Source organism: Lathyrus oleraceus, chromosome 3 (assembly GCF_024323335.1).
Source record: "Lathyrus oleraceus cultivar Zhongwan6 chromosome 3, CAAS_Psat_ZW6_1.0, whole genome shotgun sequence".
NCBI classification, from domain to species: domain Eukaryota; kingdom Viridiplantae; phylum Streptophyta; class Magnoliopsida; order Fabales; family Fabaceae; genus Lathyrus; species Lathyrus oleraceus.
In genome coordinates this window covers 58,614,119-58,686,207 of record NC_066581.1, presented here as the reverse complement: position 1 = coordinate 58,686,207, position 72,089 = coordinate 58,614,119, and the positions used below count along the sequence as shown (strand labels likewise).

The window sequence follows — 72,089 nt, the reverse complement described above, 5'->3', positions numbered from 1 at the left end:
TACCAACAGGTAGAGCATACTGAAGATGTCACATCTTTATTTCTTGAGCCTTGCAAAATGAAACCCTAGTAGACTTTGTCCATAATTTTGGGGCTTTGATAAGACATGACTGCTTTGGTATAATGTACGGATCAAATGCTCTTCAGCATTTCAGAAGCTGAGTTGTAATCAGAGATTGGGCCGAGACCAGATTCTAAAGCCTTTAGATGCTGATGAACAATAACATATTATGATCAACTAGAATCTGAATCACTTCTCTGTGGAACTGAGTCTTTTGATAGGTTTGAAATCTTGATATAGTTTAACTTCAGAACATGCACACTTGAACAACCATTAGCAAACCGTATTGTTCTTTAAATACATTATTGTCATCAAAGCCTTTTAAGGGAATGAATCAATCTTGTTCCAACAATCTCCCCCTTTTGATGAGGACAAACAAATGCATTTAAGAATGATGGTTGATGATTTAATTAACATAGCCCAACATCAGAGTCTGAGGTTTTTTTAAGCTCCCCCTGAGTTAGACAATCCATTAAGGTGAGGTTTGTAAGCTCCCTCTAAGTCTGATAGTCCATTAAGACGAGGTTTGTAAGCTCCCCTTAACTCCTTGTCTATGTTAATTGAATCCTATAATTTTAATCAACAAATTCTAACATCAGGGTCTGAGGTTTGTAAGCTCCCCTTGAGTTTGATAGACCTTGGGTTGAGGTTTGTAAGTGTTTCCTTTAGTCTGACAGTTCATTAATGTAAGATTTATAAGCTTTCCTTAAGTATTGTCTTTGTTAATCAAATTAGTCATTTAAGCTCAATAAGATAAATTACTCAAAAATATAAATAACATAAAACTTACAACTCATAAGCTATTTTGGTAGAATCTGCTTTGTTCAAGTTCTGATGCTTTAATCTCTTCTTAAATACTCTATGAATTTTCTACCCCTTTGTCATTATAAAAAATATTTGAAAATAAATAGAAGAACAATAAAACTGAGAAAAAAAATTTAAAACAGTTTAAATGCACAAAATTTGGAAAGAGTTGAAAACATTGAAATATTTGAAAATATTTAAAGGATTAAAATATTTTTAGAAGAAAACAATTTAAGACAAATTAAAGCTTTTCAAGAATTTGAAAGAAATTCATTACTTCTTATGGAACATCACTACCTTTTCACTTTCAAATGAGTAATTATGATCCAGCATGACATGCTTAATTAGTGATTGGCTTTGAGAATTTCAAAGATCAAAAATTTAAACACACAAAGTGTTTGATTTTCCTAAATTTTTGTTAAAAAAGCACATGTTCAAGCTAAAACACAAATCCTCATTCACTCAACATACATATGTTTCAAGATGAATACACTTCTGAACAATTGTCGCAACGCGAAAAACAACCGGCGGAAAAAATACAGTTTACAGAATGGAATTCGCACTTGGCATTCTCATCATAATTGGCAGGCCTCTGGTATGGTCTTACCGGAGCCAACGTCCTCAGCTGAACCAACCCGAGATCCTTCAATTTCTTTAACAGAAAGGCATATGTCACGGGTGGCCTATCAAACTGGCGGTCAGTCATCCTTCCTCTCACTTGATACCCGGCCCGTTGTGTTCTCTGCTGAAATGGCTGCCGTTGCTGTTGCTGTTGCTGTTGTTGTACGGGTTGATTATCAGTAGGAATTGTTACTGCAGCAATATGCTGGTAGTAACGATCCCTACCATGTCCTCTCTGGGCATACACATCACTCGTGTCACCCTCCTTCTTACGCTGACCGTTCCCAAATGGCTTCTTCGATCCAGAAGACGAAACATTTCCCTGTATCTTTCCCATTTTTAGCCAGCTTTCAATTCTCTCACCTGCCACCACTATATCTGCAAAACCAGTGACGGGACAACCCACCATCCTTTCAGCAAAAGTCCCCTAAAGGGTACCCATGAACAAGTCAGACATCTCCCGATCTACTAACGGAGGTTGAACTCTGGCAGCCAACTCTCTCCACCTTTGTGCATACTCTTTAAACCCTTCATTCGGCTTCTGAGACATACCCTGCAACTGGGTATGGCTAGGAGCCATGTCAGCATTGAATTGGTACTGTTTAAAGAAAGCATCTCCCAAATCCTGCCAGCTCTTAATATCTGATGATCTCAACTTGGTATACCACTCCAGAGACCCACCAGATAAGCTATCCTGGAAGAAGTACATCCAGAGCTTCTGATCCACGGTGTAGGCAAATATCTTTCGGACAAAAGCCTGAAGATGAGTTTCCGGGCAAGAACTCCCATTATATCTATCAAACGTGGGCACTTTAAACTTTTGTGGGATCACAATCCCCTCAACCAGCCCCATGTTTGTCATATTGATAGCCCCAGGAGAGGTATGACTTTCCAGAGCCCTGATCTTTTCTGCCAGTACCTGAATCTCTTTATTCGGCGGTTGAACACCATACTGACCAAATTGCTCGTTCAGCACAGAGAACTGATCTTCTTCTTTATCCTCCATAGCCCCAAAGAAAGGAGGAAACTGATTATCCTTCAGAGTATTGCCCACAGGACCTAGTTCACCGCCTGCAGCGAAATCAAAACCACCACCATTGTTGATAACTACACCAGCAGTAGTTGCCTTCCTTCTGGGATCGCCACCATCCCTAGAACCACCAAGACCATTGTTGGAGATACCCTCTTGATTATTGCCACTATTGGCAGCCGAAGCCCGCTCAAGCTTTTCCACCTTCTCAACAAGTGCTTTCTGTCCCAAGGCGAACCCTTGCATGACGTTGATCAACTCACTCATCTTCTCTTTCAGCTCGAGAATATCAGCGTTGGGTGGATCCATCAGTTTGGGTTTATTGCGTCTGGTAGGGTATCTGTGCGGACGAGCTACGTGCAAAGGAATGATCCTGCGTGCGCGAGCAATGATTCCTAAAACATTCAAACACGTTAGAAACCGACACCTGCAAAATAGAAGACAAGTTATTATGATTCATGCATGAATGCAATGTCTATCCATATGAGGAACATTCTGTCTTTTGATCCTGGTTTCATCGAGACGGATAATAATTCGACGACAACATTCTGACATTAATCATCTGGTTTTACCGTTCGGAACAAAAGTTGTGAAGATGTCTCTCAACAAGGATCTCAATCGAGAATGTACCCCTGATATGGATAGACATGAGTCTGACGCGGATGAATGCAAAATGGGAATGATGCAGATGCATGTATGAAATGCATGGTGCCATCCTCCAAGTCATCTGAACATCGACTGTACTGGATTCCGGTCTCTCAACTGATCACAACCATCTGAGGGACTGAGTAACCACAAATCCAACTCGGGAGTTCCGAAATAAACGGAATCGGAGGATATATCACCATCATCATAGGTAAATCACTGATCGGATAACAACAAGATCCTCTGAACAAATAACTTCAAATCCAACCCGGGGATCCGAAATAAACGGAACCCGCTATAAATACCACAGACAGAACTCCGGCGTGTCGGGAATAAATATCCATAAATCCAACTCAAAAATAGGACCCAGATCAAGAACTGAACCAATAGTCACCATCAAATAGTCACCAACAGAATTTGCATCTGTAGGAATCAAACCCTCCCCTCACAGGTGAATTCTATAAGGTCATCCTAAGGCGGATAATGGTCTCGACAATCGGACAAGATACTCAACGGGTTTGCCCTTTCGGGTGTGCCGTGCAGCTCTCATAAGATCATCTAAACCAAGAATCCGGGAAAGAAAGGTCACCGAAGTCAACAGCTCAAAAGAGGTATCCCAACCATAGTGGATACTCCACAAGGAAAAGCTCTCTCAAAAGAACCTCGTCCGGCTGTGGTATGTCACGTCGCCAAAAACATGTTGACCTAACATGAGAGGCAACATGAGACCACGCTAATCCTAGGTGTATACTCGGGCCTAGGTTTTAGCCCCACTCAGAACACCCACCCCAAATCATAGGAACCAAACCTGTCCAGAATCCAGCACAGTGATAATATGATGCATGCAAACATATATGCAAATATATGCAGTCACAGTATAATAATCATAAACGCAATAAATAAGCAGTAAAAGCAACCCAAACTACTCTAAAAACTATGCTAGAGAGCGCTAGGATTGACTCGCTTAGGGAAGATGGACCAACAAGAGGTCAACTTCAGTCCCCAACAGAGTCGCCAGCTGTCGCAACGCGAAAAACAACCGGCGGAAAAAATACAGTTTATAGAGCCGCCACCAACGCTATTCATCCTATGACGGAAAGGGAGCGCAGGACTAACCTAAGAAAGGGAAAGGAATGGTCTTACGACCAGAGATTGCAAGGTACGGGAGTCGGTTACGCAAGGGGAAGGTATTAGCACCCCTTACGTCCGTCGTACTCGACGGGATCCACGCTCAAAAGATAGCTCAAAGAATAGGATAAGGTTGCTAATAAAACTGCTCAAAGAAATCTGCACAAACCGGAATAATAAACAGGTGAAGGAAGATGGAGGAAGTGGACTCGGAAGGATGTCGCATCCTGGGCCTACGTAGTTTGTCAGAAACAAACATCAGAGTCAACGTAGTTCGGGGAAAGGGAGGCATGCTCGCTAGGATATCACATCCTATGCCTACGTATCTTCTCTATCCAGAGAAGAATCAGAGCACTCGTAGCTCGGCTAACGCACGCCGAAATAAAACACCAAAAAGAGACACTGAGACGTCAAAAGAAACACTCAAAAGGAAACAGAATGCCAATACATGGACTTAAATCCGACTCCTAACAACAGCAAACAAAAGGAAACAGAATGCCAATACATGGACTTACATCCGACTCCAAACAAATACAAAACAAGGAAACAGAATGCCAATACATGGACTTACATCCGACTCCAAACAACAACAAACAAAAGGAAACAGAATGCCAATACATGGACTTATATCCGACTCCAAACAACAACAAACAAAAGGAAACAGAATGCCAATACATGGACTTACATCCGCCTCCAAACAAAAATAAACAAAAGGAAACAGAATGCCAATACATGGACTTATATCCGACTCCAAACAAAAACAAACGCTAACCAGCAAACACCAAAGATGAACCCCAAGTGAATAATCATCACAAATGAACCCCGAGTGAGTGACAACCGTCACAAGTGAACCCCAAGTGAGTGACAACCGTCACAAATGAACCCCGCAGATGAACCCCAAATGAGTGACAACCGTCACAAATGAACCCCAAGATGATAACCATCATCACAAATGAACCCCAAGTGAGTGACAACCGTCACAAATGAACCCCAAAGATGATAACCATCATCACAAATGAACCCCAATATGAATAATAGAAGAAATCCTCAAGGTATAAACATGCCACACACACACACTGGACAAACAAGTACTCACACCAAAGAAGAAAAACAAAGGGTGAACACACACAAAACAACAGAAGAAAAAGAAAAGGTTGAACCAACACGGACTCAAAAAAGGAAAGGGTGACCACACACACAAAAAACAAAAGGGTGCCCGGAGAGATTTCGCTCAATCTCCTGCCTACGTATCTCATCTGGTATGAGAATCAGGGCGACGTAGTTCCCCTTAACAGGGGTACAACACTCTCCTAACCAGAGACCAGGGAAGCAACAAACTAAATAGGGAGACTAAGACTCGAGCCTAATAGTTGTCATGCAATCCATAATCCCTAAGTTGAGATCTCTAATTAGAAACTAACTCACACAGGAAGCAAGTCAACTCAAACAGCAAATAAACATCAACACAAGTGAACAAACATCACACACTATATTCATACAAAAGGCCTAAACAAGGGGTAGGCTTTAGTCAAGAGGGGTCATATCAACCTCGACAAACAAGCCAAACTGTAAGGGTAATCAACCGAGCTCTTAACCACTGACATTGAACGTCAGGGTGAGCAGATCAAAATGGTAATGAGGATGAGACCTCATAGCTCTTAACCCTGGCCTGGGTGAGCTCATATCAAAGAAAGCGTGGGGATCCATAAAGAGGGACCCTATTCCACTTGACATACATTGGACAAAGATCTTGGGTTCATGTTCAGAAGCATCAGCACGTAGTGCGAGCATAATGAACGACTCACTGAATAACGGGGGATTGATTGCTAATCCCTTTTATCCGTCAATTGCCTCTTCACTTAGGAGTACTTATCAAGTAACATGCCTCACTTGGAGGTCTTTGGCACAAATGTAAACAAACACAAACAGAGCCTCTTAAGGAGGACTTCCAACAAAATGCCTGCCAAAAAGGTGACAGGACTTCCAGACTACATGGAGTAAGAGGCTAACTACCTAAGTGGTGTATCAACCACAATCCAAAGCTCAAGCAAGAGCTAAAAGCAAGCAACTAATGTACATGTACAAAGGCTAAACAGTTAGTATCTCAGACAAATAATCAGAAAGCAAACAGTGAAACCATCCAACTGTTACACAATTCAATGAGCAATGTTCAAGCAATCAAATGAAGCAATGAGCTCAACACATCAACTTAAATCCCTACAAAACACAAATAAGTCAGAACACAATCCAATTTGCATCTCAAAAGGTGAGCAACTCAACCATTAATGCTAAGTGTCCAAACTTGAAACACAAGTCAAGGTTAGTTCATGTACAAAACACTAGTACAAAGACTAGGTTCAAAACCAAACCAAATGATCAAAACAGAAGTCAATCTTTCACATATTGCACATTCAAACAATCAACAAAATGTCCTCAAAAGGACCAACATCAATTCATAAGGCAAGTATCTCAAATGATCAATGTAAAGCAAAGGCAAGCGAAGGTGCACAAAATGGACATCCAAATTATAAAATCCAAATCAAAACAGAAATGCATCCAATGGCTATGAAATTTTTATGCAAGCTACTCATGTTATGAACAAACATCATGCAAAAAATTAGATCCAGAAAAGCTCAAATGATAGGTGAACAAAAATGCAAGGCAAAAAATGTGACATAAATTGTCACACTATATCTCCATGTGTCAAAAACAGTTATAGCATATGATAAAAATTCCAAATCAATTACCAAAATTCATATCGCATGTGAAGATCAATCATACAAAAATTTAGATCAATTGGATCAACACATAGCATTTCACAAAGCATTGATCATAACATGTCAAATTGGCATAAGGTTCAATAAAAAATTCCAAAATAAAAATCCAGAAACAAACAAATCATTAAATAAATCCTATAAAAAACTAGACATTAAAACAAAATTATGAAAAAAAATTGGAGTCAATTTGGAGCATTTTACTATTTTTTATGATTTTTAGAAGATGAGCAAATAAAATGCAATATGCAAAATAAATGGAGGGAAATAAAATTTGAATTAAAATCCAGAATTAATCAAGGCCACACGATTAGGCGCGAGAAACACATCAAACAGACCAGATTTGAATGATCAAAACGCAGAGTTTCATTTATTACATCAGCATGCCACACCAGCAGTCAACAAACACGCAAGCGAGTCAAAGCAGCATGGACCAATGAAACACACACGGAGCATACAGTCAGCAACACGCAAGCAAATAAATGAAACGCAATGTTTCAATAATGTGTCATCGGCATACTCAGCGAGTCAAAGCTCGCGTGGATCGGTCAAGTGAATCACAACCAATGGAAAAGCCATGCAAGCGCTCACGTGGAAGCACACGTGGTTAAAACCCTAACCAGTTGCAGACGGCGGAAACAACCGCCTTCTCCGGCCGTCTCCGGCGGAGCTTCAACAATATTTTTCCAGAAATCAAAAACTCCTATACCATTCAAAAGCTCTCTCAATGCTGATTCTAAATATACATTCAATTTCTCCTAATTCCACACGCATTGCACGGATCGAGCAAAAACATATTCATGAGCCAAACTTACATTTCATCATATAGGCTCAACATCTAACCATTTTTAATTCTAAGCATAGCAGCATGCTCCAGGCAACGAGATCTATACATTCATGTCACGAAAATAGAAAAAAGAGAGGATCGAATTTGGATCACCTGAAATTGGAAGTGGTTGAAATCGTGTCCTTAAGCTTTCAGAATCTCCAGATCTCTTCCTATGCTTATGTCTTGAAGCTTTATGCAAGAATTAACAGTTGAAATCACCTAGATCCAGCTCAATTTCAAGCTTCCATTAACATGTGATGCACTTGAATCTGCACGAAATCTTGCTCAATTGTCCAATCCAGATGATGAATCTTGCTCAGAATTACACAAGGATCATGAATATGCAAAGAAATTGAAGGTTTGTGTGAAGAAATATGAAAATTGAAGTGAGAGAAAAATTGGAGGGAAATGGAAAATTCTAGATCTCAAAATCTGTTCTGAGCAAAATCTGTTAGGGTTTGGCTTTTATATGGTTCACTAATGATACTGAAAATCCAATTAGGCTTTGGTTAATTAAGATTAGAGAAATATGGAGTAAATTGCAAAATTGCAAAAGTGAGCTAGCATGTGGCCATGTGCACGTGAACAATACCATGCAAGGGTATGATTTCACTTAAATCAACCAATAAACAAGATTTGAATGGTATTTTGCTTGTTGCCTAAGCCAAATTTGAAATATGGAATTTCCCTCCAAAATGTACATGTGAGAAATGATGATCATACACACTTTTTCCATGCATGGCAAGGCTTGTTTTGAGAAGTATTGGTCATGAGGAGTACTTTGCAAAAGAATGGACCAATTTGGAGTTTTGTATCAAAAGTTATGTCACTTTGAACTTCCATGTATACTTTGTGATCATTTGGCCATAACTTCTCAACCAATCATCATATGAACATGAAATAGGACTTTTTGGAAAGGGGAGACAAAGACCTACAACTTTCATGTTCACCAAAAATCCATTTGAAGCTTCTTTGATGTTGATAAGTCAAGTTGAATATGGACCAGAAACTTGCCATTTTTGGAAACTTGAAATTACATGTCATTTTCCATTTTGGGAAACTTTTGCCATGACTTCAAAATCTTCAAGATAGATGTTTAGAATGACAAATGGACCTCTTTTGAACATGACTGAGGTGTCTCAACTCATTTCTCCACCTCCTAGCCCTCAGTTGACTGCACAATTGACTTTTTGGTCCTCAGATGACCTTGAAATTGTTGAAATATTAAACTTGATTTGGGCCTAATTTTATTATTTGATTTTGGACTTAGTTATTTGGGCTTAGTTTATATTGGATAATGTTTCTAGAAAAGTCTTGTAGTATTTAGAGTATCTAGATATTTCTTAAGATTGTAATATTTTCTAGAATACTCTTTGAATATCTAGAGTTGAGAACTCTCTAGAATTAGTGTGTCTAGAGTTCTCCTTAGAGTACTATCAATAGAGATGTAACCCAACACTTTTGAATCAAGCAAAAATACAAAGTTCTCTCTTCCATAAATAATTCTCCTACCTACCAAACTTTTATTCAAGCCTCTAATATTCCCACACTCTTTTCCTAAATAAAAAAGGGTCTATTTCCAACAAAGTGGCATCAGAGCTTCAAGGTCCAAAAAAAATGGCGAATGGAGGTTTCCCTTTTCAAATGCCGATGCTCACAAAGAACAACTATGACAATTGGAGTATCAAGATGAAGGCGCTACTAGGAGCTCAAGATGTGTGGGATATCGTTGAGAAAGGCTTCAATGAGCAAGATGAAGCCTCACTAAGTCAAGGTGTAAAGGAGACATTGAGGGAGTCAAGAAAGAGAGACAAGAAAGCTCTCTTCCTCATTTATCAATCGGGATGAAGATACATTTGAGAAGATCTCCAACGCAACGACGGCCAAAGAAGCATGGGACAAACTTCAAACTTGCAACAAAGGAGTGGAACAGGTGAAAAAGATTCGTCTTCAAACTCTTAGAGGTGATTTTGAACGTTTATTTATGGAAGAGTCCGAGTCAATTTCTGATTATTTTTCTCGAGTATTGTCCGTAGTCAATCAACTTAAAAGAAATGGTGAAGATATTGATGAGGTAAAAGTCATGGAGAAAATACTTCGCACTTTAAATCCAAGTTTTGACTTTATTGTTACCAACATTGAAGAAAACAAGGATTTAAAGACCATGACTATTGAGCAACTCATGGGTTCCTTACAAGCATACGAAGAAAAACAAAAGAGAAAAATTAAATAAAAGGAGGCTATGGAGCAACTACTACAACTCAACATAAAGGAAGCAAATTATGCGAATTACAAGAGCCACAGAGGACGAGGTCGTGGCCAAGATCGTGGGCGTGGACGAGGACATGGAGGAGAAGGAAGAGGCAGTTACAACAACTACTCTAACAATGGAGAAAGAAGTTGGAATCCACAAGCAACAAGAGGTCGTGGAAGAGGAAATTCATGGTCGAGGTGTGACAAATCACAAATCAAGTGCTTCAACTGCAACAAGATCGGTCACTATGCATCTGAGTGTAGATTCTCGAAGAAAGTTGTGGAGAAAGCTAACTTTGTAGAAGAAAAAGGCAGAGAAGAAGAAACTTTGTTGCTCGCGTGCCAAAACCAAGTTGAAGAGAAAAGAAACAAATGGTACCTCGACACCGGCACAAGCAATCACATGTGTGGCGATCGAAGCATGTTCGTAGATATCAATGAAGCGACAACTGGAAATGTCTCATTTGGAGATGACTCAAAGATACCGGTCAAAGGCAAAGGTAAAATTCTTATACGCTTAAAGAATGGGAGTCATCAATTCATATCCAATGTCTATTATGTTCCTAACATGAAGAATAATATTTTGAGCTTGGGACAATTATTAGAGAAAGGCTATGACATCCACTTGAAAGAACATAGTCTTTTCTTAAGAGATTGTAGACATAACTTGATTGCTAAGGTGCCTATGTCAAATAATATAATGTTCCTCTTGAACATTCAAAATGATGTTGCAAAGTGTCTCAAGACTTGCTATACCGACTCTTCGTGGCTATGACATCTACGATTCAGACATCTCAACTTTGATAGTCTAAAATGTTTGTCAAAGAAGGAAATGGTGAGAGGCTTGCCTAGTATAAACCACCCAGACCAACTATGTGAAGGATGTCTAGTTGGGAAGCAATTCCGGAAAAACTTTCCAAAGGAATCAACGTCAAGAGCGACAAAACCGCTAGAGCTCATACACACTGATGTCTGTGGACCAATCAATCCAAACTCTTTTGGTAAGAGTAAATACTTTCTCCTCTTTATTGATGATTATTCTAGAAAAACATGGGTTTATTTCTTGAAGGAGAAGTCAGAAGTGTTTGAAAACTTCAAGAAGTTCAAACCCTTGTGGAGAAAGAAAGTGGTCTTTCCATTAAGGCCATGAGATCTGACCGAGGAGGAGAGTTCATTTCAAATGAGTTCCAAAAATATTGTGAAGACCATGGAATCCGCCACCCACTAACAGTGCCAAGATCACCACAACAAAATGGAGTAGTAGAGAGAAAGAATCGGACCATACTTAACATGGTGCGAAGCATGCTTAAGAGCAAGAAGATGCCGAGAGAGTTTTGGGCCGAAGCAGTGGCATGTGCGGTTTATCTGACAAATCGTTCCCCAACAAGAAGCGTGCATGAGAAGACACCACAAGAAGCATGGAGTGGAAGGAAGCCTGGGATCTCTCACCTCAAAGTGTTTGGAAGCATTGCTTATACTCACGTTCCTGATGAAAGGAGAACAAAGCTCGATGATAAAAGTGAGAAGTATGTATTCATCGGTTACGACTCAAGCTCCAAAGGGTACAAGCTCTATAATCCAAATAGTGGAAAGATCGTCATAAGTCATGACGTGGAGTTCGAAGAAGAAGATTGTTGGGATTGGAGTCTTCAAGAAGACAGGTACGATTTTCTTCCTTACTTTGAAGAAGAAGACGAAATGGAACAACCAATGATAGAAGAAAATATTACACCACCGGTCTCACCGACACCAAGGTTGGATGAAACAAGCTCAAGTGAGAGGACACCACGACTAAGGAGTATTGAAGAGCTTTATGAGGTAGCCGAAAACATAAATGACATTAACCTTTTTTGCCTTTTGGGTAATTGCGAGCCTCTAAGCTATCAAGAAGCAGTTGAAAACGTAAAGTGGAGAGACGCCATGGAAGAAGAAATCAAGTCAATCATGAAGAATGATACATGGGAACTTACTACACTTCCACAAGGACACAAAGCAATCGGAGTAAGATGGGTGTACAAGGCGAAGAAGAATGCAAAAGGAGACGTGGAGAGATACAAAGCAAGATTGGTGGCGAAAGGATATAGTCAAAGACAAGGAATTGACTATGATGAGGTATTTGCCCCTGTTGCTCGTCTTGAAACTATTAGACTGATCATTTCTTTGGCAGCCCTAAATGAATGGAAGATCTATCAAATGGATGTGAAATCGGCCTTCTTGAATGGTTTTCTCGAAGAAGAAGTTTATATCGAGCAACCACAAGGCTATGAAGTAAAAGGGCAAGAAGAAAAAGTCTTGAAGTTGAAGAAGGCATTGTACGGACTCAAGCAAGCGCCGAGAGCTTGGAATGTTCGAATCGACAAGTACTTTCAAGACAAGAACTTCATCAAGTGTCCATATGAGCATGCACTCTATATTAAAGCGCAAAGTGGAGATATTTTGATTGTGTACTTATATGTTGATGACTTGATCTTCACAGGGAACAATTTAAGCATGTTCGAAGAGTTCAAGAAAGACATGTCAAATGAATTTGAGATGACAGATATGGGGCTCATGGCATATTATCTCGGCATCGAAGTAAAGCAAGAAGACAAAGGAATTTTTATCACCCAAGAAGGTTATGCCAAAGAAGTTCAAGATGGATGATGCCAATCCAGTTGGCACCCCGATGGAATGTGGAAACAAGTTAAGTAAGCATGAAAATGGAGAGTTTGTTGATCCAACTCTTTACAAAAGTTTGGTTGGAAGTCTGCGTTACTTGACAAGTACAAGGCCAGATATTCTCTATGCTGTAGGAGTCGTAAGTCGCTACATGGAAGCTCCAACAACAACTCACTTCAAGGCGGCAAAAAGAATCCTTCGATACATTAAAGGTACAACAAACTTTGGCTTGCACTATTACTCTTCTAATAATTATGAGATTATTGGCTATAGTGATAGTGATTGGAGTGGAGAATTGGATGATAGAAAAAGCACTACCGTTTTTGTGTTCTTCATGGGTGATACTGCTTTCACTTGGATGTCAAAGAAGCAACCTATCGTCACACTATCAACTTGTGAAGCTGAGTATGTTGCTGCCACATCATGTGTTTGTCATGCAGTTTGGCTAAGGAATTTGTTGAAAGAATTAAAAATGCCACAAGAAGATCCTGTCGAAATATGTGTTGACAATAAATCAGCACTTGCTTTGGCAAAGAATCCTGTATTTCATGAAAGAAGTAAGCACATCGACACTCGTTACCACTTCATAAGAGAATGCATCGAGAAGAAGAAGGTGAAGTTGAAGTATGTGATGTCTAAAGATCAAGCTGCCGACATTTTCACCAAGCCACTCAAATTGGAAACTTTCGTGAAGCTAAGGAATATGCTTGGAGTCACAAATCAAGTTTAAGGGGGGATGTTGAAATATTAAACTTGATTTGGGCCTAATTTTATTATTTGATTTTGGACTTAGTTATTTGGCCTTAGTTTATATTGGATAATGTTTCTAGAAAAGTCTTGTAGTATTTAGAGTATCTAGATATTTCTTAAGATTGTAATATTTTCTAGAATACTCTTTGAATATCTAGAGTTGAGAACTCTCTAGAATTAGTGTGTCTAGAGTTCTCCTTAGAGTACTATAAATAGAGATGTAATCCAACACTTTTGAATCAAGCAAAAATACAAAGTTCTCTCTTCCATAAATAATTCTCCTACCTACCAAACTTTTATTCAAGCCTCTAATATTCCCACACACTTTTCCTAAATAAAAAAGGGTCTATTTCCAACAGAAATGCCCTGATCAGCTTGAGCCTCCACTACTTGGGGAAATTGCTCAAAAATGAAACCCTAGCTCATGTAAGCTCCTCATAACAGTCATGTGATCCTCATCATCAGCAAATACCTCATCTCTTTGAGAAGCCCTGATTGGAAGAATGACATTGATTAGGGTTGACCAGAGGTCACAACCCTAATCCAGAGGAACTTGAGAATGAACAATGAAACCCTAGATGATGATAGAACCATGATGATGGTAATATATCCTTGTAAACAAGATGATACTCAAGACCTCTGAAGAATCAAGAAACCCTAATGGAAGTGCAAACCCTCAGATGGTTGACAATCAATTCATAGAGACCCTCAGGCTTGAATCATGTAACTTCTCCATCTTTTGAAAAGACTTTGGAGGATGACCTTCTTATTTCACATGATATGAAAAATGCAATGCCTAATGCCCTAAAATATGAAATGCAATGTGTCAAACTAGTCTCAAGAAGAGGAGGGAAAATTTTGAGGTGTTACAACAATCTACCACTCACATTGTTTCAGAGGCTCCTGTAGTCTCTGAGGCAACTTCTGATAAGACGATCATACCTTCTGAAGGAATTCCTTCAACCTCTCCTCCTCAGGCACTGAAGCCACAGAAGAAGATTGGTAGGAATAAGAAGAATTCCAAGAGAAGAAGAAGATTAAGAGAGGTGATTCATTTCGATTCAGATGAAGAAGAGGAATTGGATTTATATTGGGGAAACTTTTTCTATGCTTGGAGACTTAGGGATGATTAGGATTAATGTTGTAAACATCTTTTTGTAATCATTCCTTTAGTTCAATGAAGTTCTTTTTCCCTTTTTAATTTGCATACCATCTTTTAGTCATAATTATTTCCTTTATTGCAAACTGATTAAGAAGTTCAGAATTCAGAAAGAAAAACAAAACACTCTTAAGTTGATATTTCTTTTTCATTAGATTCATTTGATACATCTAATTAACCATAGAAATTGCTTTGGTTATACAATCAGAGACTAAGAAATAATACATAAAATTAAACTAAAAGTCTAAACATACAACTCTTAAGCAAAATAAAATTACAAAGGAATACTCAAAACAAGAAATACAAAAATGATCCAGTCTTGAAATAAAAGTACTATTTTTGATCTAATAGCTTACACGAAACATTGGATCTCAAGAGATACAAATTATTACATGATCTGGAAAGACTTAGACACAAGGGAAAGAAAGAAAAAAGAAAAACTAAGGCATGTTATGAAGACTTCCAAAGCTTGAGTGGAGGAAGAGGGAGTCGGGTTGTCCATACAAAACAACATAATCTTTATCAACAACTCTTCATTCTAAGGTTAAATGAAACCTCATCCAGATTTACAACCGTTCTTTACAGAGAGAAGAGTTCACCCAGAACTCGTTCAGAAGGAATGAATAGCAGTTTTCTCTCAAGGAGAAGCAATGTTATCTTCAGAAGGTTGAGAATCACTTGATAAAATTTCACTCTTATGTCTGAGTTAAGGAGAAGTAGAAGATCATAGTCAAATACTCCCAATTCTTCAAGGAGAACTAGCATTTCATTGATGCTCTCTAGTTGTTTTTTTACGCCAAGGTTTGGGCTAGAGGTCATCTCAGGTTAGGACAAGAGCGAGAGATAGGTTTTGAAAACTAGGGCAAGGTTGCACAACTGTGTCAACCAGGTTTGAGAGACAGGTTGTAAAACCATAATGAAAAGGCAACAAATAAGCAACAAATAAGCATATCATTAACGAAAGAAACTACTAGACATATCAAAGGCAGCAAATAAGCACAACTAACGACATGTATATTTGCAACAACAAAATACAATGATTAAGACACGGTACTATGGAAGGATATCAATAATGCCTGAACATATAAAATATGATGCAAACATGCACATACATATAAATACACTTAAGAAGATTTTAAATGCAAAAACACAGAGTCATATAGCAGCTACAAGATAAGGAAATAAGCAACATCTTATATATCATCACACAAACATAGTAAGATGAGATAATGGGTCAAACAACTAAGAGACAAAGTTTAGAGAAATCATACCAATAGGCTTGATATTTAAGATAACTTGCTACATAAGAAAATGTTAGTACCGAAAAAAAATATCAAAGGAAATAAGAATATAATCAGAGCTTATTTAAAGCAAGATGGATTAAGGAGACCCAATTTCCAATGGGTTTTTTGAAAAAAGCTTTGCGCTTAATGATTTTGTAAGAATATCAACAAGCTAATTTTTAGTCCATATATTCAAAAATTACATCACCTTTTTTAACATGTTCCCTAAGAGTGTGTTTGGATAAGGTAATTGAGAATTTTTAGAGAATTTAAAATTCTAAGCAATTCAAATGATTCAATTGAAATTAATTCATTTTTAAATTCTTTTGTTTGGATGGAGTATTAAAATGATTCATTATAAAAAAATTTGTGGTCATTTTCATAAATTTTAAAACTTTTGGGTCAAATTTAAAATATGAAAAACAAAGACCAATTTACAATTTTTGAAAATTTGAAGGGACCAATTTGTAAAATTTGAAAATGATTAGAGACTTATTTGTAATTTTTTGAAAATTTTGGGGGTGAATTTGAATTTTTTATAAAATATGAGGACCATCTTAAAAAATTTAAAAAATTAATAATAAATAATTTAACATTCACATTATATAGCGTGAAGAAGCAATTTGAAATTCTTTACTTTTTGGTGTCATTTTAAATTCCTTAAATTTAACATAAATAAAATACTCCATATATTTACGTTATTTTAACAATTATGCATATTTTTATCCAAATAATGGATTTGGTCAAGTCATTTCAAATTCCCTCAAAAAATTACTTTTCCTCATTAAAATGTTTCGTCCAAACACACTATAAAGAAATTGTGCCTAATCTCAATATGCTTAGTGCGTGAATTTAGATCTGAATTCTTAGTTAGACTTATAGTGCAAGTGTTATCACACTTAATTGGAACACATGTGAGTTTTAAATTATAATCTAGTAGATGTTATTTTAATCATAAAACGTGTACACAACGGTTACCAACAACTACATATTAGCTTAATGGTAAAAAAAACATTAAGTTATTTCTTATTGTGCCAAGAAATCAATAAACAATTTCCAAGTATTTACGTTTCCTATATGATTTGTACCCCACAAAATGATAATTATAGAAATCTACTAAGTTATATTTTCTACCTTTGGGAAACCAAAAATCGTGATGGAAGGTTCTATTAAGATACTTCAAAATACTTTTAACATTCTTAAAGTGGAGTTCCCTAGACGACACTTGAAATCTAGCGCATATACACAAACTAAACATAATACGATATCTATCTACTGTTAAATAAAGAAGATATTATATTATATCTCTATATTTTGTGATATATATCTCCAGTCCTGGTTCATCTTTACTAATTAGCAAGTTATAAGTCATTGGTGTATATATTATTTTGGAATTCTCCATTTTATATTTTTAAGTAACATCAAGCAACATTTCGTTTGACTAATGAAAGTGCCACTTTCCATTTGCTTTGTTTGTAATCCCAAGAAACAGTTGAGATTTTCCATTAAGGACATCTCAAACTTTCTCTCTGTGGCACTAGAAAATTTTCTACACAAAACTTCATTAGTAGCACCAAACATAGTGTATGATCCACATGTATCTAAACTAGAATAATATGTGATTCCTTACGTTTTTATAAATAGAGTAATATCTATATTACCCTGATTGAATCCTTTCTTAAGTAAAAAGTCACTAAGGTGTTCATATCATGTTCTTATATCTTCTCTCTCTCTCTCTCTCTCTCTCTCTCTCTCTCTATATATATATATTATATATATAATATATATATAATATATATATATATATATATATATATCTTTTGAGTTTAAAAATATATTCAGAATTATCATGGTCCTCAAAATCGGTTGATTGAGAGACGTACACCTATTTGTTTATAAAGTCTTTAAAGAAGACGTACTTAATGTCCATATGATACAACATAAATTTCAGGAAGCATGCAAATGTCAAAAGAAGTCGAATGACTTTGAGATGAACCATGTGAAAATATGTCTCCTTATAGTCAATCTTGTTGGGTTAAATAGTATATTCATCCAAGTCCACGTCGGGTAGTAGGAATAAAATAGAATTTGAGTATTAATATAAATAAAGATAGTTAGTTTTAGTTTTCTATACAACAAAATATAGTATTTTGGGTTTATTGGAGATTTGGGTAGTTATGTGTTTGTAGTGAGGATTTTCTATTATTTCGTTCAAAAATAGTTTGTTGAGAAGATTTTCTATTTTTTCGTTCAAAAGTAATTTGTTGACAGAATTTGCAATTTTTCAGTCCAAAAATTGTAATTAAGAGAGGGTTTGCAATTTTTCCATTCAAAAATTATAATTGAGAGAGGATTTATGGTAATTTTTCCGCTAAAAAATTGTAGTTTGGAGGATTTACAATTTTCTCCTTAAAAATTGTAATTAGATGACAGAGTTTGTAGTTTTATTTTGTAAAGATTAGAAATTAAATAATAAATTTATGAATTTTTTTTCTTTGATATGTTTTTTCCTATGCATTTTTTTTTAATTTTTCAACAAATTCCTTGTCCTTGATTGTATCCTTTTGTCATTGTCATTAATTTATTTCTTATGATTACTCTACTTTTATCAGTTTGTTCTGAAAAACCTGACTCATATATATGATAATTTTATTTTGAGGACAGGGAACACGATCTCATACTGCGGTTAACCTGACTTGGATTACGAGCAATCGTTGAATACACAGTGATGTTAGAGATGAAGACGATAGTCGTGCTCTTAAGTGACGTCATAGTGAAGGTACACTTATACATCATCTAATAGATGCTTTGGTTGAACTGAGTCTCAAGATTGAACTCATTTTATTGGGCCTTTAAACAGACTGGAATATTCCTACATAATATTATTATTATTATTATTATTATTATTATTATTATTATTATTATTATTATTATTATGTTAAAATTAATGTGTTGTAACCACCACTATCTTTAGTATGTATTATGAGAGATTTGTAACCATCACATTATAATAATTGTCTTTATTTAGATTTATGGTAGAGTTGTATCATTAAGATTGAGAGAACCAAAGAGTGCTCATCTTGATTACCAACTTATTGTCTCCTATGTCAGTTTCCTTTAAGCCTATATAAAAGTGAGTGTGTGGTGGATTCAATAATATAAGAGTATTAAAATATATATATATATATATATATATATATATATATATATTTTCTTACTCTAAATTCTGCAACAATATAATTTATCATATACCATATCTAGAATACCACCAACAGTCTGGTATCAGAGTTGCAAATCCTTGCAGCTGCAGAAAAAAAAATGGCTTCCACAAGCAACTCTTCTAAAGTTTATAGCAATGTTAAAATTCCTTTGTTTGAAGGAGAAAATTATGATTTTTGGGCTGTTAAAATGGAGACTCTATTCACCTCTTTGGATGTCTTGGAGTTCGTCCAAAACGGGTATTAAGAACCAACACCAACAAAGACTGAAGAATCAAACCAACGACTTGAAGAATTGAAGAAGAAAAAGAAGATCACAGATGCTGGAGTTCTCGGGATGATTCAAAGAGCAGTCTCTATATCCATTTTCCGAAGGATTATGAGAGCAAAAACATCAAAGGAAGCATGGAATATTCTACAACAAGAGTTTGAAGGAGACTCAAAGGTGAGAACTGTGAAACTTCAATCTCTTAAGAGAGACTATGAAAATGAAAGAATGAAAGATAATGAGAGTTTGAATGAATACTTTAATAGACTATCTGAATTGGTGAATCAAATGAAGTCACATGGAGATACAATAGATGATCGCATAATTATTGATAAAATTCTGATTAGTTTGATAGAAAAATTTGATCCTATGATGGCTATTATAGAAGAAACTAAGGACCTATCAACTATGTCTGTTCAAGGGTTGATGAGGTCTTTGAGGTCATAGGAACAAAGGTTATTACGACACTCTGAAAAATCAGTTGAGAGTGCCTTTCAATCTAAACTCAACATTCAGCCCAACAATGGTGAAAATAATCCCCCAATACAAAATAGAGGTGAGTCTTCTAGAGGTGGCAGATTTGAAAGAGGCTTGGGTAGAGGAAGAAACTCACGAGGAAGAGGCGCGAATGGCGGAAGATGGCATGAAGGAGAATCAAATAAATGGTGCAAAATCTATAAGAGTAACACTCACAACGAGAATGATTGCTGGAACAAGGGCAAACCACAATCTCACAATTACAAGAGATTCAGGCATATTCAAAAGGATTGTCATTTTGTCAATCAACAACATGCTTCATTTGTAGAAGGAGAAAATGATGAAGGTAATTTGTTCTTTGCTTGTCAAAAAGCATTTCAAGAAGATAAAAATGTGTGGTATTTGGATAGCGGTTGTAGCAACCATATGACCGGAAAGAAAGAAGATTTTATAAACATTGATTCTTCATTTGGCTCAAAAGTTGAATTGGGAAATGGAGAACATGTTGAAGTAAAAGGAAAAGGCAGCATCGGAGTTACAACAAAGCAAGGAAGCAAAGTCATTAATGACACTCTTTATGTGCCAGAGTTGGATGAGAACTTGCTAAGCATTGGACAACTTTTGGAGCATGGCTATTCTCTAAATTTTGAGAATCGTGAGTGCATAATTTTTGATTCAAAGAGAAGAAATGTTGTTGTTGTAAAAATGACCAGTAATAGAAGCTTTCCACTTTCTCTTAATTATGAAAAAAATTCAGCATGATGGCTAGAGAAGAAAATGACTCTTGTTTATGGCACAAGAGACTTGGGCATTGAACTACAATAGTCTCAAGTTGCTTTATCAAAAGAAGATGGTGTACGGGCTTCCAATAATTGAAGAAAAATCTGGTGTGTGTGAAGGATGTATGCTTGGCAAACACCACCGCCAACCATTTCCAAAGGAAGGAGTATGGAGAGCCAAACAAGGGTTGGAACTTGTACACACAGATGTGTGTGGTCCTATGAAAACTTTGTCTCATGGAAAAAATAGGTATTTTATATTGTTTATTGATGATTTTACCCACATGACATGGGTATATTTTATGAGACAAAAATCTGATGTTTTTGTAATTTTTAAGAAGTTTAAAGCTTTTGTTGAGAAACAAAGTGGTAGGTTTATAAAAATGTTGAGAAGTGACAGGGGAAGGAGTACACCTCGAGTGAATTTCACAAATTTTGTGAAGATGAAGGTGTTGAAAGACAACTCACTATTGGCTATACACCTCAGAAAAACGGTGTATCTAAAAGAAAGAACCAAACCGTGATGGATATGGCGAAGTCTATGCTACTTGAGAAAGGTTTGCCTAATTCCTTTTGGCATGAGGTTGTTAATACTGCTATGTATTTGCTGAATAGATGTCCAACAAAGGCTGTATGGAATAAGACTCCATTTGAAGCTTGGAGTGGAAGAATACCTTCAGTTAACCACCTTAAAGTTTTTGTGTGTGTTTGCTATGCTCAAATTCCTAAACAAAAGAGGACAAAGCTGGAAGAAACAAGTGAAATATGTGTCTTTATTGGCTATAGTTCCATGTCAAAGGGCTATAGACTTTACAATTTGAAGACAAACAAGGTGATCATTAGCCAAAATGTTGTATTTGATGAGAAGGCTTCTTGGAATTGGGAAGAAGACAAAATGAAGGAGAAAACAGTCCCTATAATTTCATTACAACAAAATCCAGCAACTGAAAATGAGCAATCAACCCCATGTACACCAAGTTCTTCATCCTCTCCAAATGAAAGTAGTGCGAGTGCGAGAAATAAATGAAAGTAGTGCGAGTGCGAGAAATAAATGAAAGTAGTGCGAGTGCGAGAAATAAATGAAAGTAGTGCGAGTGCGAGAAATAAATGAAAGTAGTGCGAGTGTGAGAAATAAATGAAAGTAGTGCGAGTGCGAGAAATAAATCAAAGTAGTGCGAGTGCGAGAAATAAATGAAAGTAAAGACAGTGCGGGAAATAAATAAAGTAAAGACAGTGCGGGAAAGTAAAGTAGATAAAGGTAAAGCAATAAAAACCTGCTCCAATCGGAGGGTTGAATAAAGTGCGAAATGGAAATGAAAATGGCGGCAGGATTAACTTCCTTCCAAAGTGCTCCAAACTCGATTACAGACTCGATCACAAACTTAATTACACAATTGTGGTAACACCCCAATGCGAAGCGATTACCACTTTTAAAATATTGAATATATGCCTAAGTGAAACTAAGTTTGCTCTAAGTTTGGATGATTAAACAAATGAAAACGAGTCTGTATTTATAGGGAAGGAAAATAATGGAAATGACAAGGATGCCCTTCCGTTTGAAATTGGGAGGGAAAAGTTTTCTTCTTGTGGCGCCCGCCACAACACCATGGCGTCCGCCATAAGAGCAAAGTGTGACGCCCAAATGGAGATAGTGGGAGACGTGGTAGTTGAGGGAAGTTGAGCTGTGACACGTCATGGCTGGACCCATGGCGCCAACCACAGTGGGAGCCACAAGTGCAAAATGCTGAATTTTAGTCTTTTTAGCTCATTTTCACTCCTTTTCTCGATCGGGGCTCTGATTAGACTGAAAACCTGAAAACAAAGAGAAATATAGTAATAACATAACAAAATAATAATAAAACAACTAAAATGCATGCGAAATCGGAGTCGAAAATACGGTGAATTTCAGTGTCATCAAATTCTCCCACACTTAAACCCTTGCTTGTCCTCAAGCAAAACACTAAGAAGTTCATAGAAGAAAAACTGATGTCAACGAGTGATTCGGGCTAAAAAAGTTTCTAAGTTCAAGTCGGGATACAATGATAGGTACTAACTGAGTGAACTAAGGGTATCATGATGACACTTATCCGCTAACACGGACATAAACTCCATTCCTATATTAACCAACCCATATTATCCCACAATACCTAGGCCTGCCTCTTCATCTCTTTTTGTGTCCTTTTCATTCAGGCGCAATCACATTAAGCCCGTTATCCGTACATGCTTCATAGCAGAGTGACCTGTTAGTGATTATGATCCAAACATGGGGTTCCTGGCACATAAGTTTGTGTAAACCCTTTTTATTTGACCCAACTGCAGTTGTGGGGGATCGGATCGTAATCCGCCCTACCGAGTTCAGCGCCAGATACCTCTGAACCAACTAACAACGGGTGAGTTTTTCTTTTTCTTTTTCTTTTGTAGCAAATTTTTACAACTTTTTGGTTTAAATGACTTTGTGAGGGTCACCTATACCGGAGTTGCCTTTTCTTTTCTTTTATTTATTTCACTGGATCATTCACTTATGTTCATCGGTCCCCTATGTAGAGGATGCGTAGGCCGGAGCTGACTGCTGGAATAAACTACTGAGGACTATACTGAAATGATGATTAAGGCCATGGTATCTGGGGTTTCGGGAGTGATTCTTATATTCATGAAGTCTATGGTGCTAAAAAAATACTGATGTTTCAAAAAGTTCTCCCTAGTCACCACATCCTTACTCAAACCCGTCTTAAAACCCAAAAACTTTTAGAATAACACCGTTTTCTTTTGCAAAATTTTTTTGGTAGGGCTAAAGGAATGGGGAGATTAGACTGTACTAAAGATACACTATACTGGTGACTCATCAGACTCATGCATTATCTAAAACACTCAAACTAAAAGCAAAATGAAGCAAAGTGAACGACTAAAAAGCAATAAAAATAAACAGTTTAACTAAAAACAGCAAAGAAAAATAAAAAGCGATAAAATCTCCTCCCACACTTAAATCGAACATTGTCCCCAATGTTTCGAAATAAGATAAGGGGAGAGTAACCTGACATCCTACTGCTGACCACTGGTACCTTCGCCATCCTGAGGTGGACGACGGGTTCGGCTACGACGACGGTCTCTCTGATCCATCCTGGCCTGTAAGGCATCCTGAGAAGTCCTCACCTCTCCAAGGTTGCTTAAAATGGAACCCTGAGTGGCCTCTATCAGTGCAGAATGTTGACGGTGGTAGTGCTGCTGACGGGATTGCTCATTTGTGATCGTAAGCAGGGACTGTACAACAGTCTCATAGGATCGATCCGTCCTCCGCTGTGATTCTTGCATGAAGCTCATGTTGTCCGCCAATTGTTGCTGAATGGTAGAGAGTAGGTCATCACACCTTTGCTCTCTAGCCATGTGGTCGCGCCACATCTCCTCTGTAATATAGAAGCCAGGAGCAGAACCTGCAAAAGAAGAAGATGGTGCGGTGTTTGGTGGTGAAGGGTGATGGGGGGACACATGAGGTACGAGAAATTGATCTCTCCGATCAAACTCTTCATCAATGTCGTGTCCCTCCTCATCAGGAACATTAGGAGGAAGTGGACCCAAAACGGGTGGAGCATCTAAAACATAGGTCCAATTCCTTTCATTACGTACATTAGTACGTCTAGTGCACGGTAAGACAACAGATGGGATAACTATACCATGAATCATAAGCACATAACCTCCCTCTCTTCTCACATCGTTAAATAACTTCTTCTTCCGATGGTAGTCAAGATCAGGGGCTATGATATCAACAGCTAGGTAATTAATAAAGTCTGCATACCATGGTACGTTACTTACAGCTAAGGATTTTTGGAAGTGCTCATGAGGGCCTAGGCTATCGTCTTCAATGGCTTCTAGTTTAGCTATCAGTCTATCATAGGCAAAATCATCATTTATGGGTACGAAGTCTGGTTTTAGGTGTTCTAGCCTAGAAAGGTGATCAGCTACTACATTTTCAGTGCCTTTTTTATCTCTTATATCTAAATCAAACTCTTTGTAGTAACAGAATCCATCGGAGTAGCTTGGGCTTGGCATCTTTTTTACTTAATAGGTAATGAATGGCAGCATGATCGGTGTAAACTATAATTTTGGCTCCTACTAGATAAGATCTAAATTTGTCTATAGCGAAAACTACAGCTAGTAGTTCCTTTTCAGTTGTTGCGTAGTTAAGTTGGGCGGCGTCTAGGGTTCTGCTGGCATAATAAATTACATGTAATTTTTTATCTTTCCTTTGTCCTAGAACGGCTCCAACGGCATAATCACTAGCGTCGCACATTATCTTGAAAGGTTCTGACCAATCAGGGGGTTGCATAATAGGTGCTGATATTAATGCTTGCTTTAAAAGATTAAATGCTTCATTATATTTTCCGTCGAAAATGAATTCAACATCTTTCATTAAAAGGCCAGTTAAAGGTTTGGTTATTTTAGAGAAGTCCTTGATAAAACGCCGGTAGAAACCAGCGTGTCCAAGGAAGCTTCGGACTTCTCTGATAGTTTTGGGTGGTTTTAGATTCTCTATAACTTCTATCTTAGCTCTATCTACCTCTATACCTTTTTCGGAAACTATATGTCCTAAAACAATTCCTTCCGTCACCATGAAATGACACTTTTCCCAATTTAGAACGAGGTTCACCTCCACGCATCTCTCCAGGATTTTCTCAAGGTTAGCAAGACAATTTTTGAAATCGAATCCGCAAACCGAGAAATCATCCATAAATACTTCCATGATACCATCTAGGTAATCTGCAAAGATTGACATCATGCGACGTTGGGAAGTAGCTGGGGCGTTACAGAGGCCGAATGACATTCGTCTGTAGGCAAAAGTTCCATAAGGGCATGTAAAGGTAGTTTTTTCTTGATCTTCAGGGTGGATAGGTATTTGGAAGAATCCAGAGTATCCATCTAGATAGCAGAAGTAAAAGTGTCTGGCTAGACGTTCCAACATCTGGTCTATAAATGGTAAAGGGAAATGATCCTTCCTGGTTGCTATATTTAATTTTCTGTAGTCTATACACATCCTCCATCCTCCTTCCATCCGTTTTGCTACATGTTCGCCTTTATCGTTTTGTACGACTGTGATGCCTCCCTTTTTAGGTACTACATGCACAGGGCTCACCCACTTACTATCCGAGATCTGGTAGATTATACCTGCCTCAAGTAACTTAAGAACTTCTTTTTTAACAACATCACTCATTATAGGTTTTATTCTTCTCTGATGTTCTCTGGAGGGCTTTGAATCTTCTTCGAGCAAAATCCGATGCATGCATACGGATGGGCTTATACCTTTCAGGTCAGAGATATTATATCCTAAGGCTGAGGGATATCTTCGTAAAACATCTAAAAGTTGGTATGTTTCCTCTTGGCTCAAGGTAGCACTGACTATAACTGGACGATTCATCTCTTCATCGAGGAACTCATATCTCAGGTTCTTAGGCAGTTCCTTAAGTTCTAAGGTTGGTTTCTTAGGGCATGGCATAGGATCTGGGGTAAGGGATAAACATTCGTAAAGGTTATCATCGATGTAGGGTTTCCTAAAGTCATCATCTTCCAGTATGAGAGTTGATGGCAACTTATTTGTTTTTATGATTTCTTCTCGTTCTAATTCCCTAACGCATTCATCAATGATATCTATGGCATAACATGCGTCTCCCAACACAGGTGCCATAAGAAATTTTGAAAGTATAAATTCTATTTTCTCGTCACCTACCTCAAAGGTCAACTTTCCTCTCTTGACATCTATTATGGCTCTTGCAGTTGATAAGAATGGTCTACCTAGAAGGATTGGTATATCATTGTCCTCTTTGATGTCCATGACAACAAAATCAGTAGGGATAAATAACTGACCAATCCTAACAGGGACATTTTCTAAAATGCCTATCGGATATTTAACAGATCTATCGGCTAACTGAAGTGACATCTTAGTAGGCTGTAATTCTCCTAAGTTTAACCTCTCACAAACTGCTAGAGGCATTAAGCTCACACTAGCTCCTAAGTCTAGAAAAGCTTTTTCGATGACATGACTTCCCAAAAGATAAGGAATGGAGAAATTTCCAAGATCTTTATCCTTTTTGGCTAATTTGTTCTCGGAAATAGAATTGCATTCAAAGGGCTTCGGATCGTCTAGTCTACGTTTGTTGGTAAGGATGTCTTTGAGAAACTTTGCATAAGAAGGTATTTGGGTGATGGCTTCTGTGAAAGGGATTTCTACGTGAAGTTTTTCTATAACCTTAATAAATTTCTGATGCTGGTTATCGATCTGGGTTTGTTTGAGTCTTTGCGGATATGGTATCGGTGGTTTATATGGCGGGGGTGGTACATAAGTTTTATCTTTAGGTTCTTCTCCTTTTTCTTGACTTTCCTGGTTTTCAGATTCCACTGGTTCTTTTACTTCGTCAGTGAGTTCGGTATATTCCTTAGATATGTTGGGTTCACTCAATCTTGGGTTTGGTGGCTCATCATAAGCGTTCCCACTTCGTAGGATAATGGCATTGGCTTGCCCTCTCGGATTCTGTTGAGGTTGTCCAGGGAACTATCCTCCAGGTGTAGTCTGGGGGGCTTGGTTTAAAGCTACCTGAGAGATCTGGGTTTCAAGCATCTTGGTGTGAGTAACTATTTGGTCAACCTTGGTTCCTAACTGGGTAATCAATTCATTAACGTGAATTTTCTGGTTCATGAACTCTTTGTTTTGTTGGGTTTGAGCAGTGATAAAATTTTCCATAATTTTCTCAAGGCTCGGCTTTGGTGGCACAGGTTGCATAGGTTGATTTGATCTTGGGGCTTGTAACCTGGTTGTCTCAGAGGTGCATTATTTTGGATTGGGTTATTGTTCTTATAGGAGAAGTTCGGGTGATTCCTCCATCCAGGGTTATAGGTATTCGAATATGGGTTCCCTTGGATGTAGTTCACTTGCTCAGAGTGGGTTTCGTTTAATAGACTGCATTCTGCAGATTGGTGTCCTTTGGTTCCATATATCTTACAATCCGACAAAACTGCGGCTGCAGTATTCGGGTTTATGCACATACGCTCGACCTTGAGGGCTAATGCGTCCATTTTAGCTTGCATCATGTCTATAGAGCTTAACTCATGTACTCCTCCTTGGACTTCCTTCTTCTCAACTGTCGCTCGTTCGACTCCCCATGATTGAGGGTTTTGAGCCATATCTTCGATGAGGGCACTAGCTTCAGGATAACGTTTGTTCATCAGTGCACCGCCTGCGGCAACGTCGATGGTCATCTTAGTGTTATAGTGAAGTCCATTAAAGAAGATCTGAATGATTAACCAATTTTCTAAACCATGATGTGGGCATGCTCTTAACAACTCTTTATATCTCTCTCAAGCTTCGAACAACGATTTTCCATGGTTATGGGTAAATCTAGTTATATGGTTTCGAAGAACGGCGATCTTACTTGGGGGAAAGTATCTAGCAAGGAATACTCTTCTAAGGTTATCCCAAGTCGTAATGGAATTGGGTGGAAGGGAATCTAACCATGATAGGGCTTTATCTCTGAGGGAAAAAGGGAATAATCTTAAACGTATTGCCTCAGGATAAGCTCCATTGGTTTTAAAAGTGTCTGCTAATTGGAGAAAGGTTTTTAAATGTTGGTTTGGGTTCTCAGTAGCGAGACCTGCGAATTGTCTCTGTTGCACTAGTTGCAACAAAGAGGGTTTAAGTTCGAAATTATTAGCTGGGACGGTTGGGTTTACTATACTAGAACTAGGTTCTTCGTTGGATGGTTGGGCGAAGTCCTTAAGAGGTCTATGATTTTGATCTTCGGCCATAGCTCTCCTAATTCTATGGAAAAATAAACGTGCGCGAGCGTAACGTTCAGGTTCCGCCAGAGGGTATACTAAGCTTCCGGTGCTGCGAGTTCTTCGCATTGACCGGCAGGTAATAACCTAAGTCTAAACGATATAACAACAGAGTACGAAATTTGACGAAATTGGTTCCTGGCAACGGCGCCAAAAACTTGATGTGTGCTTTTCGCAAGTATACGAACGCGTCAGAGTAATATAAAAGATTGTCGAATCCACAGAGACCAAGTGTCAATCTATCGTTATCTATTGTTATGGTGTTTATCTAAGGTAATCAAAATAGGGGTTTTTAGAGTGTGCAATGAAAAGTAAAGTATTAAATTAAATTCAATTAATAAAGACAGGCTCGAATGTAATTCACATAATCAATTAATAATCCAAGTACTTGCTAATAGAACTACTTATGGGCAGTGTTTCCTACTTTGAAAAGAACCAATTTAACAGGAACTGTCGCTTTCGCGTATTCAGAACCGAGTTGTACTCCCTAATCAAACACTCTTATTGTCACTTATAAAAAGGCGCGCATTGCGTTAGAGTAGTAAACCTATTTTTAAGAAATATAGTATCTTGACTAAGTTGAAAAGTATTTTAACCTGGACTTCTTAACCAAAAGAGGTTCTCACGAACCAGACTCTAAACTTATAAACGCGTCCGAAAATAGTTTTAAAATCACTTTTCTTCTTAAGTTAAAAACTCCTAATGAACTAAACAAAGCGCTTTCGTTGTATTTGAAATAGTTAAAAACAACTAAGTTTAAAAAGACGTTGGACAACTTTCGGTCTTACCCAACGGAAATTAAGTGCGGGAAAACTTAAGTTGAAAGTTAAAATAACCCTTAAGTGTTTCTACGAACAATTGTACGGATTATCGGTTCAATTACGGTCCTTACATTCTAACCTTATAGATTTAGTTAGACATGGTAAAGTAAAGGTGCATTTTAATTTAAATAAAAATAGTGCGAGTGCGGAAAGTAAATAAAAGTAGTGCGAGTGCGGAAAATAAATGAAAGTAGTGCGAGTGCGAGAAATAAATGAAAGTAGTGCGCGTGCGAGAAATAAATGAAAGTAGTGCGAGTGCGAGAAATAAATGAAAGTAGTGCGAGTGCAAGAAATAAATGAAAGTAAAGACAATGCGGGAAATAAATAAAGTAAAGACAGTGCGAGAAAGTAAAGTAGATAAAGGTAAATCAATAAAAACCTGCTCCAATCGGAGGGTTGAATAAAGTGCGAAACGGAAATGAAAATGGCGGCAGGATTAACTTCCTTCCGAAGTGCTCCAAACTCGATTACAGACTCGATCACAAACTTAATTACACAATTGTGGTAACACCCCAATGCGAAGCGGTTACCACTTTTAAAATACTGAATATATGCCTAAGTGAAACTAAGTTTGCTCTAAGTTTGGATGATTAAACAAATGAAAACGAGTCTATATTTATAAGCAAGGAAAATAATGGAAATGACAAGGATGCCCTTCCGTTTGAAATTGGGAGGGAAAAGTTTTCTTCTTGTGGCGCCCGCCACAACACCATGGCGCCCGCCATAAGAGCAAAGTATGGCGCCCAAATGGAGATAGTGGGAGACGTGGCAGTTGAGGGAAGTTGAGCTGTGACACGTCATGGCTGGACCCATGGCGCCAACCACAGTGGGAGCCACAAGTGCAAAATGCTGAATTTTAGTCTTTTTAGCTCATTTTCACTCCTTTTCTCGATCGGGGCTCTGATTAGACTGAAAACCTGAAAACAAAGAGAAATATAGTAATAACATAACAAAATAATAATAAAACAACTAAAATGCATGCGAAATCGGAGTCGAAAATACGGTGAATTTCAGTGTCATCAAATTCTCCCACACTTAAACCCTTGCTTGTCCTCAAGCAAAACACTAAGAAGTTCATAGAAGAAAAACTGGTGTCAACGAGTGATTCGGGCTAAAAAAGTTTCTAAGTTCAAGTCGGGATACAGTGATAGGTACTAACTGAGTGAACTAAGGGTATCATGATGACACTTATCCACTAACACGGACATAAACTCCATTCCTATATTAACCAACCCATATTATCCCACAATACCTAGGCCTGCCTCTTCATCTCTTTTTGTGTCCTTTTCATTCAGGCGCAATCACATTAAGCCCGTTATCCGTACATGCTTCATAGCAGAGTGACCTGTTAGTGATTATGATCCAAACATGGGGTTCCTGGCACATAAGTTTGTGTAAACCCTTTTTATTTGACCCAACTGCAGTTGTGGGGGATCGGATCGTAATCCGCCCTACCGAGTTCAGCGCCAGCCACAGTGAGAGCCACAAGTGCAAAATGCTGAATTTTAGTCTTTTTAGCTCATTTTCACTCCTTTTCTCGATCGGGGCTCTGATTAGACTAAAAACCTGAAAACAAAGAGAAACATAGTAATAACATAACAAAATAATAATAAAATAACTAAAATTCATGCGAAATCGGAGTCGAAAATATGGTGAATTTCAGTGTCATCAGAACCAGAAAATTTTGATGAAGCAATCAAAGAAGATGTTTGGAGGAATGCGATGCAAGAAGAAATAAATGCAATTGAAAAGAACAAAACATGGCAGCTAGTTGAAAAGCCAAATGACAAAGAAACTATTGGAGTAAAGTGGGTGTACAAATTGAAACATAATCCAGATGTTTCAATCCAAAGAGCCAAGGCTAGGTTAGTAGTCAAAGGCTATGCACAATAACCTGGAATTGACTATAGTGAGACTTTTGCTCCGGTTGCACATTTGGGCACCGTGAGAACAATCATTGCGTTAGCAGCTCAAAAAGGTTGGAATTTGTACCAACTTGATATGAAGTCAGCTTTCTTGAATGGAGAATTAAAAGAAGAGGTGTATGTGCAACAACCTCAAGGCTTTGTGACTAAAGGCCAGGAGGAAAAAGTTTACAAGTTGAAGAAAATTCTCTATAGGTTGAAACAAGCCCCTAGAGCATGGTATAGTAAAATTGACAACTACTTCATTCAATACGAATTTCAAAGAAGTCAAAATGAGCCTACCTTGTATGTGAAGCATCAAGGTAAAGATGATATCCTTCTTGTTGCCCTTTATGTTGATGATTTGGTGTATATGGGTAACAACAAGAAAATCATTGAAAATTTTAAAATAGAAATGATGAAAAAATATGAGATGAGTGAAGGTAAGAGCTGGAAATCCGGAAACGTGAAGCAACGGTACAAGGGATCATAAAACTGCACCAATACACTCATCAACCCTTCGTCCACCTGAGTAGTCAGAAGAGGAAGAAGCTTCCCAAAACGAGCCTTGAAACCCAAAGGATCTAATACATAGGATGTCAGATTCCTTAATTCTTTCAAATCTGGCTGTCTGAAGCTGTACTTCTTTGTATTCCTTCTTTGTCTTTCCATGTCTGAAAATTTTGCAAATAAACCCCTTAAGTTCCTTGAAAATTTTCCTCATTATTGATGATATGAATGCAAATGAGTGCATGAATGCATGAATGCAACAATCACACTCAAGGATCAAGCAAAGCACACCAAACAAAGGTCATGGGATGGATCATGTTATCCTTAATCTCAATCATCCATTTTGGTGGATTATGGTTTACACCTTATCAACACCCAAGTTCCATTGATATTAAGGATACATGAACGGATCAACCATGAATCATGGGTTTGTTGTAAGTCACGAGCATGGAGTTTAGGTTAAGAACCACCCCAAAGGGAATGCACTAGGGTTTAAACCTGCCAAACATGTTCTACAAGAGGTTCCCATAATGATCATCCCATCTTTCGGATATTATCGGAGAAACGACTACTCGTATTCCAAAAATATTCTCAATAGAGACTCTTATAAGTGTAGTATCGCGTAACAATCGTATCAAATCTTACCCTTGAACGACTTTCGCACTACATCCTAAGAATAGGCCAAGATGGGCTGGGTAAACTAAGGTCCTTGGCTTCTAAGGTTTATATTGGAAAGAGTAATGTCTAACCACAACTTACTTGTGTGACATTATTGATCCCAACATGACCTCCACCAAGTGAATGGACTTACAAGTCAACTTGCTAAGGAATAACTCCACACAAGTCAACAAGACTACGCCATTCTCCTATCCTAGGTGCACTCGAGTCCGGGTATAGAACTCATCTCACAAAGATCACCAAGCATACAAGGAATTAATATCAAGCAAATCAATCATTACACATAATACAATAATCCCAAATTGCACAAAAATATGTCACAAGATAATACAATACAACAAATATGAAAAGTTGGCAAAACCCACTAGGAAAATGTCCCCAGCAGAGTCGCCACTTTTCTGTAGCGGGGTATTCGTTACCATTAGAGATATTGACTAAATTCAAGGTAAATCATACAAGTCGAGTCGCCACCGCACTTCTATTTATCCAAAGGAATGGTTAGAAAGCGAACAAAAACCTAATAGTTTTAACAAAAACTAGTAAAAGAAACAGAGATCTGGGTAAGGGGGTTGGTTATGCAATGGGAAGGTGTTAGGCACCCAAAACATCCTAGGTACTCCTAGGGAGCCCTTTTCACACTTGTTGCAAAGGTTGTTGTTTTTTATGAAAATTTTGTTTGTGCAAACATGATTGAAGAGATGAGAGGAGAATATACAAGTTTATTTACATTTTGTGTTTGGATGGATAAACCCATTGCCTACGTACCATCTTAAAAAGATTAGGATCAAAACCTCGTAGTTCGGGGTAAAAATCTCAAAACAAGTTGGTGAATTGATTGGTCTAAAAGCCTTAAGGTCTTTTGTTATCAAAGGGAGAAAACTCAACCAAACCACAAATCCACCATGTGAGGATAGCTTCAACATGCTAGTGAGGGGTTAACCCTATAATAAGCATGGAAGACTCATTGTCCATCACTAACGATATAGGTGAGTATTACATCTACCACAAAGATAACTCAAACCTAATAACTAAAGGTTATGGAAAATTTGATTAAGAAGGTGGCCATTGGAACCACAAAAAGAAATTTGAATGGGTTATATTTACCAATTAGAAGTATATACAAAAATGGTCAAAGTTGACTTAAAGGTTCAATTCAAAATAAGTGTTATGAAAAGACAGTTTGAAAATCAAAAGCATAAGGCTTAGGTTTCTAATGTTTAAAAACAATGGTTAAATGTTTGCACAAAGAGTTTTGGCTTGGGTTAGAGTGGAGAGAAGAAGAAGAAAGGCTAAGTCCTAAGTAAAACAAAAAGAGAAGGGATGAAGAATCAAAACCACAATGGAGTTCCTCTCTTGAGATCATATAGATGATCCAAGTAGCTCCCATCCTTTGGAATAAGCAACCACAAAGCATAAGCAATCAAACAAGCCTCTTAAGAGCTCCTTGATGTATCTTGTATCTTCCACTTGGATGAACATGGCAATGGTCCTCCAATTAAGCTCAAATGGAAACTCCTAGCACAAAAGCACACACATCAAAAGTTCCATGAAGTAAAATAAGAATGGACAAGAGTGAGTTTAGAGATTTGGTCCTTTTAACCCATCTTCATCATTAAGGTCCATTTACTCCAATTTTGTATAAGGAAGGCCCTAGAATCTAAGTCCAATTCTCCATTTCTTTGCATAGGGGAAGTCCTAGAAACTAAGTCCATTTCTTTGCATTTGGGTCACAACAATCAAAACAAAACACAAGCACAATAATATATACACAATTATATGCTCAAGTGAGCAAAAGGCAAATGGCATTTAACATAAACATGTGCTCAAGTGAGCAAAGAGAAAAGCAAATGGATAATATGTGCAAGAATAGTAAATTGCATAAAAGTAAATTGCATAAAGTAAATGTTAATTGTCAATAGTTAGTGTTAGTAGTTAGTGTGCCATAAGGCAAATTTAGCGCTATATTAAGCAATCGTAATTGGACTTATGTAGAAGTCACAACTATCTGAGGTCGGTCAATAATAATGTAGGCAACAACACAAGTTAGAAGTCTTGATTAGAGAACCAAGTTCCAACAACTTGCCATGCCAAAAAGAAAATGAGGATTGATCTTGTATTGGTTTAAGTCTTTTGCATGATTTAGAAGACAACCTATCCTTAATGCAAAGTCATTCACTTGATCAATTGATCAAGATGAATTAGATTTGAATCAAGGAAGATTAAATCTCCCTAACCAATGCTAACTTATCAACCTTCAACTCATTGATCAAGAAGAAAAGAAGTAGAAGAAGAAGAAGGAGAAGATGGATAAGAGAAATGGAAATGGCAAAATTAAAGTGCATTAAATGAAATACAATGTACCAATCCTCATATGTTGACCAATAACATTGAAAGCCAAGGTCAAACAATCAAAAACAGAAGTGAGATGAAGATTGGGAAACAAGAAATGAATAAAATATTTTTGACATTTTTTAATATTTAAAATTAAACTTGAATTAAAATAAAAGAAAAGGTCAAACTTCAAAATTACTTCAAGTCAACCTTGAAAGGTCCAAGTAATTTATCCTAAGTTCAACAAGGTCAAACAAAGTTTGACAAAAAATTTCAGCATTTTTAAAAGTCAGAAACTATTTTTAATCAATTAAAAATGAATAAAAATAACCTAATTGAACTAAAATCTCAAATAAATCTCAAATCAATTTAAAAATTGATGAGAATATTTTTCATAGATCCATCATCATTCAAATAGGCTATGAAAATACTTTTGTATTTTTTGAATATCAAAAACTATTTAAAATGAATTAAAAATAACCAGAAAAGAGAAAAATCACAAAAAATATCAAATGACAAAATAAAAATATTAAAAATCAGAAATAGAAACTAGAATTTATTTGAGAAATAATGCAATTGGTCCCATAATTTTTGGATTAAAAATGAAAGAGATATTGATTTTTGAAAATAATTGGAATTAAAGAAATTAAAACCAGAAAATAGAAAATGCAAAAAACGAGAGCCCTTGGATCTGAGCTCATTAATTGAGCTGGCAGATCCAAGGATCCAGAGGCGCGCGCTCATGGAACACCAAAGTCAATGAATCACATGGAATCCAGTTGAAAGTCATAATAAGCAATGGTCAGGATTCGATCTGGGAAACACATCCAACGACCAGAATTCAAACTGGCAACAGGCGGCCACCGGAGCCACCTTCTTCTCCGATGAGCCTCCAGATTTCGGCCAAGTTTGCAGGTTTTCAAACCTTAATGAAAATGCACGATCCTTATACCAAAATGAAGCTGGGGTGATGTACATCACCCCTGTAACCTTGAATCACACTCAAGATTCCTATCAAAGGAGAAATCTGAGGTGGAAGATTCGGGTATGCAAAATGCAGATCAAGGAAAAGCAAAATTGAAGCTACCACTAGCTTGCCTCTCAAGTGAGGACTTCAGAAAACATTATGGCCAAGCAAATAGATCCATGGATGAAGAGATTCGAAGAAAATACCAGTTGAAGTGTAAGCTTGATTTCTGGAGAATTGGACTTGATTCTTTGCTTGCTTTACCAAAACATAAGTTCAATGAGATGAATGATGAAGGTTTAGAAGCATTAGATCTAAGAATTCGACCAGATGAAGTTGAATTTTAGATCTGAAAAATTTGAGAAAAAATGAAGTTGCTTCTTTAGTGATGGCTATGGAGAGAATTCTGCAGCATTTCAGGTTGAATCAGGTGTGTGAAATGAATGGAATGAGGTCTCTATTTATAGAGGAAGTGACAAGGAAAATGTGATCAATCCGTGTGCATGGCATGTGGAGCTTCATTGCATGGGCTTGCATGATCATGCACAAGGCCCAAAAACAATGCCAAATGAATTCTGAGCATCAGCCAAATGAAATTGGACGTGTGACTTGCAAGGCAATTGCTTATGTACCAAGATTTCAAGTGAATTCCTCATTTGTACCTAAACATTCATCTCTTCGAAAGTCCCAATTAAAAAATCCAAACATGATCATGTGAGTAGTGGTTGGAAAGGTCTTGATGTAAGGAACAATTGTTATGTTGGGAAAAATCCATTTGAAGTGTGGAAATTTATGAAATTTGAGTTTAAAGTGCAAGGTGCAAAACATGTCAATGCAAGGTTTCCAAATTTGGCCAACTTTCAAGCCCTTCTGTTTTGATGATGCAAGACTCAAATGGAAACATCTCCAACATCAAAGTTGCAGATAGTTTCAAGACAATCAAAATGGACTTAAATTTTGCATCATTTGGATTTTTGATGAAAGAGTTATGGGCACTTGAAGTTGGACTTCTTTGACTTTTAATGCATTTGGTCAAAAAGGACCTATAATGTCTTGCATTATCACATGTATTTACTTTGATATTTTGAAATTTTGTTCAACATAACAATTTAAGTATACATCGTAATCTTTCCAATGCATTTGATCCCACCTCAAAATCATAAAAAATGAATGAGTTATGTCCTTGGGAAGTTGACCCATAATTAGGGTTTCAGTCAAAATGACCTATAATGTATTGGAATGGTAGATGGCCTTACAAGCTTCAAATCAATTTTTGATGAACATGAAAGTTGTTCATATTGTCCTTAAGAACATTTTTTATTTTGGAACCATCTCCATTTTACAAACACATAAAAAGTTAGGTCTCAGTGCATTTCAAAATAGTTAGATGAATTGACTGATCAACTTCTCAAGTCCATGATTCATATCTTGAGGAATTGATGATTGAGGACACTCAAATAAGTTCAAATATGCATGAAATGAAGAGTTAAAGAACTTCCCTTGATTGTATTTGATCATGGGCTGAGGTTGCTTTAAGAGCAAGGCATTGTGGTGCACAGATGAATTAGGGTTTCCTTGAAGAACAAGACCTCAAACCCTTTGACTTGCTTTGATCAAAATGATGAATTGAGATACTAGGGAGGCATATTTGATGGATGAGAGCTTTGGGGACCATTACCATGCTTGTTATCATCTCTTCTTGACCATGTCTTTGTACCAATGATCTTCTTGAAGCTTTTAACTTTGTGATTGCTCAAGCTACAAACACAAGATGTTAGTGACATATTTTTGTACTTTTGGTTAGTAAACAAAATAAGAAAAGCAATAATATACAATTCAAGCATGCTTGGTGATCTCAAACCCACTCACAGAAGGTCCCACCCAAAGGCAAAGGGAACCAAGATGCTAATGATCCTTGAGGCAATGTAAGTGCAATGTTATGATGCCATGAGGGATCTTGGGACAAAATTGGGGTCTTACAATCCCTTTAGTGGTGAATGAAAAATTAAAGAAGGAAGATGGTGGAAGATTAGTAGATGCAAGCATGTATAGAAGTTTGGTTGGAAGTTTGTTTTATCTTACAGCTTCAAGGCCCAATTTAATGTTTACTGCTAGTTTACTCTCAAGATTCATGAGTAAACCAAGTCATTTACATGTCGGGGCAGCAAAAAGAGTTCTAAGGTATGGGAACCATGGAGCATGGAATCAGATTCGAGAAGAACTCTAAACTTGAAGCTAAAGGCTATTGTGATAGTGATTGGGCCGGAAGTGTTGATGATATGAAGAGCACTTCAGGTTATGTATTCAACCTTGGTTCAGGTGTGATCTCTTGGTGCTCAAAGAAGCAAGATACTGTGGCACAATCTTCAGCTGAAGCTGAGTATTTAACAGCTGGTTTGGCTACACAACAATCACTTTGGTTGAGAAGAATATTAGAAGATATTGGAGAGAAACAAGAGGGAAGTCTACAACTTCATTGTGACAACAAATCAATTATTGCCATGGCAAAGAATCCTGTTTTTCATAGTCGGACCAGACACATTAACATAAAGCATCATTTCATTCGAAGTGTGATTGAAGAAGGAGATATGCAGTTAGCTTTCTACAGTTCACAAGAGCAGCTTGCAAACATTTTTACTAAAGCAATACCTAGAGGAAAATTTCAGCAACTTAGAGAAGCAATAGGAGTTAAAGATCAACACATTAAGGGGGAGTGTTAAAATTAATGTGTTGTAACCACCACTATTTTTAGTATGTATTATGAGAGAATTGTAACAATCACATTATAATAATTATCTTTATTTAAATTTATGATAGAGTTGTATCATTAAGATTGAGAGAACCAAAGAGTCCTCATCTTGATTACCAACTTATTGTCTCCTATGTCAGTTTCTTTTAAACCTATATAAAAGTGAGTGTGTGGTGGATTTAATAATATAAGAGTATTAAAAAAAAAATTTACTCTAAATTCTGCAATAATATAATTTATCATATACCACCTCTAGAATACAACCAACATATTATTATTATTATTATTATTATTATTATTATTATTATTATTATTATTATTATTATTATTATTATTATTAAAGAAAAATGAAACCAATGTTGATACATGAATGACTGAGATAAAATGTAGAATATAATTTTTATAACACACATACACATTATTATACCAAAGTTGACAGGCTTCATTGCAAATACTAAAACATAGTGCTGAGCCACAACCACTTGGAATAATTCCTTACAGAAAATCACCACAGCATACTATATAACAACGTTTACATAAATAAATAGAAGAATGTACTATTATTGACTCATATTTCATATCATATATCTGAATAGTATTTTGTTGAGAATCAAAACTGAACATTACTTTTGAAAGACTGTCCAAATCTCCAATTGGAAGGTGCAACGTTTATAGCTGTACGAGTCTTTCCATTCTTGAGTTGAACTCTAAATGATAAACTCTGACCATTGAGATAACTTAGACTCTGCCAATTAGCACCCCAATTCATTGACATTGATTCCCATGTATTCTTTTTTGACCCTTTTATCCAAACTTTTGATATCTCTCCACCTCCACCTATGTTGCTTATAAGCACCAGCTCAAAATAGTCTCTTCCATTTATAGTAAATCTTATGTTTCCACTTCTTCTGCACCCAACTCTACACAAACACGATAAAAAACTTCCATAATGTACATGTTTATAGATTTAATTGATATATCACCATAAAAAACATGGACATGACATTCACAGTGACACGTTATGATGATGTTAGACACTGACATATGTCTGACACCAGACACGTCTTTGATAAGAAGTTGTGCTACAAATTAATGAAAAGTTTGAACAAATTAAACATACCTTCTATGCAAAACGGGAACAATTCCAGCTCTATACTTGGCTATAGTCTGAAAGGCGGGTTGAGACATGTCAAAGTGTGGTCTTGGGGGATTACACCAACCACCATTGTCATTAGGGAGTGCCAAGTTTGGTGGACAAAAGTTTGTGGCAGTAATAGTAATGGAAGTGCCTCTGAGACACCATTGAGGAACTTTTCTTGCGTCACAAACTATCTGATAGCAACCACCGCATGATTTGCCATCATTAAACAAAGCAGTACTCAACGCAGCTGTTTTTATTCCATATCCATCTATGTTCAGATTTCCATAGCCACATGCACCACCTACAAAAGTCAATCAAAACAAAGTTATTATTATATATTCATTATGATAAAGATGAGGAACAAGAAGTTGAAATATACCCATTGTTCCAGAGGCATCACTTCCACCATAGAAAGTTGCATGAGCTTGTTGCCAAACAGCAGATTCTACTCTGAGTTCTGAAGTGACTAAATTCATCAGCAATATAACAACACAGATAATGAATTTTTCCATCCTCTTAATTTCTTGACAAGTTGAAGAAAGAATTGTTTGATTTTTGTTACTAAAGATGACAGACTCTCAGAGAATTTATAGGTGCAGTTAGGGGGTTTAGCCCATAGAAAAAACCAACTGAAATTCAATAAACTATTGGAAAAATAAGTGTTGACCAAAAATTTATTCGCATATTGTAAATAAAATATTAAATCTATAACATGCATTTGTGTTGGAATAAATTTAAATGTGTATGGGGGAGTTCAAAAGTTTATTCTCTTGGGTAATCAAACTATCCTAGGGACCTGATAGTATTCATTACTGCATTTAATTACTTGTCCTTTCTTGTCTGGCCTTATCTCTATATAAGGACCAGACCTCTTTGTAAAACATTAAGACATTTGAATATAAGTGAAGATTGTAGAGAAAAGTCTGTTTCTCCTCCCTCCGTCTAAAACCTTATATTTTCTGTCTTCAAATTGGTATCAGAGCTCATGGCGAGCCTGACCAGTCAAATGCCGTTGCCACGGCTGACGAAGTCCAATTATGAGAATTGGAGCATCCAGATGAAAGCGTTGCTGGGCTCATTGGATGCGTGGGAAGTCACCAATGATGGCTTTGAAGATCCAGGTAACACAACAGGTCTCAATGCCGCCCAGACGAAGGCGTTGAAAGAGACGCGGTCGAAAGACAAAACAGCATTATACATGCTGTTCAGAGCAGTGGACGAATCAGCATTCGAAAAGATTGCTGGTTCAACCACGTCGAAGGGGGCCTGGGACACTTTAGAGAAAGCGTACAGAGGAGCAGACAGAGTGAAGCAAGTTAGATTGCAAACTCTTCGAGGGGAGATGGAGAGGATGAAGATGAAGAAGACAGAGTCCGTAGCGGACTATATTACGCGCGTGCAGACAGTGGCGAATCAGATGAGTCGAAATGGAGAGGCAATGACAGAGGGCCGAATTGTCGAAAAGATTCTAAGATCTTTAACGGACAAGTTCGAAAACATTGTATGCGCTATAGAGGAAGCAAAGGATCTTTCGACAATCACTGTCGAAGAGGTTGCTGGGTCGCTCGAAGCACATGAGCAGCGAAAAATGAAAAAGAAAGAAGAGGCAATCGAAGAGGCAGATTCGAGCAGAGATGAAAAGGCACTCTTCTCTCAAAACTGGAGAGGGAGAGGACGTGGTCATGGAGGACGTGATGGCGGTCGAAGCTACCAAAACTATAGTTTCGACAGAGGACAATCTAGCCAACAAAACTGGCATGGTAGAGGTCGAAATCAAAGAGGTGGAAGAAAAAATTACAACAGTATCGAATGCTATAAGTGCAACAAACAGGGGCATTACGCGAAGGATTGCAATTCCTACAGTTGCCACAACTGTGGAAAGATGGGACATCTTGCAAGAGACTGTCGATCGAGGAGGAGAGTTGAAGAAACGTCTAACTTTGCCCTAGAATCAGAATCGAACTCGGGACCTCCTGCACCCAAATCGAATGAAGGATTCTTGTTAATGGCGCAGAAGGAAGAAGATGCAGAGAGTGACACAATGTGGTACCTCGACTCAGGTGCAAGCAATCACATGTGTGGTCACAAACACCTGTTCAAAGAATTAAAAACTGTCGAAGATGGACACGTCTCATTTGGAGATGCCTCGAAGGTGAAGGTCGAAGGAAAAGGAACTATATGTTTCTTACAGAAAAAAGGTGTAGTAGGATCAATCGAAGGAGTCTACTATGTACCAAATCTCAAAGCAAATATCTTGAGTTTGGGACAACTAACAGAGAAGGGGTATTCGATACTCATGGAGGATCGAAACCTGCAGCTGAAGGACAAGACAGGACGTCTAGTTGCCTTAGTCGAAATTGGGAAGAATCGAATGTATAAGCTGAACCTGAAGAGCATTCGAGAGAAATGCTTGCATGTTAATGTCAAAGACCAAGCATCCCTATGGCACTTGCGTTTTGGACACTTACATCAGGCTGGACTAAGAAGACTGTCGAAGAAGAATATGGTGCATGGACTACCAGACGTGGAGTTCGATGAAAAATTCTGTGAAGACTGTGTTTTTGGCAAGCAAACCAGAACATCCTTTCAAAAGAAGGCAGAATATCAGGCAAAGCAAACTCTGGAACTAATCCACACTGACATATGTGGACCAATCACTCCAGAATCATTCAGTGGCAAGAAATACTTCATTTCTTTCATCGATGACTATTCGAGAAAGACTTGGGTGTATTTTCTGAAGGAGAAGTCTGAAGCATTCGAGACATTTAGAAAGTTTAAAGTGATGGTTGAAAATGCAACTGACAGACGCATCAAAGCGCTTCGATCAGACAGAGGAGGAGAATATACTTCGACAGCATTCATGAAGTACTGTGAGGAACAAGGCATAAGAAGATTTCTGACCACAGCATACTCACCTCAACAAAATGGAGTAGCTGAGAGGAAGAATCGAACAGTGCTTGATATGGTTCGATCAATGCTGAAGAACAAGAACATGTCGAAGGAATTTTGGGCAGAAGCTGTACAATGTGCAGTTTATGTCCAAAATAGATGTCCTCACTCGAAGCTTGGAGACATAACACCTCAAGAAGTCTGGAGTGGACAGAAGCCAACTGTGTCTCACTTTAGAATTTTCGGAAGCGTGGCTTATGCACATGTGCCTGATCAAAGGAGAACGAAGCTGGAGGATAAGAGTCAGAAGTATATACTTATTGGGTATGATGAGAAATCGAAAGGCTATAGGCTTTTCGACCCAATAAACAAAAAGGTGATTGTAAGCAGGGACGTTCGAGTAAATGAAGCAAGCAGATGGGACTGGAGCAGTTCGATTGAAGCTCTCGTCGAAGAAGAAGAAGCAGCACCAGTTGTTGTGCCAACAGACACTTCGATAGAACCTGAAGATTCCGATGATGAAAATGAGCCTTCACAACCCAGATTAAGAAGTCTGCAAGATTTGTATGAAAACACAGAAGAGGTACACCTTGTATGCTTGCTGGCAGATACTGAAGATGTGAGTTTCGAAGAAGCTATGAGAAATCGAAACTGGAAGAATGCAATGGATGAAGAAATCAAAGCCATCGAAAAGAACAATACTTGGGAACTAGCAGAGTTACCAAAAGGAAGTCAGACTATTGGCGTGAAGTGGGTATTTAAGAAGAAGATGAATGCTGAAGGCGAGATCGAAAGATACAAAGCAAGGCTGGTAGCGAAAGGCTATAAGCAGAAAGCAGGAATTGATTATGATGAAGTGTTTGCGCCTGTTGCCAGAATGGAAACTATTCGATTACTCATTTCACATGCAGCTCAATACAAATGGCCAATACATCAGATGGATGTCAAGTCAGCGTTCCTGAATGGTGTGCTCGAAGAAGAAGTGTACGTCGAACAGCCACCAGGATATATGAAGATCGAAAGCGAAGGCAAAGTGCTGAGATTGAAGAAAGCACTCTATGGGCTGAAGCAAGCGCCAAGAGCGTGGAATACTCGAATAGACACGTACTTCAAAGAAAATGGCTTTCAGCAATGTCCTTATGAACATGCTGTATATGTAAAGAAGGCTGGAGAAAGATTGCTGCTTGTTGCCCTCTACGTCGATGACCTGATTTTTCTGGGCAACAACAAACAGTTAATTGAAGAATTCAAAAGAGAAATGACACAGGAATTCGAGATGACAGACTTAGGTCTGATGAAATATTTTCTTGGACTGGAGGTTCGACAAGAAGAAGATGGCATTTTTGTCTCTCAGGAAAAGTATGCCAAAGATATTCTGAAGAGGTTCAACATGGATAGCTGCAATCCAATCTCGACACCAATGGAACCTGGAGCAAAGCTTTCGAAATTTGATGGGGGAGAACGCGTCGAAGCGAACAAATTTCGAAGCTTGGTTGGAAGCCTCCGATACCTTACTTGCACAAGGCCTGACCTCTCACTAAGTGTGGGAATTGTGAGTCGATTCATGGAGGAACCAGTCCATGCTCACTGGAAAGCTTTAAAGAGAATTCTTCGATACGTCCAAGGAACTATGTCACTTGGAATGTTTTATTCGAAGGCAGAAAAGTACAAGCTGACTGGATACTCAGATAGTGATTGGTGCGGAGATGTTGATGATCGAAAGAGCACCTCAGGCTATGTTTTCTTCATGGGAAACACTGCTTTCACATGGCTTTCGAGGAAGCAGCCAATTGTGACTCTCTCGACGTGTGAAGCTGAATACGTTGCAGCATCTTGGTGCGTGTGTCATGCAATTTGGCTGAGGAGATTTCTAAACAAAATAGAATCGAAGCAGGAAGACGCAACATTGATAAGAGTTGATAACAAATCTGCGATCGAACTGGCGAAGAATCCAGTAAATCACGAAAGGAGCAAGCACATTGACGTCCGCTTCCACTTCATTCGAGAACACGTGAAGGAAGGAAGTGTCGAACTAAAACATGTTGCAAGCAAGGACCAAGCAGCAGACATTTTGACCAAACCACTGTCGAAGGAGCTGTTCGATAGAGGCAAGAAGATGTTGGGCATGATTGATCGGAAGAGCATTTAAATTTATGGGGGAGTTTTGTTGGAATAAATTTAAATGTGTATGGGGGAGTTCAAAAGTTTATTCTCTTGGGTAATCAAACTATCCTAGGGACCTGATAGTATTCATTACTGCATTTAATTACTTGTCCTTTCTTGTCTGGCCTTATCTCTATATAAGGACCAGACCTCTTTGTAAAACATTAAGACATTTGAATATAAGTGAAGATTGTAGAGAAAAGTCTGTTTCTCCTCCCTCCGTCTAAAACCTTATATTTTCTGTCTTCAATTTGAACATAGGCAAGGCTGGTCTCTGATTGTATTTAATATTCTATTATGAGACTTTTGTGTGTGTAAACTTTCTTATTTTCACATTCGATCTTCCGTAGGATCCGTGGTACGTTAGTGGTACTATCATGTACAACATGCATTAGTATACAATGATTGATAAATAGTTTAAATTATATGCTATCAAAGAAATAGATAGAAGGTTTACTGATCAGTACTATCTATTACTTGTATGAGAAGTAATCAATTGGTACACATAATAATGTGTCGACTTAAATTATGGGTATATTGTTTAAATATTTGATTTAATTAATGTTAGTAGTAACATGCAACTAACTAACTTGTCTGCGTTGACCTTGATTGTTCATCAAGAAATAGAGGAAAAGAATGAAGTTTTCATAAGTAGCTATGTACTTATTTTGTGAAATTAAGAATATATTAGGGCATGTTATAAAGTCAGCTATAAAGATGCTGAATTGAAAGGTAGGTGTTATCATGTCATTGCCATCTATATGCCATGTCTTATGGAAATGCATACATATTGCACATGGCTGATGCATCTCTTACCATGTCAATAACTGATTCACACACAGAGTCAGCCAAAGTTTGTGATTGAATGGTGTTGGATTACAACCAATTGTTATCCGGTAGCTCAAACAACTAATGAAATGGAGGGAATTTGAGAGAGAACAATTGTAGAATGAATGTATTGAATTTTATGATCACTAGTAACATATTAAATGTGGATTTATATAACAAATACCACTTCTTAACTTGTTTACTTGCTGAGGAAATAAATCAGGAAAACTAGTTAACAATAACTTACATTTAACCATTTAACCACTTAACTAACAAACAAATAAAGTTAGTTAGTTAAGTTGTACAATGAGTTTTGATTAGTTCTTGGATTACAATAATTCTAAACTAATCAAAGGTAACAAATCCAATTTTTGTTCAAAGTTTTAGAAATATATATATATATAATAATATATATATATATATATATATATATATATATATATATATATATATATATATATATATATTAAATTTGGTGAACATGTGAATTGATTTTGAGTAGGGCAATACTCCACTATAAGTTTTTCTTTATTTACTTAATCTCTAAGTTAATAAAACTTTGTCTTGATGTGCTCGCTTTTTTTCATGTTAAATAAGATTTCTTGCTAGATTGATGGATGACTTGTCTATCTTTAACTTGCTGCAATGTTGTTGATAACTCCCCTCATAAATAAAGATAATATATTCTACTCTTTCTGGAAAATATACTTCTCCTCCTTTAACATCATAAAAAGACAGGATTAATAGAAGAAGAGGAGGAAGAAACTAATAAACATTACATATAACGAGTATTTAACATTGAGACATGGAGGAAGAAAAAGGAGAAGAAACACATATCAACTTAATATGTTTGGTTCATAATTCTTAACTCAATCCTTATGGAAAATAAAATTTCTTTTAAAAGAGGTTTAGTAAAAATGTCTGCCAATTGATTAGACGAAGACACAACTCAATTACACAATCTCATTTTTTGACATGTTCTCTAATCTAATGATGCCTAATCTCAATGCGTTTCACCAGAGAATGAAGTGGTGATTTTTTGTGTGGTTTATGGCGTTAGTGTTGTCACACTTAATCGGAACAGTTTTGTGATTAACTCCATAATCACTTAAATGCATTTTTATTCAAATTACTTGCGCAACAAAACTACTCACGACGTCATATTCTACTTCAACCAATGATAACATAAGACTTGCTTGTATGTTGCTATGCCAGAAGATAATCAACTTCCTAATAAAATGAAACATTCAGGGAAACTTTTCTCATCCATATTTACAACCAGTGAAATTGGATACACAGTACCCAACTAAAGCACAATTTGTCCCTTGGGGGTTCCATAAACCTGTATCGTGTTTGACTGCGGTGAGATGTGATTCTTTAGAGTTTACTTGAAAACATGCATACATACAAAAAAAATGAGATCTAGTAAGATAAAGAATAGAGTCGATCAAACCTCAAAATTTGCTTTCTTCAATAGATCTCTCTCTCTCTCTCTCTCTCTCTCTCTCTCTCTCTCTCTCTCTCTCTCTCTCTCTCTCTCTCTCTCTCTCTCTCTCCAAGGTGCTCATTAGATTTGAAATAGGTTTTGGTTTTTCCATTTTGAATCCTTTTATGATCTCTTTATAATACCTAACTTGATTGATAAATATGTCTTCATTTGATTGCTAAATTTTCAAACTGCGAAAGTATTTAAGCTCCTTCATCATAGATATTTGAAATTCATTTTGTTTCATATCAGAAAAATCCTTGCAAAGAAACTTGTTAGTAGCACAGAATATAATGTCATCAACATGTATTTGAACAATTAAAATGTCATGCGCAAATTCTTAATGAAAAGTGTTGTATCAACCTTTCCTCTTTGAAAATTATTTCCAAACAGAAACTAGCTCAAATGGTCATACCAAACTCAAGGAAATTTTTATTTTAAAATCATAGAGAGTCATTTTATACTAATAACTTTAAGATTTTACACCAGGATCATCTCACGACCTCCTTACAACAAGCTTTTACATAGGTTAAGCTTTTAATATTAATATTACTTATAATTTTAGAATGTGGAACCATACTTTGCAGGTTTGGAAGCTCTACATGCTCTTGAGAATGAATATGCTTTTGATTATGACAACTAGCTCTTGATGATAACGACTAAAGGTGAGCATAATATGCAGTTAAAGATGCAAGCAAACTAAGTTAGGGTTTGGTGATCACGACAAAGGTCCTCTGATGATGGCACTCAACAAGAATAAATCTCAAGCCTCGTCTTCAAGAAGAACTCAAGCGAGTGTCTATATGACTTAATTATTTTACAAGTCTTGAAGCTTCAAGGTATGAAAAAGAGGAAGTGCAAAAGCTCGCCAAGTTGCATCTAAGTGATATGAGTGTTGTAAAAACACAGGGGTTTTTTCGTAAAGTTATATAGTTAAATAACATATGCACACTAAAACAAGTTTTTAAACTTATTTTTCTCAAATAAATACTCCTAAAAATGGTTTGGAGTTGTTCCAGTTGAATTAGGAACTCTCTGAATATTTTTGGATAAAGTCTACATTGTCCAGTCAATTGGCACTTATTCCCAATCGATTGGCACTTATTCTCAATCAATTGGGTTAGTGAAAAAATGCTTCTCAAAGGTTTATGACACTTTCTTAATGAACAAAAACAACTATGTATCTATTATTTCCTTTTAAAACATCCTAAAGGTTTATTTTGAGGACTTACAATCGATTGGACCATGATGCCAACCGATTGACACATTAAATTTGGCCTAATAAAATTTTCTTTTTCTGTCAACCTCTAGCCTATATATTGAGGCCCTTTCCTTCACAATTTTACATCCAGAATCGTGAGTCTTCATACTTCACTCCTCACTCTCTCTAAAAATATTTCTTTACTTTCTCTTACTTGAGTTTTAGTCGTAGCACTTCGAGAAAGTTCTTTTGTTTAATGAGGCTTTTGTTGTAATTTTGGAAAGGGTAGTATTGTAAATTTACTAAGGAGTAAATTAAAAAATATATTACATTTCCCCGTGTTTGGGAATTCCAACCATGGGGAAAATTCAAGGCTCTACATTTCCCTCACTGCTGTGAATTCCAACTATAGGACAAAGTCAGAGAGCCACATTTCACCATGTTTTGAACTCCTAAACATGGGGAAAAATCAGTGCAATGCACCATTTTGAAAATGTAAAATGGTTTTGTTGGGATTCAAATCCATTACCAAACCAATTTCCCCATACTTTGCAAGCTCAATCGTGGTGGAAAAAGGGCGTTATATCCAATTTTTCACGTCCGCCATTAGCCCGAGGGAAAAAGTAGCGCACTTTCTATGACACCCTTAGTTACCACAGACAACCAATCATGGTGAAACCATTTTATCAACCAAGGTTATAAATACTTTTTATAGTGTTGATGTAGGGATAATATATCTTATTATCCAAGCTTAATTCTAAAATAATTCGGCGTACATGATATCACGTGAGCTTTCTCCAACAACGAGAATCGTTGATACATCAAAGTTGGCCATAGTGGTAGTAATCACTAAAGGAAAGATTTCATTGGGGACGTCCCCTACTTTCTCACTATATTTTAATCCTAGGATAGTTCGTTCAAGCTTCTCTAATAATGATTGTTCTCCCTTATTTCCACCGTCATCAACTTTGTGATATTCTTCTTCACAGTTCCCTAGGAATACATCTTCGAACGCGTGAATTATTCTATGAAAAGGGAAATTAAATGATATCCCCTAGATATAGAGGCTATGAAGAGTCATTTTCCCTTCATGGCCGTATTTTCTTATTTGTTGTCTCTGTCTTTGATAGTGCCTTCCACTACCTCAACCATCTTTGTTGGTGATGTATCACCCCGACAAAGGGAGGATTTTATATATATTATAGATTCACTTCTTCTTCAATACCTCCTAGGGAATCCATACACCTCTTATAGTATTTTTGTGTCCCGCCCTGGACGCATCTGCCAAGTCTTTCCTTTTAAACCAAGTCCCCTGTCACATACTTATGATGAATGTATTCTTCAATGTTGTACCCATGACGTGTATGGAATATGCATAAATTTTGAATTTACAGTCTGTCTATAATCTTTCAAAAGGTGGGAGTATTTCACCCTAACCTCCTTGAACTTATTGTTTGCGCATTCATGTAGAATCATTTCACTTTAAGTGTTTAGTGAAGTGTATTTAAAAGATATAGCATGTCATCCCTTGTGCCTTTCTCTATCTCTGTCCTCATGACACTTGTTGTCTCATAGATTTCCATTTCCATCATTTCCAGAGGCTTTATTATTTTCAACATCTTTAGTTGATAATCTATATTTGTAATTGATGTATGATTAAGCTCGAGTGACAAGCTCAATCATGCTCTCTAGTCCCTTCAAACCAAATATTCATAGCATATAGTTTAATCTCAACCTTTTCCCAAAAATAAACACTTTGGGTTATCCTTGGATTTTTTTACCTTAACAACCTCATTTATAATCCTATCATGTACTCCTTGGGTGTTGATGACTTCTCGGTAAGTGTACTGATAGTTTCGCAGTAATAAAAAGATCAAACCCACATGGACTATGTTCAAACAAGCCAATAATTGTGCAATGTAAAGAAAAAAATAGTAAATGGGAGGGTTTTCAGGTTTTTAGACAGAAAATAAGTTACGAGTTTAAATAGAAGCAATAAAGACGGTTTGGTTGTGCATTAGAATCCTCTTATCCTTTCTTATTGATGTATGATGCCTTGTATGAATGGTCTTATTCTTATAATCTCATGGTGAATTAACAAAAGTGTTATAGCCAGTCCCCCACTAAATAACTCATTAACCACTACTCGAAGCTTTCTATCCATAGTCTTCCAGCGTAAGCATGGTTAGGCGATGTATAGAACATTAATTCCCTATGACACTACTCGGGGTGTCCTATCCATATTCAACCAGCGTAAGTAGAATAGTTGACTTAGGTCCAACACATAGGCTAAGGGTCAATAATCTTTATGTGTACAATATCAGATTAATAGAGCATCTCAAATAAAAAGCATTAAGAATAAGCAACAACTGAATAAAGATCTTCGGTCTTATGCCTACGTACCAACATAAAAATGAGGGATCAAAACCCCGTAGTTCGTGGTAAAAATTTCAAAGAAGTTGGTGGGTTGATTTTAACAATGGTTTAAAAGGAAAAAAGGCACAAAATGACCAAAAGTTTTAAACGAAGTTGTTAATTCTTTTTGTCTTTTTGAAATTGGGGTCAATATGATTAATTTTATTCACAGGTTTGATATAAGAAAATGTTTTGAAAATTAAGTGGCATAGGGCTAAAGTTTCCAATCATTAAAATTTGTCTAAGTTGAAAACACAAGCAAAGAAGGTTTTGAAAAGAGGGAGAGATTTTGAAATTAATGAAGTGGGAGGAGATGAAGGGACTACCCTAGACAAAATTTAAAAGTTAAGAGTTTAAAAGATCTGACCAATGGGATGCAATCCATAAGACAAGAATGTCAGATAGAAACCCATTTTCTTTAGACTTTTGAGCAAGCAATAAGCATAAGCAAATCATATGAAGACCAAGGCATTAAATAAAGATAGACATAATATCCAAGCAAGCACTCCAATAGCTAGCATACTTCAATGTCTTCAAATGTATCAGATGAAAAATTCCTTGTGGCAAACTCATAGAAACAATCATCAAACATCAACAATAATAACAGCATAACAATCAAGCATAGAGACAAAGTAACAGATGAACCAAGAGCACTTCAAGGTTTGCATCAGATGAAAGGCACAATCAAGGATAACTCAGTATCACAATAATGGTATTGGCCAAGTCCTTCAAAGCATGGGAATGTTGCCTACTTCTAAGTCCAAGAGTTCAGATCAAGTCAAGGGCAAAGGTCGAACAGTCCACCAACATATTTTTTTAGGGTTTTTGTTGTTATTAAGTATTTTAAGGTCCTAAGACCATAAACAGAACAAAATCACAAGCACACGATATATACAATCACAAGATATGGTTCAAGTGAGCAAAATAAAAATGACTGAAACATTAACATCTTGCATGAAATGTAAATGACAATGAATGATAAAGATACTGAAGTTTAAATTGCATTAAGTAAATGACTTGAAACTAAAGCAATATTAGTAAGAGGTTAGTGAAGTGTTAGTTAAATAATTTTAATTGTTTAAGTCATTCCTTGGAGAATACTCAACCATCCATTCACAAGTATGAAGATCTAAACCAAGACATCATATGTGAGAAGGGCTCCAACTTGGATAAATCAACAAGTATGCCACTACATCTCACAAATGGAAAAAAGGTCAAGACTTCACACAATACCATGAAGAATAAGAGACTTACAATCTCACTTACAATAATGTTATGCCTTTTTGGATAGATTTAGCTCTATGTTAAGCAATCGAAATTGGACTTATGTAAAAGTCACAACTATCTGAGGTCGGGCCATAAAAATATTGGTGTTAATGCATGTTAGAGACATGGTACAAAGAACCAAGCTCCTAAAACATACCACACACAAAAATAAAGTGGGAGGGACTTATCTCAGTCATGCTCATGTTGATTCATCTGACACAAGGTCATTGATGAATCAACTAGCATTTGACTTGCAAATAAATTATTGGTCAATGATGGATTGAGGAAGAAGATGGATGAAGATGAAGAGGGAAGGGGAAATAGAGACCCAAACTGTTCATAGGAGGAATTTCATCTGATCAATTCTATCCATTCATTTTGGGGAATGAAATGTACATTTCATCTACCCTCTAAATCCAATAGTATTGATCAAATGGAAGTTCAAATCAACCATGATCAAGGCCAAACAGAAAGGCAAACATCACAAAGTCAACCAAATGGCTCAACAATATATTTAAACAATTTAACAATTAAAATCAAATTAAAAATGAATTAAAATGCATTTTTCAAAAGTTAAAACCTCAAGTCCATTCAAATCACCAAATAAATAGCCAATGAATTTATCCTAGGTCAAACAAGGTCAAAGAACCTTAGACAAAAAAATTCAGAATTTTTGGAAAGTCAAAGTATTTTAAGATATTTAAATCAAGTCAAAAATCATTTAATTCACAAAAAATATCAAAATTAATCCAAAAAAAAATGATTTTAATTTAAAACATGGAAGAGGAAAATATTTAAAGACTTTTGGTGAAAGTCCCATATTTTTTGGATTAAAAATGAATTTAATATGAATTAAATAAAATATGACTCATTAAAAATAAAATAATAAATAATAAAAATAAATGGAAAAACCTGGGTCATCAGATCTCCCTCATTAATTGAGGTGGCAGATTTGATGGTCGCGCGCTAAGGTGCACCAAACACTTGAGTCAACTGTGTGGCAAAGTGAGTCAAACAAACCAAAGGTCCTGATTAAAATGTGGAATCATGATCAGATGGATGGGAGGGTGCCAACACACCACTAGAGCTAGGGCTCCGGTCATCTTCTCCGGTGGACCTCACCGGATTAGTCCACCACCAAAGTTCACGAAAAATGAAGATGCATACACTAATTTGAAATTGGATTTTTCAAATTACTTGCGCAACAAAACTACTCACGACGTCATATTCTACTTCAACCAATGATAACATAAGACTTGCTTGTATGTTGCTATGCCAGAAGATAATCAACTTCCTAATAAAATGAAACATTCAGGGAAACTTTTCTCATCCATATTTACAACCAATGAAATTGGATACACAGTACCCAACTAAAGCACAATTTGTCCCTTGGGGGTTCCATAAACCTGTATCGTGTTTGACTGTGGTGAGATGTGATTCTTTAGAGTTTACTTGAAAACATGCATACATACAAAAAAAATGAGATCTAGTAAGATAAAGAATAGAGTCGATCAAACCTCAAAATTTGCTTTCTTCAATAGATCTCTCTCTCTCTCTCTCTCTCTCTTTCTCTCCACAAGACGCTCATTAGATTTGAAATAAGTTTTGGTTTTTCCATTATGAATCCTTTTATGATCTCATTATAACACTTAGCTTGATTGATGAAGTTGGTTTCCTTTGATCGTTAAATTTGCAAACTGAGAAAGTATTAAAGCTCTCCCATCATAGACATTTGAAATTCATTTTGCTTCATATCAGAAAAATCCTTGCAAAGAGACTTATTAGTAGCACCAAATATAATGTCATCAACATGTATTTGTACAATTAAAATATCATGCGCAAAATTCTTAATGAAAAATGTTGTATCAACCTTTCCTCTTTGAAAATTATTTTCAAATAGAAACTAGCTTAAACGGTCATACCAAACTCAAGGGGATTTTTTTAAATCATAGAGACCCATTTTTTACTTGAAGACATAATTAAACGAAGATTTTTTTTGAAATCTAAGAGGTTGATCAATATACAGTTCCTCTTGGATGTAACCGTTCAAGAATACACTCTTATACGGGTTTTTAAAATGTTTCAAAAAGTTAAAAGAATTCTTATGGCTTCTAATATAACTTTAAAATGCACGTGTTATATGGGTTTTTAAAAACTTTTTTTTGCAAAAGATAGATTTTAAGTTGGAAAATTTTAAGAAATTAGATGAAGAAGAGAGTTACGTGAAAAGATAAATTGAAAAAAATATAAAAAAAGAAGAGTTAGAGATTCACACCCGAATTTATACTAGTTCAACCTTAATCAACGTGGCCCAATCTAATCCCAAAGAGTTTTTCCTTGAGATTTACACTAACAACTTTAAGATTTTACACCAGTATCATCTCACAACCTCCTTACAACAAGCTGCTATATAGGTTAAGCTTTTAATCTTTATATTTTATTATAATTTTAGAATGTGGAACCATATTTTGCAGGTTTGGAATATCTACATGCTCTTGAGAATGAATATGTTTTTGATGATGACAAATACCTCTTGATGATAACGACTGAAGTGAGAGCATTATAAGCAGTTAAGATGCAAGCAAACTAAGTTAGGGTTTAATGATCACGACAAAGATCCTCTAACGATGGCACTCAACAAGAATAAATCTCAAACTTCATCTTCAAGAAGAACTCAAACAAGTGTCTATATGACTTAATTATTTTACAAGTCATAAAGCTTCAAAGTGTGAAAAAAAGAAAGTGTGAAAGCTCTCCAAGTTGCATCTGAGTGATCCTGAGTGTTATAAATATACATGGGCTTTTTTGTAAAGTTATATAGCTAAATCATACATGCATATTAAAACAAGTTTTTTAACTTATTTTTCTCAAAGAAATACTCCTAAAAATGGTTTGGAGTTATGCTAGTTGAATCATGAACTTGCTAGATCCGTCATAACCTTATTATTTCTATCGATATAGAAATCAAGAACAAATCTCTAAAATAATCCCTATGAGTCGATAACCCATATCAGAATTCAACCAGAGAATAAAAGCAAAAACCTACCTGAGTTTGTCATTGTGAATCACTGAAGATTTGCGGGTATTTGATCTTCCAATTTATAGAGTTTCCTGATGGCTCCTTGAATCTCGAAGAAAGAATTTTTCTGATGAAACGTTTTCACGTTGTCTACAAATGGGAACCATAACCCTATAAATAACCTTAGGGTTATATATATATATATATATATATATATATTAGTTTTCAATATTCTAATTTGGCCCCTCATCAAATTAGATATTGACTTATGGTATCTACACAATAATATCACATTTCATGACATTTATGCTTTAGCCACATATTTAATATTAATTAGACCACTGCAGTTTTGGTAATTAAGTAATGGCTCTAACACATGCAATATTACATTTGTGACCCCAAAAATTCTAACAATCTCCTACTGGTCACATATGTAACTTTACACATGTGTTAGAAATACCACACACATAACATAAAATTCATAATCGACTTACTCCCACTAAACCAAAAACTCCTCTAACGGCAAAACACCCATGCAAGCAGTGTGCTCATGAAAGACCTTGGATGGAAGACCTTTTGTAAGAGGATCTGCTATCATGGAGTTTGTCTCTAAGTGTTTTATGAAAATATCTCCACTTTGTACCCTTTCCTTAACAACTAGGAACTTGATGTCAATATGTTTTGACTTGGTCGAGCTCCTATTATTGTTGGAATACAGGACGGTTGATTTGTTATCATAGTATAACGTAAGTGGCCTTTCAATTCCTTCCACAACTCGCAACCCAATGACAAGATTCCTTAGCCAAATCCCATGGTTGGATGCCTCATAACATGTTATAAACTCCGCTGCCATGGTGGATGAAGTCGTAAGAGTTTGCTTATCACTGCGCCAAGAAACTGCACCACCAGCCAACATGTAGATATAGCCTGAAGTTGATCTTTTACTGTCTTGGCATCCATCAAAAACTGAGTCAGAGCATCTAGTGATCTCTAACTGGTCTGACCTCCTATATGTGAGCAAATAGTCTTTTGTTCTCTTTAAATACCTCATAACCTTTTTGGTTGTTTTCCAATTATCCATTCCTGGATTTCTCAAATATCTACCTAACATCCCAACTATAAACGCAGTATTCGGACGCGTACACACTTGGACCTACATCAGACTCCCTACAGTTGACGCGTAAGGAGTCTTCTGCATTTCTTAAATTTCTAGAATACCTTTTCGATATAGCTTATTTGTGATAATCCTAGAATACCTCAACATCGGTCTCAATGTATTTGGATTCCTAATACAAAGGAGGCATTACCAATATCTTTCATCTCGAATGTTCTTAATAGGAATTTATTAGTTTCGTGCATCATGCCTATCATTGGCGGCAAGCAATATGTCATCAAGATATAAGACCAGAAAAATGTATTTGCTTCCACTGAATTTGTGATACACACAATCTACAACAAGATTCTCCTTAAAACCAAATGAGAGAATTACTTCATGAAACTTGTGGTACCAATGACGAGATATCTATTTTAGTCCATAAATGGATTTTCTTAATTTTCAAACCATATTCTTTGAGTCTCTAGACACAAAGTTTTCTGGTTGCACTATATAGATCGTTTCATCAATATTTCCATTGAGGAAATTCGTTTTGACATCCATTTGATGGAGTTCCAAATCATAATGTGCAACAAGAGCCATGATTGTCTTAAAAGAGTCTTTTGATGAAACCGGAGAGAAAGTCTCTTTAAAGTCAATCCCTCCTTTTTGAGTATAACCCTTAGCCACAAGACGAGCTTTATACCTCTCCACATTACCGTTAGAATCACGTTTGGTCTTAAAAATCCATTTGCAAACAATGGGTTTCACACCTTCTGGTAATGGGACAAGTTCCCAAACTTTATTGTCTTGCATGGACTTATATTCCTCCTTCGTTGCTTCAATCCACTTTTCCGAGTTGGAATCTTGCATGACTTGACGGAAGTTGATTGGATTATCTTCCATCATACCATTATTTTCCTCATGTTCTTGGATAAAGACTATGTAATCATTCAAAATAGCATTTATCCTTTCTCTAGTGGATCTCCACAAAGGTATTGGTTCTTGTAACATTTCTTCTTGAGGATTTTGTGTTTGTCCTTCATGAATTACCAAATCATCTTGAGTAGGAGGAAAGTCAACAATGTCTTTTGGATGTTCAATACTTGCTTGATCAAAAGCAACTGTATGAACCGGTTCTGGAATTGTTACTGATTGTTCCTCTAAAACAAAGTCTTTAACCTTATTCTTCCCCCCAAACTCAATTTCCTCAAAGTATGTGGTTGTTCCTGTCTCAACAATTAAATTTAATTTGGGATCATAAAATTTATATCCCCTAGATCTTGCAGAATAGCCAATAAAGTAACTGCTCATTGTTCGGGAGTCCAATTTCTTTTCATTTGGCCTATAAGGCCTTGCCTCAGCTAGACATCCTCACACATGAAAATGTTTCAGACTAGGCGTTCACCCAGTCCAAAGTTCATAAGGTGTTTTGGCAGCTGCTTTTGTTGGTACTCTATTTAGAATATAATCTGCAATCTTTAGTGTCTCTCCCCGGAGTGACTCTGGCAAGGTAGAATGACAAATCATACTCCTTACCATATCCTTAAGAGTCCAGTTCCATCTTTCAACAACACCGTTCATGCTAGGTGATCCTGGCATGGTGTATTGTGGGACGGTTCCATATTCCTCTAGGTATTTGGCAAAAGGCATGGATGTTATTCACCAGAACCGTCATATATGTCGTAATATTCACCGCTACAGTTAGATTTAACTTTTTAAATTCTTTTGTTAGTTGATTCTCAACTTCGATCTTAAATAATTTGAACACATCTAATGATTAGGACTTTTCATGTATAAGAAATATGTATGAATATCTAGAATAATCGTCTATGGATGATATAAAATTTTGGTGACCATTCCAGGAAGGTGTCGGAAATGGTCCACAAATGTCTGTATGTATCAATTCTAAGACATTTGTAGCTCTATATGCATCAAATTTGTTTGGTTTGCTCTGTTTGCCTTTAACGCATTCAACACAAACATCAAAGTTTGTTTAGTCAATGAAATCTAAAATTCCATCAAACACTAGTCGCTCAACTCTATTTTTAGAAATGTAACCAAGGCGCTTGTTCCATAATGCTCCTGAATTTTTATTATCAATTTTACGCTAAGTACCACGTGTTTCTACATTTAAGGATTCACCATAGGTAGCTACCGTGTCAAGCAAATATAGATTATCATGACTCATAAGTAAATCAGTTCCAACAATATTTGAATTAAAAGACAACTTAAACATATTATTCCCAAGTGAACACAAATAACCTGATTTGTCCATATAAGAAACTGAAATTAAATTCTGTCTAAATGACGGCACAACAAAAGTGTCTTTTAAATCCAAATAAAATCAAATACTCAATAATAATCTAAAATGACCTACAACTTCCACCTCCACCGACTTTCCATCTCCAACATAGATTTATCTTTCAACCTCATTTGGCTTTTGGTAGTTGAGGCAACCCTGCATTAAAACACTGATGTTAGTAGTTGCACCTTAGTCTAACCACCAAGTGTTTCTAGGTACTGAAGCTAAATTGACCTCAGAACAGACCAAAGTGAGAAATGCACCTTTCTTTACACGCCAAGTGTGATATTTACGATATTTCTTCTTCACATGTCTAGACTATTTGTAAAAGAAACAGTTATCATCCTGCTTTTGTTTCTTTTGTAGTGGAACACTTGCAACTTCATTTTTGGGCTCATAAGTTTTCTTTCTTTTTCCCTTGTCTTTATAGGTGCTAACAAAATGAGCACTTTCTATCTTATTTTGATTCATCATCTCCTTTTCTTGCACACAAAATGAAATGAGCTCATTAAGAGACCATTTCGCCTTCTGACAGTTATAAGATATCTTAAATTGAACAAACTATAAAGGAAGATAAAGTAATACTAAATGAATGAGCAAATCTTTAGACAACTCAAGCTTTAGTGCCTTAAGTTTTGAAACAATGTTTGACATACTCATAATGCATTCCCTTATATTTCCTTTGCCTTGATACTTCATGGAAATCAAGTTCTGTAGAAGAGTACTTGTTTCCTCCTTATCGCTTTTCTTAAAGCGCTTTTCAATCTCAGCAAGAAAATCTTTGGCATTAGTTATATCTTCTGATATAGTACCCCTAAAGACCTCAGGAATGTCGCGCTTAATGATCATGAGACACATGCGATTGGAGAGATCTCACTTCTCATAATCTTCCTTTATTTAGAGGTGGTAGATTCTTTAGGAGAAGCATGTTGCTCTTTTCTTAATGTAATGTCTAGATCCATACAACCAAGAATAATTTATATGTTCTCTTTCCAATCCTTGAAATTTTCCCCATTAAGGACCAGAACTGAATTCAGATTAGCAGATATTGAAGCAATTGTAGCTGAAAAGAACAACAAAATTAAACATTTAAATATACTCACATAAAATAAAATAAAATTGAATTATCACTTTGTTCAAATAAAGACATAACTCATTTCAAGATACCTAGTGCACCATCAATATTTAGTCTTTGGACACTAATATTAACTGTGAGTGGTACTCTTGTTGTAACCGTCAAACATTGATAATAAAAAAACATGTTGAATAATAATCCCTATTTGGATTTATTTATTTTTCACATGTAAGACCTCATAATTATCACATATTTACCATCACAGACACATATGAAAATTGGCCAACCACCAAATGTCCTTTAGGTCAATTGATACTCGCATGAAAAAACATACACACAAACCATAAAAACATTTTAAACATTTTTCATAAGCAATTTCTATAAAAGATGTCACTCTGGCGTCTTTTTCATTTCAACTACTTATTAAAGAATGTTAAATTACTGTATAAAAATACAATTTGTAGCCAAATTCGAACAAAATTGATCCAAAATAAAATAAAAATTAAATTATAACAACAATAAAATATATTGCTTAATAAACATGTAATATAAAATATTGGAGGAAAAAAACAATATTACAGAAAACAACATAACATGTTATATTGGACCATGTAATATAAAAAAATTGTTCCAACGTAAATGAATTTGTTGGTTGATAAATGGCAACACGGTGACGGGAGACTTTCGCGATAAGAAATTCACTTTTTTTTTTGAAACAATTTCACTGTATTAAAAAAAAAGGAAAACCACTTGTTTATAGTATACAATATTAGTAATCACTTGTTTACCGGTAGGTAGTCCATACAAAACGTTTTTGCAGAACAATATCGAAACTTAGTTTTTTCCCAAATATTATCGAATTTGTTCCGCATCCAAAATGAACAACGATCAAACATAAATTCAAAAATCCATGATCAACAACATGAAAATATTGATTTATACAATTGGAAGATCAAAGGATCCTAATTTTAGAACCCTAGTATAAAATATAAAAAAAAACAAATTCAAATTGAATCAGATATGGGTGGCTCTGATACCTATGTTCATAACCTTATTATTTCTATGGATATAGAGATCAAGAACAAAATTCTTAAATAATCCCTATGAGTCGATAACCCATATCAGAATTTAACCAGAGAATAAAAGCGGAAGCGTACCTAAGTTTGCCATTGTGAATCATTAAAGGTATGTGGATATTTGATCTTCCAATTTGTAGAATTTCCTTATGACTCATTGAATCTCCTCTGATGGGAATGAAGAGAGAAGTTTTCTGATGAGTGTTTTCAGTTGTCTACAAATGGGACCATAATATATATATATATATATATATATATATATATATATATATATATATAATATATATATATATATATATATATATAATATATATATATATATATATATTCAATATTCTAAATTGACTCCTCATCAAATTAAATATTGACTTATGGTATATACACAATAATTTCATATTTCATGACATTTATGCTTTTAGTCACATACTTAATATTAATTAGACCACTGCAATTTTGGCTAATTAAATAATGACCTAAACACATACATTATTACATTTGTGACCCAAAAATTCTAACAAACTGCTCGAATGTTTTTGGACAAAATTTACATTGTCCAGTCGATTGGCACTTATTCCCAATCGATTGGGTTAGTGCATAAACGGTCCTCAAAGGTTTAGGACATTGCCTTAATGAACAAAAACAACTATTTATCTATTATTTCCTTTTAAAATATTCTAAATGTTTATTTTGAGGCCTTACAGTCGATTGGAGTATAATGTCAACTGATTGGCATATTAAATTCGGCCCAATAAATTTTCCTTTTTTTGGCAACCTCTAACATATATATTGAGGCCCTTTCTTTCACAATTTTACATCCATAATTGTGAGTTTTCATACTTCACCCCTCACTCTCTCTCTAAAAATATTTCTTTACTTTCTCTTACTTGAGTTTTAGTCGTAGCACTTCGAGAAAGTTCTTTTGTTTAGTGAGGCTTTTGTTATAATTCTGGAAAGCGTAGTATTGTAAATTCATAGAGGAGTAAATTAGAAATATATTAAATTTCTCCATGTTTGGGAATTCCAACCATGGTGAAAAGTCAAGGCTCTACATTTCCCCACGGATGTGAATTCCAACTGTAGGACAAAGTTAGAGAGCCACATTTTACCATGTTTGGAACTCCTAAACACATGAAATGTCAGTACAATGCACCATTTTAAAAATGCAAAGTTATTTTGTGGGGATTCAAATCCATGACCAAACCACTTTCCCCATAGTTTGCAAGTTCAGTCGTGGGGGAAAAGGGCATGATATCCCATTTTCACGTTTGTCATTGGCTTGAGGGAAAAATTAGCGCACTTTCTATGACACCCTTAGTTACCACAGACAACCAATCACGGTGAAACCATTTTCTCAACCAACGTTATAGATACTTTTTGTAGTGTCGATGTAGGGATGATATATCTCCTTATCCTAGCTAAATTCTTAAATAATCCGACATACATGTTGTCGCATGAGCTTTCTCCAAGAACGAGAATCATGGATACATAAAAGTTTACCATAGTGGTCGTAATCACTAAAGGAAAGATTTCATTAGGGATGTCCCATACTTTCTCATTATATTTGTATCCTAGGATGGTTTGTTCAAGCTTTTCTAATGATGATTCTTCTCTCTTACTCCCCAGCAGAGTCGCTACTTTATTTTCTGTAGCGATAAATCCATGACCATTAAGCTATTGGTTAACTCAATGTCAATAAAACCAGAGTCGCCACCACACTTTTATTGTTTCCAAAGGAAAAATGAGAAAGTACGAACAAAACCCAAAAATAAGAAGTTTTCAAATCAAAACTAATAAAATGTCAGAGATTACAGGTAAAGGGGTTGGTTACACAAAGGGAAGGTATTAACACCCAAAGTATCCTAGGTACTCCTAGGGAGCCCTTTTTTGTGTGCAAGTATTTTAGCTGAAAATGATGTTTGCTAAAAAAGAATGAAGGGATGAGAAAAGAATTAATTAATTATATTTTTGTGTTTGACAAGACCTTCGGTCTTATGCCTACGTACCAACATAAAAATGAGGCATCAAAACCTCGTAGTTCGTGGTAAAAATTTCAAAGAAATAGGTGTATTGATTTTAACAAAAACTTAAAGATCTTTTGTTATCAAAGGGAGAATACTCCTCTAAACATCCACCAATAATGAATGCTTTACAACATTTAAGAGGGAGGGCTCCAACTTGGATTCAATCAACAAGTATGTCACTAACCCCTAATAAATGGAAAGACTTATAATCAAATATCATGGGAATGAGAAATTACATCTCAACCAAAGATAACTCAAATCTAAATGCTCTCTTTTGAAAAAGTTAAAAGGAAAAGGCACAAAATGGCCAAAAGAATTAGATGAGGTTGTTAGTTCTTTTTGTCTTTTGAAATTAAAGTCAATATGATTAAGTTTATTTATAAGTTTGATTTAAGAAAATGTTTTGAAAATTCAATGGCATAAGACCAAGGTTCCTAACCATTAAAACATGTCTAAGTTGAAAATAACAAGCAAAGAAGGTTTTGAAATGAGGGAGATATTTTGAAATTAAAGAAGTGAGAGAAGATGAAGGGACTATCCTAGATAAAAAATAAAAGTTTAGAGTTGAAAAGATCTGACCAATGGGATGCAATCCACAAGACAAGAATGTCAGATATAAATCCATTTCCCTTGGACTTTTAAGCAAGCAATAAATATAACCATCAAAGCAATCAATATGAAGATTAGAGGCATCAAGTAAATATGGCCAACATCCAAGCAAGCACTCCAAAAGAAAGCAGTCTTCAGTGTCTTCAAAATATATCAGATGAAATATTCCTTGTGGCAAACTTATAGAAACAATTAGCAGATATGAACAATAAGATCAAAATAAAAACTTAAACACAAATACAAAATAACAAGCAAACCAAAGGGAAGCACAAGGCTTGTCTCAGATGAATGACATTGGCCAAGATAACTCAGTATCAAATAATGGCATTTGCCAAGTTCTCAAAGCATAGGGAAGTTGCCTATTATAAGTCCAAAAGTTCAGATTCAGTCAAAGTCAGGGGCCCAACAGTCCACCAACATATTTTTAGAGTCTTTGTTGTTATTAGGTATTTTAAGGTCCCAAGACCATAAACAAAACAAAATCACAAGCACACAATATATGCAATCACAAGATATGGCTCAAGTGAGCAAAGTGAAAATAACTGGAACATAAACAAGTTGCATGAAATGTAAATGACAATGAATGATAAAGGCACTAAAATTTAAATTGCATTAAGTAAATGACATAAAAGTAAAGCAAATAATAAAGGAAGTTAGTCAAATGTTAATGAAGAGTTCAATTTGTTTAAGTCATTCTTTGGAGAACACTCAACCATTCATTCACAAGTATGAAGACATGAACCAAGACATCATCTATGAGAAGGGCTCCAACTTGGATAAATCAACAAGTATGGCATTAGCTCTCAAAAATGGAAAAAAGGTCAAGTCTTCCACACAATACCATGAAGAATGGGAGACTTACAATCTCACTTACAAGAATGTTATGCCTTTTGGGACTGATTTAGCTCTATGTTAAGCAATCGTAATTGGACTTATGTAGAAGTCACAACTATCTGAGGCCGGGCAATAATAATATTGGTGTTAATGTATACTAGAGATATGATACGAAGAACCAAGCTCCTAAAGCATACCACACACAAAAATAAAATGGGAGAGACCTATCTCAACCAAGCTCATGTTGATTCATCTGACACAAGGTCATTGATGAATCAACTAGCATTTGGATTGTAGAGAAATCATTGGTCAATAAAGAATTGGGAAGAAGAGGGATGAAGATGAAGAGGGAAAGGGAAATGGAAACCCAAATTGAACATGGGAGGAATTTCATCTGATCAATACTATCCATTCATCTTGAGGGATGAAGTGTATACTTCATCAACCTTCTAAATCCAATAGTATTGATCAAATGGAAGTTCAAATCAACCATGATCAAGGCCAAACAAAAGATGAAACATCACAAGGTTAATCAAATGGATCAACAATATTTTTAAATAATTAAACAATTAAAAATTAATTTTAAAATGAATTAAAATTCATTTTTCAAAAGGAAAAACCTCAAACCCCTTCAAATCACCAAATAAATGGCCAAGGGATTTATCCTAGGTAAAACAAGGTCAAAGGACTTAGACAAAAAAATTGGGAATTTTTAGAAAGTCAGAAGTATTTAAAAATATTTAAAAATAAGTCACAAATCATTTAACTCACAAAAAAATATCAAAACTAATCCAAAAACAATGAATTTAATTAAAAATATGGAAGAGAAAAATATTTAAAGATTTTTGGTGAAAGTCCCATATTTTTTGGATTAAAAATGAAATTTATATGAATTAAACAAAATAAGCTAATTAAAAATAAAATCAGAATTTAAAATAAAAATAGAAAAAACAAGTGTCATCCGATCTCCCTCATTAATTTAGTTGGCAGATCTGATGGCCACGCGTGTGGTGTCCACCATGCACCAAGTCAAACGCGTTGGAATAAAAGTAGCTCAAACCAAGGGTCGTGATTAGAACATTGGACCAAGATCAGATGGATGGGATGAAGCCAACACACCACCGGAGTTAGGGCTCCAGTCATCTTCTCTGGTGGACCTCATCGAACTGGTTCACCATCAAAGTTCACCAAAATTCAAGATCTATATACTAATTTAAAGGAAAAATGATGGAGAGAACAAACTTGACCTTTAAGTTTCCCAATTCTCACTATATAGAGAGATGTGTGGAATTAAAAAACAAGGTGTATGAGCTGAGTTGCTTCGATTTGACCTCAAAGCAACTTAATCTTGTTGCCTACATTGGTAGGGCTTCAGACAACCAAAGATCAAGAGAAATGAGGGAGAATCGAAGAAGGAAAAAATCTGGAAAATCACCTTCTGTTTGCTGCAATGGAGCTCGATCTCTCTTCCAATTTGCTTGAGCTTGCTTCTACCAACTTGCAGGAAGTGAATTGGATGCAAAAATGGCTTGAACCCTTGGAGTTTTAAATCCAAAATAGAAGGGGAAATGAAACTTGATTTCAAGTTAAATCCTCAAGGTTGTTCTATCAATGGAGGGTGTGAGAGTCTTCAGATCAAAGCTTGGGGGAAGGGGTTCTCAATTCTGAGCAGAAGGAGATGTATTTATAGGCTTGCAAGTTGCTTTCCACATACTTTCAAATTTTGGCAAAAAATAGTAACATGGTGTGCATGGTTGCATGGGCATCCAACAAGGCCCAAAAATGATGTGATCCAATCCGCAAATCATGTGAAAATGATGCTGAAGACTTAACACGTAGCCATGCATTGTTAATTGAAAGTTGGTCATGAAAATTTCCAAATGGGGCCATGCATTACACCCATGCGCAAGTCACTCAAAAATAATCTAAATGCCATGATCTTGGACTTTTTGGAAAGCTAACAAGAAGGTTAATAACTTTTATGTTGAAAACCTTTTCATTTGGAGCTTAGATCATGATGAATTTTAAGGTGGAAGTTGGAAGAATCAAACATAGTTGAAAATTTTCTAAGTTAAAAGTCAAATGACCACTTTTTCCACCTTGAATAACTTTTTCTATGAGCTTCAAATGACTTCGGTTCCTTCTTAAAATTTGTATAGATTTTAATCCTATTCAATTTGGTCACAAATTAGACACCATTTGAATCTTGCATGAGGGAGTTACAAATTTTAGAAGTTGAGGGAAATTGTTTGTTCAATGATGATGACCCAAAATAACCTATAATGTTTTCTCTTAGTACATGCCCTTTCAAGTGAAATTTGAAATTTATCAAAGAAGAAAAGTTGGAGAACACATAATTAAATTTATCATTAAACTTGGATGACCTTCATATATCATAAAAATTGAGCAAGTTATGGTCCTTGGAAGTTGGCCTTTCGTCTTGGGCACAAACAAAATGACCTATAATCTTTCACCATATAAAATGACTTTCCAAGCAAAATTAACTCTTGGTGCCAACATGAAAGTTGTTTGGAATGTAATAAAGAGTAACATTATGCTTGGAATAATTTTCATATGACAAAAATTGTAGGATATAGGGTTTAGGGAACCCTAGATTTGACCAGTTGACTTTTCTGGTCAACCTCCTTGAACCAACTTGCAAACTTGAAGTTCTTTTGCTCTTTGGGGCTCATGGATAATAATATATGCTTTAGATGAATTTAAATGAAGTATCCCATAATATATTTGACCAAATGTTGAAGAAAATTATTGAGGAAGTCACACAAGATACCCAGATGAATTAGGGCTTCCAAGGCAAACAAGCTTCAAAATTTTGATGAATTCTTGATCAAATGACAAATAAAGAACACGGGGATCCATATATGATGCTTAGAACAAATGTTAATCTTTCCTTGATTGATATCTTTCATTGAGGGTCTCAAACCCTATATGTGAGCTTGATGAGGCACATGTGGATATGCACACTACCTACAAAAGAAACAAAGCTACACATAGACATATTTTTGGTATTTTGGTTAGTAAACAAATAAAAACAAATTATGATACAATCAAATATGCTTGGTGATCTCTCACAAACCCAATGAATGAGGGATGAGGAGGATATCAAGGTGTGATCCCAAAGCCAATGCAGATGATGAGATGGCACGAGGGATCTTAGGGTCAAAATTGGGGTCTTACAGATGTCCCCTACTTTCTCATTATATTTGTATCCTAGGATGGTTTGTTCAAGCTTTTCTAATGATGATTGTTCTCCCTTATTTCCACTGTCATCAACTATGTGATATTCCTTCACAGTTCCCTTGGAATACATCTTCGGACACGTGAATTATGCTCTGAAAATGGAAATGAAATGATAGCCCCTATATATAGAAGCTATGAACAATCATTTTCCCTTCCTGGACACTTTTTTCTTATTTATTTCCTTTGTCTTTGATATTGCCTTCCACTAGCTCAACCATCTTGGTTGGTGATGTATCACCCTGATATATTTCCCATAGCATGTAGTTTAATCTCAACCTTTTCCCAAAAATAAACACTTTGGGTTATCCTTGGCTTCTCTTACCTTAACAACCTCATTTATAATCCTATCATGTACTCCTTGGGGGATTCCTCTAAAAATGGATACTATCTTTAGTTGGTGTCTTTGTGTTGTACAATGATGTAAACTCATCACATATATTCCACCAAGAAGTGACGAAGTTATCTTCTAAAGCCTTGAATCATATCATATAATCTCCCTTGAGGGTTAATGTAAAGAGATTTCACTTCACTACACTTCTTTCTCGGTGATAATTAATTACAATGCCCAAATGTTCAACGTGCTCATCGAGGTCTCCTGATCTTTCTAAATACTCCAGCTTCGATGGAAAATAATAGCTTCTACGACGGTGTTTACACCACTGTTGTAAAAAGGACCATAATAAAACCTTTAAATTTTGGATCCTTTCTTTTTTATTTTTAAATTAAAATAAATAACATTTTCTCTCTGTTGGGAATTTCAATTGTGACGAAAAATTGCATTGGTCATGGGTTCGACTCTCAACTCCAAACTCAAAAAAATCATTTCTTCTACAAACTAAACTCGAAAACATCATTTCTTCTATTTACGAGTTTCGAAACTCCATCATATCTTCTCAAACTTGAACAAGGAAAGGAAATCATGATATCAACTTAGCAATGTTAGTTGTTGCTGTTGTGTTAGATAAAAAATTTAATGATGTTGTAGTTGTTGTTGTTGATGTTGATGAGATTTAATGTTTAATAAATCTATTGATTTTTTGTTGTTGATTATGATGATGTTGATGTTGTTGTTATTGTTGAGATTTAATCTTTACCAATTATATTGATTTAGTTTTTTGTTTTTGTTTTTGTTGTTGTTGTTGTTGTTGTTGTTGTTTTTTTATTATTGTTGTTGAGATTTACTATTTAACAATTATATTGATTTTTGTTTTTGTTTTTGTTGTTGTTGAGATTTTATGTTTACCGATTTTATTGATTTAGTTTTTTTGTCGTTGTTACTGTTGAGATTTAATGTTTAACAATTCTATTGAATTTGTTTTTTGTTGTTGTGTTGTTGTTGTTATTGTAGTTGTTGATTTTGAGATTTAATGTTTGACAATTCTATTGACTTTTGTAGAATAAGAGTAGTGGGGCCTTTTTTTTTTAATTAAAAATAAATTATATTTTCCCATGGTTGGGAGTTTCAACCGTGGAAAAACGTTAGGGCGCTACATTTCCCCGCGGTTGGGAAATCCAACCTTGGGAAAAAGTCAGGGCGCTACATTTCACTGCGGTTGGTACTCCCAACCGTGGCGAAAAGTCAATCCAACACGTCATTTTGAAAATGGGAAAATGATTTTGCTGGAATTCGAATTCATGACCAAGCCACTTTTCCCCACGGTTGGCAGGCCCAGTTTTTTACCTCGTCTGTTAGCCCGAGGAGAAAACTTGTGCATTTTCTATGACACTCTTTGTTACCACAGACAACCAACCATTGTGAAGCCTTTTTTCCAACCGATGTGATAGATACTTTTTGTAGAAGTATTTGGGATTCTACAGTTGATGTGTTTGCTGAATGAATTTTTCTATGGTGGGAGGAGGCGTGATGGGTGGTATCGTGCTCATTTACCTTACGATAATAGTGTGAAGAAGATCTCAAATGATGACGGTCCTTAGGTGGTGTATGGCTTCTATCGGAGCCTTGAAGTCACGGGGGGGAGAATTATGACTAAGAAGATTGCGTTGATGAATCTTTAGAAACTCATGCACTCTTTTTGATTGCGATGCGACATCAACGGGATGGCTCCTCAGAGGGGGTCTTGAGTGGTCGTGTTGCAATGAGTTGCGATATAAGGATGAACCTTTTGTTGATTCTTTTCAATATGGAGGAGTCTCTCATTGAGGAGGATTGTGTTCATCTATTGCATTAGATTGTAAATGATCATAATGAATTTGTTAGCACTAGAAACTTTCAATTTGGCTTGGAGTTTTTGAAGGTTATCAAATAGTTTAGCTCCAAACAAATCGAACGGCGATGGAGGAGGAGGCTAATGTTAATGTTATAGAGGTTGAAGTGAAAATTGTTGCTAAAATGGAGGAATTATAAGAGTTTTCCGAGCAAAAAGTTGAAATTTGACGCAACGCCACAATCGGAAATGTAATCAAGATCGGAGCATGTATATCTTGGTGCAGGGGAGTTTCTTCAATCGTGAGAGTGAGAACTTGAGTTGTGGTATCTTGAAGCATCTGGAGCATTAATTAGACGCCAAACACAGGAATTGTGTTGCGGTGAGTCATAGATCGAGTTGTCTAAGATGCTACCGTTGAACGCGATAATAGAAGGTGGTAGCAAGTAGGTTAACATTGATCAGAGTTAGTAAAAACAAATTAATTAAGAGGAGTACTTGGGGTGGCACAATGGAGAAGATCGAAAAAATGTGAGGAAAAATTTGTGATAATCAGAAGACGATTCTTATTGACGACGCCACTATGTCATACTGGAAGATATAATGGATGTTAAGTTAAAGATAACCATTGTAAAAGGGCTTCTGCTATGGTTATAGAAGTTTTCGAGGATCAAAGATAAGAGGTACCTTCAAGATTAACACTCAGAAATTCAAATTGGTATTTGAGAGAGATGCATTATAAAAATGTGAATGAGAGTAATACTTGACACACAAATAATGAATTTTTTCCATTCCTTTTAATTTCTCACAAATTGAAGGAATTGGTTGACTTTTGTTGCTAAAGATGGCAGACTCTCTTGAGAATATTTAGGTGCAGTTAAGGGGTTTTAGCCCATAGAAAAAACTAACTGAAATTCAATAAACTATTGGAAAAATAAGAATTGACCAAAAACTTATTCTCCTATTGTAAATAAAATATTAAATCTTTAACATGCATTTGAACATAGGCAAGACTAGTCTCTGATTGTACTATCATGTACAACATTCATTAGTATATAATGATTGATAAATAGTTTAAATTATATGCTATTTGAATGATATGCTATCAAACAAACCGATAGAAGGTTTACTGATCCATACTTTGAATTCTTTCTATCTCTAACTTGTATGAGAAGTAACCAATTCGTACACTTAATATAACCGACATAACTTATGGATATATTGTATAAATATGTGATTTTATTATTGGTAGTAGTAACATGCATGCAACTGTCTCTTGTCTGCATTGACTTGGATTGTTCATCACAAGTAGCAGCTATGTGCTTGTCAAATTAAGAATATATTATGCATGTTGTAAAGTCATATACTTAATTGAAAGGTGGGTGTTATTATGTCATTGCCAAGTATTGTGCCATGTCTTATGGAAATGCACACATATTGCACATGGCTGATGTAATATTTGAATAGAAAATGAAATATTTGAATGTAACTAACTTCGGATAGAATAATAGTTAAGGATTGAAGAAAGAATGAGAGAGATCAAGGTGAAAGGCTTACTTAAGATTTCATTTCTTATTCAAGTATTGTTAAATTCATGAACAATACACTGCACTTCAAATAACTGTCAAAACATTAATAACCACTATAACCAATTATGTTACTTGCGGTGCAAGTTATTTAACAAAGATAACAATTTTAACTAACTTAACAACCGATAATTGAAATACACTATTTAATAGTAATACATCTTTTAATTTCAATTTTGTTTTTAAGATCAAACTACTTTCTTTTTAAAGGTGAAAATCACGTCACAAATCCAAATTAAAGTCTTAAAGGTGAAAATCACGTCACAAATCCAAATTAACGTCGTAGGTTTTCACGAGATAGTAACAATTGTGGTAACTTTTCTACCACGTGAAAATTACGTCACAAAGTTGCGTCGTGATTTTCACGTCACAAACACTTGCCACATGATTTTTACGTCATAAACATCTGCTGCAATTCTGCTGTAGAGCAAATTTGTTTGTCAGACTTGCAGGTTTGCCACGTGAAATTCATGACACTAATATTATTTATGCGTCGTGTTTTCCACGCCAGTGAATTAAAAAGTTATAAATGATTAGCGTCGTGTTTTCCGTATCACTGATTAATTTTTTTTAATATTTAATAAATAATTAAAATACGAAATTAATAATTAAAATTTTATAAATTTATTTACAATAAAAAATATTAATTTTAATTAATAACTAAAAATATTAATATATTCAAATAATAATTAGAAACATAAATTTCAATTAAAAATGATTAAATTCAAAATAATTCCAAATATTTTACAAAAAATAATATATAAAAATAAAATAACAATAAAAAAAATCAATCAAAATCATCTTCATCATCATCCATAGCTTCGACTAGATCATCATCATCATCCACATCACCACTCATTGAATTATTTGTTTGATTTCCTTGTTGTAAGAGCAATTGTTGCATTATAGCCTCCATCTCAATTTGTCTCTTCTTCATTTCCTCCATTTGGGCATTATTCGCCACCTCACGTTCTGTCGCCTCGCGTCTCGCCTCAGTTAGCGCTAATTATCGCATTGTTTCCATCATTTGGGTTTCAATTATTGTGGACGTGACGATCATTCTCCATCCGCAACTCTTTCAAATAGTGTTTTGTTCCCTGGTCTATAATTTATGGCCAAAGATCCAGCACCAAATAAGTGTA

General features: G+C 36.0%; 2 protein-coding genes and 1 non-coding gene across 3 annotated transcripts; 2 read left to right on the top strand and 1 right to left on the bottom strand.

The window, feature by feature from the left end:
- The first annotated feature begins 19,549 nt into the window (after nt 1-19,549).
- Nucleotides 19,550-20,719, top strand: LOC127129650 (uncharacterized). Its single transcript, XM_051058799.1, has 2 exons — nt 19,550-19,894; nt 19,997-20,719. The coding sequence occupies exons 1-2, from the start codon at nt 19,550-19,552 to the stop codon at nt 20,717-20,719; spliced, it is 1,068 nt and encodes a 355-aa protein (XP_050914756.1).
- A 7,314-nt stretch (nt 20,720-28,033) lies between these two features.
- On the top strand, nt 28,034-28,140 carry LOC127133487 (small nucleolar RNA R71). Its single transcript, XR_007807458.1, has one exon. It is a non-coding gene; the product is annotated as a small nucleolar RNA R71 (small nucleolar RNA).
- Nucleotides 28,141-38,891: 10,751 nt separating this feature from the next.
- On the bottom strand, nt 38,892-40,187 carry LOC127132522 (putative expansin-A17). The gene is made up of 3 exons (XM_051061482.1): nt 40,056-40,187; nt 39,635-39,956; nt 38,892-39,434 (listed from the first exon to the last, which is right to left on the bottom strand). Exons 1-3 carry the CDS (start codon nt 40,165-40,167, stop codon nt 39,125-39,127), a joined length of 744 nt encoding a protein of 247 aa, XP_050917439.1. The 5' UTR covers nt 40,168-40,187; the 3' UTR covers nt 38,892-39,124.
- Nucleotides 40,188-72,089: the final 31,902 nt, after the last annotated feature.

Excerpts from the sequence above, each read along its gene's own strand:
- LOC127129650 (XM_051058799.1), top strand. The coding sequence starts at position 19,550 with ATGATTCAAAGAGCAGTCTCTATATCCATTTTCCGAAGGATTATGAGA. Across the intron at positions 19,895-19,996 it reads AGGACCTATCAACTATGTCT|CCCAACAATGGTGAAAATAA; the intron begins GTTCAAGGGTTG and ends CTCAACATTCAG.
- LOC127132522 (XM_051061482.1), bottom strand. The coding sequence starts at position 40,167 with ATGGAAAAATTCATTATCTGTGTTGTTATATTGCTGATGAATTTAGTC. Across the intron at positions 39,957-40,055 it reads TGCAACTTTCTATGGTGGAA|GTGGTGCATGTGGCTATGGA; the intron begins GTGATGCCTCTG and ends TGACTTTTGTAG. Across the intron at positions 39,435-39,634 it reads GTTCCCGTTTTGCATAGAAG|AGTTGGGTGCAGAAGAAGTG; the intron begins GTATGTTTAATT and ends GTGTTTGTGTAG.